The sequence below is a fragment of the Rutidosis leptorrhynchoides genome, chromosome 8 (genome assembly GCF_046630445.1).
Source record: "Rutidosis leptorrhynchoides isolate AG116_Rl617_1_P2 chromosome 8, CSIRO_AGI_Rlap_v1, whole genome shotgun sequence".
Taxonomy (NCBI): domain Eukaryota; kingdom Viridiplantae; phylum Streptophyta; class Magnoliopsida; order Asterales; family Asteraceae; genus Rutidosis; species Rutidosis leptorrhynchoides.
In genome coordinates, this window is record NC_092340.1 from 311,331,075 (window position 1) to 311,403,163 (window position 72,089).

At 34.3% G+C, this 72,089-nt stretch overlaps 2 protein-coding genes across 2 annotated transcripts; one reads left to right on the forward strand and one right to left on the reverse strand.

Moving 5' to 3' along the window:
- The first annotated feature begins 28,323 nt into the window (after window positions 1-28,323).
- LOC139861597 (protein trichome birefringence-like 38) lies at window positions 28,324-32,729 on the forward strand. Its single transcript, XM_071850035.1, has 5 exons — window positions 28,324-28,757; window positions 29,309-29,480; window positions 31,646-31,821; window positions 32,025-32,183; window positions 32,272-32,729. Exons 1-5 carry the CDS (start codon window positions 28,381-28,383, stop codon window positions 32,555-32,557), a joined length of 1,170 nt encoding a protein of 389 aa, XP_071706136.1. The 5' UTR covers window positions 28,324-28,380; the 3' UTR covers window positions 32,558-32,729.
- A 14,380-nt stretch (window positions 32,730-47,109) lies between these two features.
- Window positions 47,110-51,421, reverse strand: LOC139862922 (uncharacterized). The gene is made up of 4 exons (XM_071851547.1): window positions 51,083-51,421; window positions 50,911-50,987; window positions 47,543-47,654; window positions 47,110-47,443 (listed from the first exon to the last, which is right to left on the reverse strand). Exons 1-4 carry the CDS (start codon window positions 51,337-51,339, stop codon window positions 47,314-47,316), a joined length of 576 nt encoding a protein of 191 aa, XP_071707648.1. The 5' UTR covers window positions 51,340-51,421; the 3' UTR covers window positions 47,110-47,313.
- Window positions 51,422-72,089: the final 20,668 nt, after the last annotated feature.

The window sequence follows — 72,089 nt, forward strand, 5'->3', positions numbered from 1 at the left end:
TACCAAAAAAATTCTTTCCCTGATCATACAAGATGGATCCCTCAACCAGTTCGAGTTTCTCGGATTCCGACAGCTATGCCGATATGGATTTCCACATGAGCTCCGAAAGCAGTGTGACCGGAATGGATCAACCAATTAGCCATCATCTATTCTGGATGAATTGGGGATGGGTTCGTAATCTACTTAACCATTGGAGACAAGAAGAAGGCGATCCCTTTCATCCACCACATTGCCCTCTTGGCAATGAACCTGAAGCACTTACCGGCGAACCTGTCCGAAACACCATTTTCTCTCTCATTTCCAGAGTATCTTGTCATAATTATATACTACACCAAATTCTAGATCTTATTTATCCGCTCGTCCGAACCGACAATCACCCCGGTGTAATAGAAGAAGTCAACGAGCTTCGCGCTCGGGTAGTGGCTTTGGAGAATATGGTGCAAAGGTTACAAACACCAGCAGCAGCACCAGCAGCATAACCAGTACCACCATCAACAACATCAACAGTACCATTACCACCACCAATAACAACGGCATCGCAAACCTCAACTTCACAATCTGTCCCACGAGCATCGACGTCATACGCCATGTAGATACCAAGGAATACCACAACGATGAAGTATTGATTCATAACTTCATTGGGGAAACATTCTACGGCGATTATGTAATTTCTAAAGTTTAGAAATTATCTATCCTAGCCTTAACCATAAATCAAATGAGTTTAATTTAATATTAACTCATTAAATCAATATTACATCTGAAGAAATATACACATATATATTTCCATAAAGACTGTAATAAAATTCTTTTGTACAAAATATTAATTGTGAAATTTTTTTTAACGGGTAGGTAATACCCGAGAGATATATAAATTCACAATTAATATGTTACATTCTTCGAATCTGATTCAGCAAATCGTCCATTATACTCCCTACTTTCACAATAATATACATTCTTTTATAGAAATCAAAACAACCATACTCATTCAAAATCTAATTACATATTCTGATTTTGAAATCTCAGAATTCGATTCAAGATATAACCGAAATCATCACTCTTAGATTCCTACATCTTTCAAAACTATACTTTGACTTCAAAACTGTCCTAGAACCTCATTTCTATTCTTGGAACTCACAAAAAATATTTGTATCATTCAAAATCTTAGAACATCATATGTATATTAACAATTACAATATGTGTTCAAACACTTCAAAATTCCTAAAGACATGCGAGATGATGATCCAACCACATATTACCCACTGTCATGCATCTGAAAAGCTCTCGAAACCAAAGTTATAGTTTAACACGTATCCGTGTTAGATCCTTTGATATTTATTACCAAATATAATTTTTCAATCTCTTTCCAAAATAGACAGTTTTGTCACAGCTCCAGCAAATCACCTTCATTTGTTTATACGAATAAACCTTATTATAACAATTACCGCTTCATCATTGTTACCGGGGAACCTTTCATATCTCGCCACATTAGCAGTAAACTTATCAACAACTTCATTAACCTTCGACTTAAGCCTCTCTGAAAAGCCACTATACTTATTCATTAAAACCCCATCATGTACTCACCTACATCCTGTAACAATAATTGTCACACCAACTACTGGGAATTAGCAATCAGTATTTTGAATTTCGCGACAATTTTACGTCAAAAGTTATACATATAACGTCTATCTCCTAGACTTACATACTTCGAATGTGAATTTTCTGAAAAACATCCCAAACTATGAACTAGTTCTCTGAAATTGGAAAAATGCTGATGAAGCAGCAAAAACTGTAAACGACTTTAACAGTCAAAAGTTTGATGATAAAGAATAGTATGGTGGTAAAGCTGAGAAAAAGAGAAGGTTTGAAACTGGAAAACGGATTGAGCAGACCATGAAGGAGGCTGTGGACAAATCACAAAGACTAAACCTGCCTTCAAAGGATCCAAATGATTCAGTGTCTACTGAAATCGTTAGCAAATAACTTACTTCTTATTCTAAACCTTCACAGACAAATCTTCTTCATCATCCATATTATCGTATCTTTTATTATAATATCTTCGATATTCCTGAAGATATTTTCACAAATATTCTTATCCGAAATCTTTTATCTCTTCGCAATATCTGCGTTACAACATAAAAAGAAACTTTGTTAGTTTCTAAATTCTAAAAAAAAAAATTTGAATTTAAAATAGGAATGTTTTTGAAGTAGTGTTGGGAATTGAAGCATGAGTTAGTATAATATAATGACACTTGATCAACGTGATTATATTACAGTAAGTCATGCTGAGTTTCTATGGAACGTGATGATTCACAGAACATGCCGTCATCATGTACTGTTTACACGAATCTTACATTCTACCCAATTTCCAAACATATTAAGAACATATCATCTTGATAGCTCTATATTTTCGGATATTCTGGTAATTTGCCAAATCAAGATCGTGCCATTAAGATTTTCTTCTTGGAACATTAACTATGTTCATCCAAAAATTCATATCTATGAATTCTGGACCATTATCCGCTTGACTTAAGGTCGGGAAGAGAAAACGAAAGCATGAAGCTTCGAAATATAATGGAGAATATAAAGCCCGATAACAATCTCGAAATTACAAACCGTGTATATCAATGCGTATAGCAATATAAAGACACGGGAGAATAAAAAACACAATAACCCCAAGGTAATGGTAGAAGAAAATAACTTCCTCCGGTGGTAGATGAAAAAGAAGAATGACAGATATGAAAGTTAAGAGTATATCAAGAATCAATACTGGATGAAGCATATTAACGAATGCTTAAAAGTATGAATTGGGGAGAAAGACTAGAAGGTGTGAGCTGTGGAAATAAAGAAACGAAGGGGGTGGAATTATAGTAAAATATCAGACAGAGAAATCGAGACAGATTATCGCATTTAATCAAAGAAGATCCTGATTTCCTTAATCGCCGAAGAACCAAATCTTATTGCAAAGATTTTCTTTAAATCCCATGAATTCCGAAAATCAATCATAACTACGTCATCGGTTAAAACGAATATACGTTTACTCATTTCACTCTCTTGCGATAGCTTCACTTATACTCTTCGCGTAATCAAATTGTTTTATCTATATTACTCAATGATGATAAAACTCTATTTATCAACTCATATTCGTCATGAAAACATTTTTATAGTTAGCCATGACGACCTCGATCAAATTTCGGGACGAAATTTCTTTAACGGGTAGGTACTGTGACGACCCGGAAATTTCCGACCAAATTTAAACTTAACCTTTATATGTTTCCGACACGATAAGCAGAATTTGTAATGTTGAATCTCAAAAAGTTTGGAACTACATTCATGTAATCAATTACCCTTTGACCGTGTTCGACGATTCACGAACAATTATGTGTATATAGATATGTATATATAATATATAATATTAACTGAAAACATTAACAAAGTATTAGATATATGATACTTTACATGAACATATTTGTTTCGATATATTTATCGACAGAATTAAGAGATAATATCAAATAATTGAATTATCAGATACGTTATGATATGATTACGGGCCTATGTTATGAGGTCCACTGTGATTTAAGAAATCTATTCTTTTTGACAACTCAATACTTAACCAGTATGATAAAGATAACAATATTTATATTTTATTTTATTAAATATATAAAACGATTTAAATTAACATTATATATATTTTTTTATACGCATATTATACGTACATAGTTTTATACTTTTACTATACTTTAACTTTACCTTTACTTTACTTTTACTTTACTTTAACTTTAATAATTCATACTTTAATAATTCACTTTAATAATTCATACTTTAATAATTCACTTTAATAATTCATACTTTAATAATTCACTTTAATAATTCGTACTTTAATAATTCACTTTAATAATTCATACTTTAATAATTCACTTTAATAATTCAAAAATCTATTATAAATAGAATTCAATAGGTTTCATTATTTCATAGAAACTTGAAAATATATTTCTCTAAACTCTCTCAATCGAATTACATATATATATATATATATATATATATATATATATATATATATATATATATATATATATATATATTTACTTAGTATTATTTCAAGATATTATTAGTATACATAAAATACTACGACGGAGTTATATTCAGACGATTTCAAAATAAGTTTTCAAATGGGATAGAGCTAAGGAAATTATGGGTTATAGCTATGAAGGTTATGGGTATTGATCGAGGGTATTGCTCGTGAGGTCAACCTAACGTTTATCATTTTCATTGCGTCTACGTACTTTCCTGCAATATTGAATCACAATATTGATACGTGAGCATTCATATCTTATCTTTTATATATTAATAGTGTATCCCTGACTAGTGCTCGAGTATATATGATTATGCATGTTTGTATGCTTAGTTTCGTCATTAAATAGTTTATGATAAATCACGAATTTGATACATATGCTACTGAGATAAGTTATATGATATGCATGTCGTTGAAAAGCTGAAGAAAAAATTAATAACTTTTCATTTAGAAATCGTGTGGTTTCGATGAACGGATTAAAAGATATGGTCAACTGAATTATCATTAATTTTAATATTATTATTAAAACGATTATTATAACTGTTATCAGTTGATGTTATTGCTAAAATTATCTTTATTACTAAAAATTAATATTTTTATTGAAACTATCATTTTATTATTTTTATCATTATCATTATTATCAATATTATTTTATCAAATAAATATGCGTACAAAGATATTTTTACCACACGTAATGTAATTACATTAATAATACATACCACTATATTTTTATGATATTAAGTGAATTTTATAAATTTTATTACTTGAGATATATAAAAGTATATTTTTATCATATATGAATTTTAATATAAATTTTTATTTATTAATAAATGACTTGTATTATTTAGTATAATAAGATCTGATAAATATATTTAAATATATAAAACTACTATATATAAGTTATATAATAAACATGTATAGATTTTGGAAGTCATTTTGGGTCAAGTTGACTTTTGTTGACTTTTGCATGTCGGTCTCGAGCATTAGGATTGTGATACACTACGACTTGACCTAAATTGTTACACAGATATTGACCAACATATAAATATATATACTTAATATAGGTTCGTGAATCCGAGACAAACCCTGCACTTGTTCAGTGCCGTCATATACATAATTGCTACGAAATACAGTATTGTGAGTTTCATTTGCTCCCTTTTTATATATATTTTTGGGCTGAGAATACATACGCTGATTTATAAATGTTTTACGAAATAGGCACAAGTACTAAAACTAATTCTATGTGGGTTTAAACCTGAAATATACCCTTAGCTTGGTAACATTAAACTACTTGTCTATGTACGGTAGGCGCGAATCCTAAAGATAGATCTATTGGGTCTGACAAACCCCATCCTGACTATGGGATGCTTTAGTACTTCGAGGTTATTTTAAACACACCTGATCTGGTGTACTTCAGAGGGTAAAACATGAACGTTAAGGCTTGTTACCGGGTGCCTACAACTTATAGAATACTTTTATACACTTGCGAGTGTACGGATATTTATAGAAACTGAAATCTTGTGGTCTATTACTATTACGAAAATGATGGATTATGATAAACTAATGAACTCACCAACCTTTTGGTTGACACTTTAAAGCATGTTTATTCTCAGGTATTAAAGAAATCTTCCGCTGTGCATTAGCTCATTTTAAGGATATTACTTGGAGTCATTCAAGACATACTTTGAAAGACGTTGCATTCGAGTCGTTGAGTTCATCAAGATTAATATTAAGTCAATTATAGTTGGATGTAATATGAAATGGTATGCATGCCGTCAATTTTTGATGTAAAGAAAGTTTGTCTTTTAAAAACGAATGCAATGTTTGTAAAACGTATCATATATAGGTCAAATACCTCGCGATGTAATCAACTATTGTGAATCGTTTATAATGTATATGAACGGGTCCTTTCAGATGCTAGCAGTGATATAACTATGGACCACAAGATTTCATATATTTAAACATAATACACTCGCAAGTGTATGAAAAGCATTCTAAGTTTGTTGAGCACCTGGTAACCATACTTTACAATAATAAATCAGCACATATTCCCTTTATATATAATCGCACTACACCGTACCAAGTGTAGCCACCTAAACGAAGTACTGTGCAACCGTTGAATACTGGTCGTCCAGTCCGGTTGGGGTTGTCAGGCCCGATAGATCTATCAACAGGATTCGCGTTTACACTGGCCCATGTAATTAATAGTTACCAAGTTATAGGGAGATATGCAGTGGTACAACTCAACGTAGAACGTAATTTTAGTCACTTGTGTCCATAACGTAAATCATAAAATGCATGTATTCTCATCCCAAAATATTTAGAGTTTAAAAGGGGACTATATACTCACCTAATGTATTTTGTAGTAAAAATACATATAACATCATTGATCAAGTGTAGGGTTGGCCTCGGATTCACGAACCTATATCATTTGTATTTATATTAACACATATACTCGTAATCGAACGAATTTATATATTATTAGTTATATATTTGTTATCTTAATAAGGTATATGTTTTGTTAATAATTTAATTAATATATTCATTTTATATACTCGGAAATAAATAAATAATATTTATTATAAGAATATTAATATAGTTTTTGTTAAATATATTTTTTTTATAACTAATTTTCATTGTAATAATAATAATATTAACAGTACTATTGATAATAATAATAATAACATAGTTATAATAATAATAATAATAATAATAATAATAATAATAATAATAATAATAATAATAATAATAATGATACTTGTAGTAAAAATGATAATAATAATAATAATAATAATAATAATAATAATAATAATAATTATAATAATAATAATAATAATAATAATAATAATAATGATAATGTTAAAATAATAATATTGATATTAAAATAATACTAATAATGATAGTAAAAATAATAATGATAAAAATAATGATAATTCTAATAATAATAATAATGATAATAGTAATATTTCTAATAATAATAATAATTAATAATAAAAATGCTACCTTAAGGGTGTAAGTTTCCAAAAACATATAAGACTGCCTCAGCCCGGGCTCGAACCCGCGACCTCTCATTTCCCCTAACACCCCATTAACCATCGATCTACCTGTTGTTCATTTGTTTTAATTACTGTTTTATATTCTTATAACCCCTTGGTCGAGACAATGATTCAACATATGAAACTTCACGAGGTATGTATCAGGTATGTATCATTGAATCCACTGTTACAATAATCAGATTCATGAACTCCATCATCATCTTATAATCATTATAGTATTTTTTTCGACACCATCATCATAATCATACTTCTACGTATTCATCATCATCATCATTCATCGTTTGTTAACGGAAACAATCTCGAGTGCTCTAACAGCAACTAAGTGGTTTCGTTTGATTATAACAGCGAGAAAACGGAAGCAATAGCAGTTGATTATCATCGTTATGATCATCATCGACTATCATATATCCAACTTAGGTTTCGACCCAAATAGTAATCCGAACCATTTGGCCCAAAACTCCAAAGTGTGGTAACAAGTTTAATGGACTGCAGCAGCCCAACAGGAAAAAGTTAGAGCTCGGCCCAAACAGAAACGGCTCAAAAGCAGAAAATGGGGACAAGGTCATGTACAGCTCGATATCTTAATTATTGCATTGTGCTTTTGAAATTTGTCACGAGATAAGTATTAGAAAGAAATATTTTTATGGTTCCCACTAGCCTAATATTATGATACCTGTCGGCCACCTTCTTTTAGGTGGAACTACCCCTTTTAAAAAAACTAAACTGCACTTCCTTAATATTCCTAATTGATTATACATTAGATTATTATGTGTCAATTATCCTCATCATGTTCACTCACCTTCACCCTCGTTATATTGATTTGTGACAGAAAGAAATGAAGCAAAAGTGGTTGTTGCATCGGTGAAGTGATGGTTCTCCGGCGGTTTAATGTTGATGGGAAAGGACGGTGATCCTTGGTGGTGGATCGAGGAACCAGAAGATAGTAAACAATTCGTTGTGGTTTGAGATTAGAGGTGGTAGTGAAGTGATGGAGATGGGTATTTTGTGTTGGTCTTAGTCCCAAATCGAAACCGGATCATGAGAAATCATTGAAGGTTTGTGATACTCGAAACCAATAGTAGAATCATTGGTGGATTCGTGGGGTGGTTGTAAGGTGGCGATGGGATTGAAACAGAAACCATGAGCAACGTAGCCGTGGTTGGTGTTTGGTGGTTCCCGGTTGTCTTCAGTAGTCGAAGGTGGATTGTAGATGGTTAATGATGGTGAATTATGACCCGAACAGAATTAGATATATCATAGTTGCAGTCGAGAATCAAGAAAAATATGGTGGTGATGATATATGTATATATATAATTAGTGATATAGGTGATGGGTGCTCTGTTTAAATAATAGAAGGAAAGAAAATTCGGTGGTGGTTGTATAATGGTGGAGTGGTGGCGGTTTGAATGAGATAGTGGTAGGGTGATTGCGATGGTGTAAGGTTTTCATGGTGAAGGAGAAGGTGGTTATTCACAACAAAAAGGAAAATAGAGTTAGAATAATATAGAGGGTAGGTGGTTCAAGTTGTTTGTGCCAGTTGTTCTGTAATGTGTATGTATATATATTATATTATATATAGGATTTAGATTAGATAGATAGATATGTGAATCAGAAACGTGCAAGTTAATATAAAAATAAAATAATATAAGCAGCCTCAAGTTTGGATTATACTACCGACGTTAATTCCCGGATTATTATATCGTGGTCCATTGCTAAACAGTTACGATATAAAAATCTTCCGAAAATTCCTAATTTATATGTATATATAAATACATTTTGATATCAGGTTTTATTATATAACTAAATATATATATATTTCCAAATAAATATATTTACAATTAACATTCATGTATATATATATATATATATATATATATATATATATATATATCTACAAATAGTTGTTCGTGAATCGTCGGGAATGGTTAAAGGGTAACAGATTATCCGAATATAGATTTTAAACCTTCTAGACTTAACATTACAGGTTTCGCTTATCGTGTCGGAAACATATAAAGATTAAGGTTTTAATTTGGTCGGAAATTTTCGGGTCATTACAGTACCTACCCGTTAAAGAAATTTCGTCCCCGAAATTTGATAGAGGTCGTTATGGATAGAGATAAAAATGTTTTCATGACAAATATGAGGTGATAATAGAGTTTTATTATTACTGAGAAATATAGATAAAACGATTCGATCATGTGAAGCGTACGAGTGAAGCTATCACAAAAGAGTGAAATGAGTAATTAAATATATTCATTTCAACCGATGACGTAGTTACTATTGACTTCCGGATCTAAGGGATTTAAGGAAAATCTTGAAAATCTAAAAGATTTGATTCTTCGGTGAATAAGGAAATTATGATCTTCTTTGATTTAATGCACCAATCTGTTTCGATTTCTCTGTCGGATATTTCACTATAAATCCACTTCCTTTGTTCCTTTATTTCTACAGCTCATACCTTCTATTCTTTCCCCCTCACCCCATACTTTAAAACATTCGTCAGTATGCTCCATCCCATTCTGATTCTTGTTATACTTCTAACTTTCATATCTTTCATTCTTCCCTTTCATCTGCCGCCATAAGAATCTATTCATTTCTATTATTTCCTTGGAATTATAATGTTTTTAATTCTCCTGTGTCTTTACGTTGCAATACGTATTGATATACACGGTTTGAAATTTCCAGGTGGTTGTTGAGTTTTAAATTTTCCCTTATACTTCGATGTTCCTGCTTCTGTCTTCTATAATCATTGTCATCCACAGTTAATGCTCTCTCCTATTTGCTGCGATTTTTACTCCAATTTCTTTTCTGGGGCTTTGTCCCTTCGTTTCTTCTTCCCGTCCTCAAGTCAAGCGAGCAATGATCCGAAATTCGTAGGCATGAAATTTGAAATGAACATAGTTAATGTTCTAAGAAAGAATTGATAATGGCACGATTTTGGTTTGTCAAATTACCTGAATAACCTGGAAAAGACCGAATCATCAAGAATTATTTTCTTGATATTTTTAGAATTTGAATAGAATGTAAGAGCCGTGTAACATGGCACATGATGATGGTACTGTGAATCATCACGTTCCATTAGAAACTCAACATGACTTACTGTAATATAATGTCATTGATCAAGTGTCATTATATTATACTAATTCATGCTTCAGTTCCCAACACTACTTCAAAACATTCATATTTTAAACTCGAAGGTTTCAGAATTTAGAAACTAACACAGTTTCTTTTATGATGTGACACAGATAACGCGAGAAGATAAATGATTTCCGATAAAAATAGTTATGAAAATATCTTTAGAAATATCGAAGATATTTATAATGAAAGATATGATGATATCTTAGAATTTCTAATATTGAAGGATGATGAAGAAGATTTATCCTTAAGGGTTTAGATTCAGAAGCAAGGTATTCGTTAATGACTTCAGCAGGTACTAAATCATTTGGATCCTTTGAAGGCAGGTTCAATCCCGGTGATTTATCCACAGCCTCTTTCATATTTTGCTCAAACCGTTTTCTGGTTCTAAACCTTCTCTTTTTCTGAGCTTTACCAACACACTGTACTTCATCATCAAACTTTTGACTGTTAAAGTCGTTTACAGTTTTCGCTGCTTCATTAGCATTTCAAGAACTACTTCATAGTTCAGGGTGTTTTCAGAAACTTCACATTCAAAGTATGTAATTCTTAGGGATAGACGTTATAGGTATAATTGAAGAAGTTCTGCGAGGTTTTCAAAATACTGATTGCGGTTTCCGCCAAAGAGATGACGAGTTGCTGGTACACCGGCTGATAATGTCGTGGAATATAAAAGGTTCTCCGGTAATGACAGCGAAAGGACAACATATATGTATTGAGATTATAATAAGACTAGTTTTACTGAGAAGTCGAAGTTAACTTGCTGGAGCTGTGACAAAATTGACTACGTTGAAGAAGAATCGTAAGGTTGTTTTTGCTAATAAATGGCAAAGGATTCAACACGGGTACGTGTTAAACTATGATTTTAGATTCGAGAGTTTTTCAGGCGCATAAATATATGCAAAGATCTTTTCTTCCGTAGATGAAGTGCGGTTGGTTCAATTTCTCGATGGAGGTGTTTTCAAGAATCATGAAAAGATTTGAACGCGGATTGTAACTGTCGAGGTACAGATGAGGTTTATGGTGAAATCAAGTGGCAAACTTGAAGAATTGTTTAGTTTCATATGTTATAATCAATATTTTAATTTATTTTAATTATCCAAAGTTAGCAGTCCAATAGTCCAATTGTCCAATAGTCCAACGCATTCATATATAATTTAATATATATTATTCGAATTAATTAATACGTATCGTGACCCGTGTACCGGTCTCAGTATTGATCACAACTCAAACCATATATATATTTTGGAATCAACCTCAACCCTGTATAGCCAACTCCAACATTCACATATAGAGTGTCTATGGTTGTTCCAAAATATATATATAGATGGGTCGATATGATAGGTCGAAACCTTGTATACGTGTCCCGTTATTTAAAGTGCGTAAAATAAATAAATATATATCATGACCCGTGTACAACGTATTGTCTCAGAATTAATCCGACGTATTGTGTACATGTGTCACGATTTAAAGTGCGTAAAAGTAAATAGCAGAAATTAAATGACGATAAATAAAATTGCGATAATTAAATTGCGATAAATAAAATGTAACCAGTTAGCTAGGAACAGTTAGCTAGGAACAGTTAGCGTGGAATCTTAACAAAATTCATCATAGTTAATTTGTTTGTTTCTAACACTTTTTATTTTGTCCAATGTTTTCTTCGTTATGCCACTTGTTGGATTCTGATAGGTCAAAATCCAAATATGTAATTTGATTGGAAATGGTTGTTCTGTGGTGAACAGATACGTATATCGGTAGTTGTAAGTAGGATAGTAAATGATCGTTGAATCAGATTCGAAGAATGTACAGTGTAACTAATTAATGTGAAATCTAAATATTCCTCGGGTACTACCTACCCGTTACAATATTTTTCATCATTAATAGTTTGTACGAAAAAAAAAAAAATTAATTACAATCTTTATGAAAATATACTTACATATATATTTTCTTCAGATGTAATCATGGATTTAATGAGTCAATAAGATATGAAACTCATTTGATTTATCGTTAATACTAGATTACATAATCTCTAAAACTTTAGAAATTACATAATCGCCATGTCGAGCGAAGATAAATGAGGTAGAATGATACGTAAAGCGAAGATAATTGATGTAGAACGATATGTAGAACGAAGATCATACTCGAAGTATAGATGGTGATATTGAGGCGTGTGATGTTGATATCCGAGGTACAGATTGTGATGTTGAGGTTTACGACGCGGTTGTGGTTGGGGTGATAAGGGTACTGTTGGCGTTGATGATGGTGGTACGGATTATGCTGCTGGTGCTGCTGCTGGTGTTTGTATCCTTCGCACATTGTTTTCCAAAGCCGTCACACGAGCGCGTAGTTCGTTAACTTCTGCTAGTACACCGGGATGATTGGCGGTTGGAGCAAGCGAATGAACAAGATTCGAAATATGGGATAGTATATAATCATGACGAGATACTCTAGAGATGAGTGAGAAAATAGTTTCTCGAACAGGTTCGCCGGTAAGCGCTTCAGGTTTGTCACCAAGAAGGCAATTTGGTGGATGGAAGGGATCTTCGATGTGAAATGATTTTCAGATGTCGGATGATATTCTAGCTATATAGAATATCTATGTATATATAATCCTAAAGATTTCGTAGACTACAGAGGAATTTACGGCACGTGTCAGGCAATTCTATAGCAACAGATTCGCTAGGATATGAATTTTGTCTATACACTATCAATGCAGTAAATGCAGTAAGACGTGTCTAGACTAAGAATGATAAGCAGATAATTTCCTAAGGATGATAAGCAGATAATTTCCGACTAGAAATGATAAGCAAAACTTTTGACATGTAGACACGGTCGAAGTCCAGACTCACTAATGCATCCTAACAACTACTAGTCAGACACACTAATGCAAGACCTGGTTCGCTAAGACCACCGCTCTGATACCAACTGAAATGACCCGTCCTTATCCACCCGGACAAAGTCTTCAACATTTGGTTCCATTGCGATGATCGACTCCAAGTAATGTCTTTAGTATGAGCTAATGCACAGCGGAAGACTTAATTCGTACCTGAGAATAACATGCTTTAAAACGTCAACATAAAGTTGGTGAGATATAGGTTTGATGCTAGCAGCGATATAACTATGGACCACAAGATTTCATATATTTAAACATAGTACACTCGCAAGTGTATGAAAAGCATTCTAAGTTTGTTGAGCACCTGGTAACCATACTTTACAATAATAAATCAGCACATATTCCCTTTTATATAATCGCACTACACCGTACCAAGTGTAGCCACCTAAACGAAGTACTGTGCAACCGTTGAATACTGGTCGTCCAGTCCGTTTGGGGTTGTCAGGCCCGATAGATCTATCAACAGGATTCGCGTTTACACTGGCCCATGTAATTAATAGTTACCAAGTTATAGGGAGATATGCAGTGGTACAACTCAACGTAGAACGTAATTTTAGTCACTTGTGTCCATAACGTAAATCATAAAATGCATTTATTCTCATCCCAAAATATTTAGAGTTTAAAAGGGGACTATATACTCACCTAATGTATTTTGTAGTAAAAATACATATAACATCATTGATCAAGTGTAGGGTTGGCCTCGGATTCACAAACCTATATCATTTGTATTTATATTAACACATATACTCGTAATTGAACGAATTTATATATTATTAGTTATATATTTGTTATCTTAATAAGGTATATGTTTTGTTAATAATTTAATTAATATATTCAATTTATATACTCGGAAATAAATAAATAATATTTATTATAAGAATATTAATATAGTTTTTGTTAAATATATTTTTTTATAACTAATTTTCATTGTAATAATAATAATATTAACAGTACTATTGATAATAATAATAATAATAACATAGTTATAATAATAATAATAATAATAATAATAATAATAATAATAATAATAATAATAATAATAATAATAATAATAATAATAATAATAATAATAATAATAATGATACTAGTAGTAAAAATGATGATAATAATAATAATAATAATAATAATAATAATAATAATGTTAAAATAATAATATTGATATTAAAATAATACTAATAATGATAGTAAAAATAATAATGATAAAAATAATGATAATTCTAATAATAATAATAATAATAATAATAATAATGATAATAGTAATATTTCTAATAATAATAATAATTAATAATAAAAATGCTACCTTAAGGGTGTAAGTTTCCAAAAACATATAAGACTGCCTCAGCCCGGGCTCGAACCCGCGACCTCTCATTTCCCCTAACACCCCATTAACCATCGATCTACCAGTTGTTCATTTGTTTTAATTACTATTTTATATTCTTATAACCCCTTGGTCGAGACAATGATTCAACATATGAAACTTCACGAGGTATGTATCAGGTATGTATCATTGAATCCACTGTTACAATAATCAGATTCATGAACTCCATCATCATCTTATAATCATTATAGTATTTTATTCGACACCATCATCATAATCATACTTCTACGTATTCATCATCATCATCATTCATCGTTTGTTAACGGAAACAATCTCGAGTGCTCTAACAGCAACTAAGTGGTTTCGTTTGATTATAACAGCGAGAAAACAGAAGCAATAGAAGTTGATTATCATCGTTATGATCATCATCGACTATCATATATCCAACTTAGGTTTCGACCCAAATAGTAAACCGAACCATTTGGCCCAAAACTCCAAAGTGTGGTAACAAGTTTAATGGACTGCAGCAGCCCAACAGGAAAAAGTTGGAGCTCGGCCCAAAAAGAAACGGCTCAAAAGCAGAAAATGGGGACAAGGTCATGTACAGCTCGATATCTTAATTATTGCATTGTGCTTTTGAAATTTGTCACGAGATAAGTATTAGAAAGAAAGATTTTTATGGTTCCCACTAGCCTAATATTATGATACCTGTCGGCCACCTTCTTTTCGGTGGAACTACCCCTTTTAAAAAAAACTAAACCGCACTTCCATAATATTCCTAATTGATTATACATTAGATTATTATGTGTCAATTATCCTCATCATGTTCACTCACCTTCACCCTCGTTATATTGATTTGTGACAGAAAGAAATGAAGCAAAAGTGGTTGTTGCATCGGTGAAGTGATGGTTCTCCGGCGGTTTAATGTTGATGGGAAAGGACGGTGATCCTTGGTGGTGGATCGAGGAACCAGAAGATAGTAAACAATTCGTTGTGGTTTGATATTAGAGGTGGTAGTGAAGTGATGGAGATGGGTATTTTGTGTTGGTCTTAGTCCCAAACCGAAACCGGATCATGAGAAATCATTGAAGGTTTGTGATACTCGAAACCAATAGTAGAATCATTGGTGGATTCGTGGGGTGGTCGTAAGGTGGCGATGGGATTGAAACAGAAACCATGAGCAACGTAGCCGTGGTTGGTGTTTGGTGGTTCCCGGTTGTCTTCAGTAGTCGAAGGTGGATTGTAGATGGTTAATGATGGTGAGTTATGACCCGAACAAAATTAGATATATCATAGTTGCAGTCGAGAATCAAGAAAAATATGGTGGTGATGATATATATATATATATATATATATATATATATATATATATATATATATATATATATATATATATATATATATATATATATATAATCAGTGATATAGGTGATGGGTGCTCGGTTTAAACAATAGAAGGAAATAAAATTCGGTGGTGGTTGTATAATGGTGGCGTGGTGGCGGTTTGAATGAGATAGTGGTAGGGTGATTGCGATGGTGTAAGGTTTTCATGGTGAAGGAGAAGGTGGTTATTCACAACAAAAAGGAAAATAGAGTTAGAATAATATAGAGGGTAGGTGGTTCAAGTTGTTTGTGCCAGTTGTTCTGTAAATGTGTATGTATATATATTATATTATATATAGGATTTAGATTAGATAGATAGATATGTGAATCAGAAACGTGCAAGTTAATATAAAAATAAAATAATATAAGCAGCCTCAAGTTTGGATTATACTACCGACGTTAATTCCCGGATTATTATATCGTGGTCCATTGCTAAACAGTTACGATATAAAAATCTTCCGAAAATTCCTAATTTATATGTATATATAAATACATTTTGATATCAGGTTTTATTATATAACTAAATATATATATATTTCCAAATAAATATATTTACAATTAACATTCATGTATATATATTATAAGGCTAAAAAGGAACATATATTTCATAGCAAAATCCCCCAAGAAAGACAAGATTTTAGTTGCAATTGTTCCATTTTCAAGTAATATTCGTTTATTTTAAATAAGTGCGAAGACAAAAGGCGAAAACGAAGATTTGAAGACAAAAAGGTCCAAAATGCTCAAATGTACAAGATACAATTAAAAAGGTTCAAATTATTGATGAGGAACGTCTAAAAATGACAAGAGTACAAGTTACAAAACGCAAAGTACACAATATAAAATTGTACGAAAGGACGTTCGAAAATCTGGAACCGGGACCAGAGTCAACTCTCAACGCTCGACGCAACGGTGTAAAAATTACGAGTCAACTATGCACAAGAATAAAATATAATATTTAAATAATTCATAATAAGAATAATATTAAATAATAAAAAGTTGTTAATTGAGCATAGTTCAGGGGTCATAAGCGAAAATTCAAATTTATAATTTGCCTATAAAAGGCGACGTATTACGATCGATAGAGATATACTTTTTTCGATCAATTTTTCTATCTTTTTCTTATTTTTCTATATATCAATATCAATATCTATAATTCTCTATCATAATGTTAATGTAATAAGATATAACAATAATCTTAATTTTAATTTTAAATTATGATAATAATAAGATTTATGATAGAGATCGTTTGAGTGTGTAAGTCGAAATTCTGTCCGTGTAACGCTACGCTATTTTTAATCATTGTAAGTTATGTTCAACCTTTTTATATTAATGTCTCGTAGCTAAGTTATTATTATGCTTATTTAAAACGAAGTAATCATGATGTTGGGCTAATTACTAAAATTGGGTAATTGGGCTTTGTACCATAATTAAGGTTTGGGCAAAAGACCGACACTTGTGGAAATTGGACTATTGACTATTAATAGATGGGGGGTATTGTCTAATTGAGTGACAACTCATTGGAGTCTGTCAAACCTATCTTCAAATTAATTAACCTAATAATTAATAATGATTATGGTTGTCCTATTTAGTGACGTTCATATGGAATCTGTTATAATCATTTAATTAATCAATCGGGTTGGGTAATTGATTATTCAAACTGATCAAGTGGGTAAATTAATATTCATATCTAATCAAAACAGGGGTAGATTACATACAGTGATAACTGGTGTAATTGTTGACAGAAGTGATAACTGCGTCACAGTTTAAATCCTTAATCAGTTGGAATATTTGACTTCGGGTATAAGGGTAATTTGACGAGGATACTCGCACTTTATATTTATGACCGATGGACTATTATGGACAAAAACCATATAGGTATCAAATAAACCAGGACAAAGGACAATTAACCCATGGTAATAAATTAAAATCAACACGTCAAACATCATGATTACGGAAGTTTAAATAAGCATAATTGTTTTATTGTATTTTTCATCGCACTTTTATTTTCTGTCATTTTATTTTCTGTCATTTTATTTATCGCAATTTATTTTACGCACTTTAATTTTTGTCATTTATTTTTACGCTTAAAATCGACAAACCGGTCATTAAACGGTAAAACCCCCCTTTTATAATAATATTACTACTTATATAATTATACATATTTTGTATAAATATAGTTGTTAAAAATATAGTAAGTATCACCAGCTCCCTGTGGAACGAACCGGACTTACTAAAAACTACACTACTCTACGATTAGGTACACTGCCTATAGTGTTGTAGCAAGGTTTAGGTATATCCCATCCGTAAATTAATAAAACTTGTGTCATATTTTGTAGTATTTTGTATTAAAAATAATACTATTTCGTACCCTCACGCTACATCATCAAGTTTTTGGCGCCGCTGCCGGGGAGATAGTGCTATTTAAGTTTTTATTTACTTTTATAGATTTTCACTAAATTTTATTAGGATAAAAAAAATTAAAAAATAGATCTATCAAACTGTCGGTAGGAAAGAGTTAAACTTATAGGCTGCTGTACTGTTTTTGATACAACTCATTCTCTGCATCCATTGATGCAATTCTTTAATATTATAATTATTATATTAATATTATTAATTAATTATTATTAAATATTACGGAGTATGTCTTTCTTTATAGACTAAATATATAGCTACTCCTTTTAGATATACATATTTACAAAGAGTTTGACCATCCCACTTTCAGTAGCAACCAAAGTCACCACCGGTTATTTGAAAAAAAAAAAAAAAAAAAAAAAAAAACGACATATGATAATGCATGGGACAAGTTACAACTTGATGTGGCCAAAGTGGGTAACAAGCTGGACTTGATTATAATGAGATGTAAATTGAATTTTTTTTCTTTCATGGGGCCGGTTTAAGGAGTTGTCATATGAGATTGGAGTGTTGCCAAAATTGTTGGGTCACAAGAAAAACAGTAGGGTCGCGGTCCTTATACTATAAGGAAATTTAAATGATTTTGATTATGATTATAACCATGAGTTTAGGATTAGATTAAGACTTAAAAAAAAAAAAGTTAAAAAAAAAAATAATAAAAAAAAAATTTATTTTTAGTTTTATTACCTTTAGTTTTTTTTTAGACTCAGTCGCAACTTTTAGTATTAAGTTTATTTTTGGCGTAGTTATTTTTTTTATTTCTAGAATTTCTAGGTTTGCCGTAAAATCCTTTAAGTGCTTTTTCTTTAGACTAAGATTTAGGTGCTTTAGAATTTTACGACGCCGTATTTCGCACTACTTTCTTATTTTTATTTTTCGACGCCTATTTTTCGATTTTTTTTATTTTTCGACACTTTTCGACACTTTTCGACGCGCAATCTATTTCTTCCTTATTTCTCGTCATTCTAGTTATAGGACATAGAATTTTATCTACTTCTTATCTAATATTTCTTAAACGGAAAGAAAAATTATTTAAGTGGTTAAATTAATAGACGTTGACATTTTTCTGGTTCGTAGTAATAGTTGGATTTGTACGTGGAACGGGTTGTTGGAGCCAAACAGTCCTCAATTATATTGAGACCAAACGAATCCTGCCCCTCTGCTGCATCTTTTGGCTATTCGAAACGTGGGCAAAAATCAGAAAAGTCTATTAATTGGATAGCTTATTTAAGTTTTTCTTATTATTTTTATAACTAATAGGATATTCTGTGAATACACCGAGCAAGACGTTCACCGCCGGTCATACGTTCACCACCTGTAACTCGATCAAGACATCTAGCCAATATTGTCGCCGTTGATTTTTCTTTAGAATCGTCATCTAGTCGACCAAGAACTCCAACGCAAATTTCCGATAATCCATCTTTTGAACCCGACTTCACAACTAAGAACTCGGAAGATATTCAAGGACAATTCCAAGATCCTGAACCACTAATTATTCCTCCTGAACCACAAACCGTTAAATCAGAGTCCTCTAGTGATTCGTATTCAACGAATTCAATTATGGAAAATCTAGAACCTCTAAGTATGGAAGACCGAATGAGAGCTACACGCACGGGCCAAGGTCATGCCATTATTAAACCAGAAGTTAATGCTCCAGATTATGAAATCAAAGGACAAATTCTACACATGGTGACTAATCAATGCCAATTCAGTGGTGCGCCGAATGAAGACCCAAACGAACATCTTCGTACGTTTAATAGAATTTGTACACTATTCAAAATCCGAGAAGTGGAAGACGAACAAATCTATCTCATGTTATTTCCCTGGACTTTAAAGGGAGAAGCCAAAGATTGGTTAGAATTGTTACCTGAAGGGGCGATTACTACATGGGATAATTTAGTTGAAAAATTTCTTAAACAATTCTTTCCGGCATCCAAAGCCGTAAGACTTCAAGGAGAAATTGTTACGTTCGCGCAAAATCCAAATGAAACATTATATGAGGCGTGGACAAGATTCGGAAGGATGTTGAGAGGATGTCCTCAACACGGATTAGATACTTTTCAAATAGTACAAATCTTCTATAAAGGCGTAGACATCGCCACACGAAAAGACATCGACATAACCGCTGGTGGATCCATTATGAAGAAAACCGCAACTGAAGCTTACAAAATTATTGATAATACAGCCTCCCACTCGCATGAGTGGCACCAAGAAAAAGATATCTTTCGATCATCTAAAGCGGCTAGAGCCGATTCTAGCCATGACTTTGATTCTGTTTCAGCAAAAATAGATTCTTTTGAAAGACGAATGGAAAAGATGAATAAAGATATTCACACAATACGAATCAGTTGTGAGCAATGCGGTGGACCACACTTATTGAAAGATTGTCACATTGAACCAACGATGGAACAACGAGAGAATGTTTCCTATATGAACCAAAGGCTGGGAAATAATTATCAAAATAATTATCAACCGCCAAGGCTAAACTTAAATCAAAATCAAAACATTCTTTACAATCCAAAAGGACCCGAAAATAACTGGTATAACCAACAAGGTCCGAATAACCAACCGACTCAAAACAACACTTTCAATCAACAAAGACCTAGCTTGTATAAACCACCACAACAACCCGAAGAGAAAAAGCCAAATCTAGAAGAAATGATGGCAAAGCTGATTGAATCTCAAACACAATTCATTACATCTCAAACCCAAACGAACGAGAGGTTTGATCAGTCATTAAGAACTCAACAAGCTTCCATTTTGAATCTTGAAAAACACGTAGGTATTCTTGCTAGCATGATGAGTGAGAGAGAACAAGGAAAGCTACCGAGTAATACTGAAGTAAATCCTCGGAATGAGAATGTTAATATGGTTTCAACGAATTCTGAAAAACCAGCACCAGAAGATGGGAAGGTTTTAGATGAGAGTAACAATGAAGAAGTTACACCACCACCACCCGAGTATGTAAAGCCAATGGTGGCACCATACAAACCACCCATCCCGTTTCCAAGAAAAGGAGTTGAGTATGAGCAAGTGATAGGTAATAAAGATTGTGATACCTCTGGAAAGAAGAAGAAGAAAAAGAATAAGAAAGTGCAAGAAACAAAAGCCGTAAATATAAACCCGGTGAAGACAGTTCCACCAAAACCTCCACCTAGGGTAGGTGATCCGGGTGAATTTATTGTTCCTTGTCTACTTAGTGATTGTGTCATGTATGATGCACTAGCAGATTTAGGTGCAAGTGTAAGTGTTATGCCTCTTTCCTTATATAAGAGATTAGGTGTAGGTAAGTTAAGACCAACGGATATGAGTGTTCGACTCTTTGATCAAACCATTAAGCACCCAGTTGGAATTGCTGACAACCTACCCGTTCAAGTAGGCAATTTAACCTTTCTAGTCGAATTTATTGTCATTGACATAGAAGAGGACCCAAACATTCCTCTAATTTTAGGTCGGCCATTCTTAGCGTCCACCAAGGCGTTATTTGATGTAGGAAATGGAAGAATGACACTTAAAAGTGGTGACAAATCGATCACCTTTATGATTCGAAAGTCTAAATCTCCACCAGCCAAAACCGTTGAACCAGTAAAAACAATTGGTAAGAACCATGTGCTTTTACCAACTCCAACGGTAATACTTAGCAATAATGAAACGCCTAAGTGTGGGGAAAATGAAGTAACACCTAATGATGACATGATAACAAAGAACCCCGTTGTTGATACGAAATTAAATGATCCCGTTATTAATAGTTCAATGAAGAAACTTATTAAACGGATTCGCGATGCTAAAACCAAGGGGAACTTTAAGTTATGTAACCGGTTAGTATCCAATCTATCACCTAAAGAAAAGGAGAAACTAGTTGAAATTATGGATATTACACAGGAATCCGACCAATGGCTTAAAGAAAAAGTCACGGATATGCAAGTTGATTATGGACCAAGAGAAATTGACGATAAAGTTAATCACAATTTCGACACCACAGCTACCTAAGTGTGGGGAGATTCGAATGTTATAAAAAGATAATGCTGTCTAAAGTTATTTGTTCTGTTCTCGTGTAGTTCCGAGAATGGAATCCGATTGGTCTTTTCCGCTAGCAGACACTAAAGAACTAGTTTTCTCCCTCCATTCTGAATTTTTGTTTTGTAGGTTTTTTTTATGAAATTAATATGCATTTTAATTTAAGTTTTTAAAAACAAAATTTACTTTAATTCATTAAGTTTAAAAAATGATTTCTAAAATTCGTCGTGAGTTAAAGACTAGGTCGTTGAGCCGAAATTGCTTTACCCGAGGGCGGGGCGACAAATTTTGTTATCATTATTTTTAATTTTATTGATCTAAAGGATGCCAAAAATATTATATATTATAAATTTTTGAACGTGGGGTTATGTACCAAACTTCAAAAATATGTATATATATGTTTGTATTTTATCTTATGTACAAAACAGGGTAAAACAATGCACTTTCAAAGACTGTCATTAAAGTTCAGCAAAAGGTACTAATTTTGACGACAAGACGCAAAACAACAAATATGATATAACAAATGAAGGAATGAACGATAAGGCGCCATCTATCATTCGACGAGCTTTGTAATTACAAACTCGGTATTTTTAATCACTTTTCTACGCTAATCACCCTCATGAATTTAAATTATAGTCTGATTTCATGCAAATGAGGGCATTGCATGATCTCAAGTGTGGGGAAGGGTTATAAATTCTTTTGGGTTTACACTTGTTTTAATTGCCAAATTTTGTGAAAATTTGAAAAAAATTTCAACTAAATGAATTCAAAATCATGTTTATACATATTTATGAACGGTGAAAACTAGGTGTTAATACCGAAATTATCGTTACCTCGGAAAGGACATAAATTGAGAAACACCCTAAAACGATTGAATTCATTTAAAATGGAATAAAGGAGAATAAAAAGGCAAAGAAAGAAACTAAGTGTGGGGAGAATGTACCAAGTTATTCAATTAAAAACTATATATCACATGTTTCTGTAAAGTTATTGCAGGTGCTTTTGTTTTGGACTAAATTAACTGTTTTACCCGATTTACTGTAATATATTTGAAAGAAAAGATGGATCTACACGATGAATCAATTCCATCATTAAAAGGAAGTAAAGTCTTCCGAAAAAGAAACGCGCTTCTTGATTTAGGTCATGAAGTTGTCGTCCAGACCAGCTGTAGGTTGACGAAAAATCTAGAAAAGTCATCTCTAAAATCAGCAGGAAATCCACGGACCTCAGCATCAAACAGGGTCGCCAAGTGGTCAGATTTATCCTAACCATGAGAAGGATTTATCTCGTACAATGGGGAGGCACCGTGCAAATTAGCTTGATAAGACTAATGAATCAGATCCCCAGAAAAGGATAATCTCCTTAAAGATTAAAAATCAGCTTTTAAGACTGATATTACTCAATCCTAGAGATTGACCTTAAAGATTGAGAATTCAAACTCATGGAATTCAATAATATCTAAACTCGAGCTTGAACGAGAAAATATTTTGATCAAAAATACAAACCGATTTGTTTTCTGAAAACCCATTTTCAATGCGTTCATTACCATTGAACGTAAAATCCTAGGAATTCACCTGGAATTCATTAGGTCACCTGAACAAAATCGGGTGTCAACCGTAAGAACGGTGGTTGCATAGCATGGTCGGAGACAGGACCTTGTGCCAGACCGAAAAATTAAAGGATGATCTTTACTATTGCTCCTACCAAGGATAGTACTAGCATCTGACACGTTTTTAGACCATAATCAAATGCATGTCACGGGACATTGCCTTCACAGTTTCTTGTTCATCGCTTTCCTTTACAACCGGACGGTAGTTTACCGAAAGGTAATATACGGAACAAGTAAACTGGATGTGTGCTATTCGATACCGGGATAGCAGTGGATTACACGAACCTAAATGTTTTTAGCCAAAATATTGATCCACAAATATATTTTGCAACACCGATGGTGGGTCAAATCAGAAAACTTGTCTAGAGTAAAATCTAGCTTGAATTTTCAAAAGATCAAATGTTTTCATAAAGATCCAATTTCCTTAAGGATCTACATTTTCATAGTCATGTGGGACTGTAAACCGCCTTTCAAATGTGCACTTTGCTTTGGAAACCGAAAGTAAATCGGCCATTTGATTGCAAGTGTCGTTGACCTAAACCCAAGGCAACTGTGGATGACACACCCACCTTTAACCATGGTTCTATTGTTAATATCATTGTTTATACCGCTCTATCAAAATCACTGATGTACAAAGTGTGAAGAATAAAGAAGTGATTCGTGTGATGTATTATATTATTTCAAGACTGTATTGCTTGAGGACAAGCAACGCTCAAGTGTGGGGATATTGATAAGGCTAAAAAGGAACATATATTTCATAGCAAAATCCCCCAAGAAAGACAAGATTTTAGTTGCAATTGTTCCATTTTCAAGTAATATTCGTTTATTTTAAATAAGTGCGAAGACAAAAGGCGAAAACGAAGATTTGAAGACAAAAAGGTCCAAAATGCTCAAATGTACAAGATACAATTAAAAAGGTTCAAATTATTGATGAGGAACGTCTAAAAATGACAAGAGTACAAGTTACAAAACGCAAAGTACACAATATAAAATTGTACGAAAGGACGTTCGAAAATCCGGAACCGGGACCAGAGTCAACTCTCAACGCTCGACGCAACGGTGTAAAAATTACGAGTCAACTATGCACAAGAATAAAATATAATATTTAAATAATTCATAATAAGAATAATATTAAATAATAAAAAGTTGTTAATTGAGCATAGTTCAGGGGTCATAAGCGAAAATTCAAATTTATAATTTGCCTATAAAAGGCGACGATCGATAGAGATATACTTTTTTCGATCAATTTTTCTATCTTTTTCTTATTTTTCTATCTATCAATATCAATATCTATAATTTATATCTATAATTCTCTATCATAATGTTAATGTAATAAGATATAACAATAATCTTAATTTTAATTTTAAATTATGATAATAATAAGATTTATGATAGAGATCGTTTGAGTGTGTAAGTCGAAATTCTGTCCGTGTAACGCTACGCTATTTTTAATCATTGTAAGTTATGTTCAACCTTTTTATATTAATGTCTCGTAGCTAAGTTATTATTATGCTTATTTAAAACGAAGTAATCATGATGTTGGGCTAATTACTAAAATTGGGTAATTGGGCTTTGTACCATAATTAAGGTTTGGGCAAAAGACCGACACTTGTGGAAATTGGACTATTGACTATTAATAGATGGGGGGTATTGTCTAATTGAGTGACAACTCATTGGAGTCTGTCATACCTATCTTCAAATTAATTAACCTAATAATTAATAATGATTATGGTTGTCCTATTTAGTGACGTTCATATGGAATCTGTTATAATCATTTAATTAATCAATCGGGTTGGGTAATTGATTATTCAAACTGATCAAGTGGGTAAATTAATATTCATATCTAATCAAAACAGGGGTAGATTACATACAGTGATAACTGGTGTAATTGTTGACAGAAGTGATAACTGCGTCACAGTTTAAATCCTTAATCAGTTGGAATATTTAACTTCGGGTATAAGGGTAATTTGACGAGGATACTCGCACTTTATATTTATGACCGATGGACTATTATGGACAAAAACCAGATAGGTATCAAATAAACCAGGACAAAGGACAATTAACTCATGGTAATAAATTAAAATCAACACGTCAAACATCATGATTACGGAAGTTTAAATAAGCATAATTGTTTTATTGTATTTTTCATCGCACTTTTATTTTCTGTCATTTTATTTTCTGTCATTTTATTTATCGCAATTTATTTTACGCACTTTAATTTTTGTCATTTATTTTTACGCTTAAAATCGACAAACCGGTCATTAAACGGTAAAACCCCCCTTTTATAATAATATTACTACTTATATAATTATACATATTTTGTATAAATATAGTTGTTAAAAATATAGTATCACCAGCTCCCTGTGGAACGAACCGGACTTACTAAAAACTACACTACTCTACGATTAGGTACACTGCCTATAGTGTTGTAGCAAGGTTTAGGTATATCCCATCCGTAAATTAATAAAACTTGTGTCATATTTTGTAGTATTTTGTATTAAAAATAATACTATTTCGTACCCTCACGCTACATCATCAATATACATATAAATATATATATATATACAAATAGTTGTTCGTGAATCGTCGGGAATGGTTAAAGGGTAACAGATTATCCGAATATAGATTTTAAACCTTCTAGACTCAACATTACAGGTTTCGCTTATCGTGTCGGAAACATATAAAGATTAAGGTTTTAATTTGGTCGGAAATTTCCGGGTCATTACAAGTAAGCTCTTCGGTATTGGTGTGGATAATTCGGTGGTTGAAAATATGGCTTCTTTATTCGGGTGTAATACGGGCTCATTACCATTTTCGTATATTGGTCTCCCGATTGACGCTAAAATAAATAAGTTAGATACTTGGAAGCCGATTATAGAAAAATTTGAAAAAAGACTTTCGGATTGGAAGGCTCGTTCGATGTCTTTTGGTGGACGCTTAACTCTTGTTAAATCGGTCTTAAATAGTCTACCGTTATATTTTTTCTCGCTCTTCCGTGCTCCGCCATGTGTGTTAAAAAAAACTTGAGAGTGTAAGACGTTCTTTTTTTTTTGGTCGTGACGGGTTTTGACTCTAAAATTAATTGGGTCAAGTGGGATTCGATAATTTTACCTTATGGGGCAGGTGGGTTAAATTTGGGTTCACTTAAAAACAAAAACTTGGCTTTAATTTGCAAGTGGTGGTGGAGGTTCTTAACTGAACCCACTTCCTTGTGGGTTAAAGTCATTTCAAGCATTTACGGCCCTTCGGGTGGTTTCGATTTAGTCAACAATTTTCGCGGTTCTTCGAGTACTTGGACTAACATTGTGAAAGCAGGTGGTGTAGTCGACTCCCTTGGTTTACCTTTCAGGTACTCTTTTGGAAAAATCATAGGGAATGGCTCCACAACCTCCTTTTGGAACGATATTTGGATTGGTGACGTTGCATTTAAATTCAAGTTTGCGAGGCTGTTCAGACTGGAACAAAATCAGCTTGTTTCTGTTCGTGATAGGTTGTCCTGTGATGGTACCTCTGTTACGTTTAATGGGTGCTGGATCAGACCCCCTACACGTCGAGCAGCAAATGAATTGGTGGAGTTATCGCAGTTAGTAGCAGTAGCAAGCATTGATATTGCGAAGACAGATTCTTGGACTTGGAAGTTAGACAACAATGGTCATTTCACTACAAAGAAACTCACTAGATTGATCGATGAAAAAACAATTATTGCAGGTACTAATATTTCTGAGACATTGCGATAGGAACCAAATGGTCTTCAATAAAAAGTGTTGGACTACTCCCACGGCATTGTGCGAAATACAAACAAAAACGTATGAATGGATTGCGAAAATGTGCAAAGAGAAGACTATCGATTGACATTCATGGCTTCATAATCCCCAATCCGTAGTTATTTAAATTGTTGCTTAACGTCTTGTTAAATAGCACGTGAGTATTGTAATTGTGTTGCGATTTCTTGTTTTTGGCCACTGTTAATTCTCAATGGGGTATGTAATGTTGTATGAACCATTTTGAGTTATATAAATATCATACTGCTTTTCAAAAACATAATATAAGAACTCGACTACTGAGTTAGCTTGTGATGGTTAGGTAATTTAAAGAACTAATGGAACTTACCGAAAAGTGTAAACTGATTATTGATTAAATAATACATTAATTAACCATAATAAATCAGATCGATAGTACTTAAATGAATCACATGAAGCTCAGCATACGAGTAATAAAATTAGAACGCATATATGTTTCAAAACAACATCATAAAGGTATTCGTTACATAAAGTTATACTTCATACTATTACGACATATACTTTCATGTTTTTTAAAATAAATCATATATTTTTTATAATAATTTTTCAAAACCTGGCTTATTTTCACATATAAAAATAGAATGAGGGGAGATAGCATGAGAGACCAAATAGCATAAAGACAGCTTTATTCTACACACAATTTCTTGATCAATTAACCTCCACACCAAAATCCAATAAAGATTTCACCATGGGTTTTGGGTACCCAAATAACATCTTTCCTCTTCTACTACTAATAGTACTATTTGTTCAAGTTCACCTATTTGTGGTTGTAACTTTGGCAAAAACACAAGTTCTCTCATTATCAGCATATAATACTAATCATACTAGTGATTTTAGTGTAACTAGTAGTTCATTACTAAAGGGAAGAAAAGGAAGGGCAAAAGGAAGAGGAATATTAGGTTGTGATATATATAGAGGAAGATGGGTGGTAGACACTTCATATCCACTTTATGCAGCTTCGAGTTGTCCGTACATTGATTCTGAATTTGATTGTCTTAAACATGGTCGCTCTGATACCCAGTATCTTAAGTATGCTTGGAAACCAGATTCTTGTAACCTCCCAAGGTACATTCTCTCTTTCTTTGTTAATGTGTTCATAAACATGGGTTCAGTTCACATATTTGAACTGAACCCATGGTTTAGTTAATTGAGTTCGACGTAAGAGGTCACTAGTTTAAAGTTAAGTCAGTGACTTATGTAAAACTCAATAACAATTCAAATAGATGAATTGTTATCGGAACACAATTCGAATAATAGACGGTTATATGACATTGGTCAAGTCTTGATCAGGAATATAATTTAAGTTTACATCAAAGTAACTTACGTGAGTGCTACCCTTATCCATATTTATTTATTTATTTATTTATTTATTTATTTATTTATTTATTATTTATTGAACATTAAAATCAAAAGAATTAAAAGAAGTACCACTTTTGCATTTAGTACAATTCAATTTGTTCTTTTAACTGACAAATTAATTCACAGCAGCTTTAAATACACTAACTTTATTTAATTACATTACTTTATCATCAAACAATTCAATAAGGGAACATGCAATTGAAATTATTATCTTTATTAAATTAATTAATTTTTAAATTAAAAATTTATAATTGTAGGTTTGACGGGGTGGATTTGTTAAATAAATGGAGAGGGAAAAAGGTGATGTTTGTGGGTGACTCACTGAGTTTGAACCAGTGGGAATCGTTAGCTTGTTTGCTTCATGCGTCGGTGCCCAATTCCAAGACCACTTTTATGCGATCCAACGGTCTTACTTCCCTCGCTTTTCAGGTTTTTTTTTAATCGTCCCTTTTTTTTTTTTTTAATTCTTCCTAGAGAATTTTTACAATAATTTTTATAATCATCATTTAATTTAAGATTTATCTCATGGGAATGATTCGCACCGCTAATATTTAGAATATTTGACGGTGTACTAACTTTTGACAGTTTTTTAATGAGAAAATATATAACAAAAATCATGTACTTAATGTTCTTTGTTATAGAAATTTATAATCATTTTAAGTTAAATGTATGTGAAGCAACTTCACGTATGCAACAAAACTAAGATTATATAGTAGCTAGTGGTACTTTTAGTATCATTTCAAATATCAATATCAAAATCAAAATCAATAGTAGTTAGCCACTTAACGGACCCACTTTTTTCGGGTGGCTCAAAAGGCCCACCGTAACGCTTCAGAAAACATGGGTGGTGGTTGAAGTGGTGGTTCCGCTGGATGTCAACTATATATATAGACAATTTTGCGTATGTTTGTTTGTGTTTGACATGTCTCTTTCATGTCATCATAAAAGTTTAATAACAATCACGGATTGAACATAAACTGAAAATGCAATTATTTAAATACTTGTTTTTCTCCTCTCTTTGAGCAAAAAATATTTAAATGGTTTGATACTCTTATGTATAGCAAGTACACACCCTAAAAGAAGTACAAAATGTATTAAGTTTTTAATATTTATTAATAACAATACCAATATTAATTTATGCACGAGTAAAAACATCACATATGACGAAAGTAGTGTCGAAATTCTTGAAAAGAAGTAAAAAATACATTTGACGATTTTGAGATATATTATACGGGTAACACATTTGCTTTAAAAATTAAAAAAATGTATCAATATCGACCAAACAAATACGGAGCAAGTGTATATTAAAAATATATTTATGGTTATTTCTAGTGAATTTACATTCATAGTTAATTTATCAAAATACTTTTTAGTAAATGATATTTTAACCAATAAATTTGATAACTCAATCCTAAATTACTAATAATACATTAAGTGCTTGTACACTACCCATACTTCGTAACTAATTATTATGAATTAATCAAATTAAAAGTTATAAAGTGTCTCGTTTGACTTTTAATTTTTTTTTATATATATTTTAATTTCAAATACTTTTAAATATGTTATATAATATATGATAAAAATAAAAATTATATGTGGATTCATTTTGAAAATATCAGTTTAATTGGTATAACTTTCATCTAATATTATACAATATAAACAAAGCCATTTAAAGTCAAAGTTATACATAAAAGACCTAAAAAATCAAAGTGGACTATAATTCTTTTTTTTTTTTTTTTTTTTTGAAAAGCAAAAGTGGACTATAATAGAGAGTATCAAAATTCCTTACAAAATACAGGCAATGGATAGTATTATACATTATAAGAGCTTGAGTTTATAATTTCAATAAAAGTCATAAGTTTTATTTGTTAGACAATGAATAGTAGATTTTTATAACTAACTTCTTTAAAAAGAAAAAAAAAAAAATAGTGCTTATGTTCATAGAGTTACTAAAATACTCTTTCATCTTAGGAGTATTATTTTACTTTATATATTTGAGTGTTTTAAGTCAATTTACACTATAAGTACAGATTCAACTATTCTATCAAACACTTATAATAATAAGTTCTAGCTAGCTTCTCGCTAAAAAAAACTATAGCTATAAGCTTTCAACTCTAGCTGGTTCCGCCAAACGCGATTTAGAGAAAAATCATAGGGGGTAGGTACTATTTAATAAAAGACTTGTTTTGGGGGGAAAAAAGATGGAGTGAAAAATCATAGGGAGTACTATACTATTTAATAAAATTCTTGTTTTGGGGAAAAAAAGATGGAGTAATATACAATATTTGAATTTGAATCATGTTCCCAATGTGGAAAGTGATAAGACACTGCGACAAAATGTGATTCCATTTTCAGTGATGAGTCAAATAGAGTTGTAGTTTTGGATTTATATAGCGTCTCACTTGTAACCTAACATGCATGTGACCAACATCAAACATTGTATTTGTTATAGCTTGCAAACATTAAAACAAACGTAAAAACAACAATCGCTCACAGCTTAATGTCCTAACTTTTTATTTTAACATTTATTTATGTAGCTATTTTTACAATTCACAAAAATTCAATTAACTTTGGTAATCTATTTTCATATCTAGGATTACGGTTTGACTATATACTTATATCGAACACCATATTTGGTGGATATTGTAAAACAACGGATCGGGCGAGTTTTGAATTTGGATTCTATCAAAGGAGGAGACGCATGGAAAGGAATGGATGTGCTCGTGTTCAACTCATGGCATTGGTGGACCCACACCGGTGATTTACAACCGTATGGTTTTTATTTTCCCATTTATAAATTTCAGAACAATGTTAATAAGGCTACAATCCATACACCGATAAATATGATTATAATGTTGTAATATACAATCTTTTAAAGCAGTTTTAGTGGTGTACCAGATAATATTTGATGGTATACATATCGGTCCCCACATTAATATGACATTGACACTTGAACTTCCATATATGTTACAGATTTGATTACATACAAGATGGATCAAATGTATCTAAAGATATGGACCGGCTAGCGGCATACTACAAAGGTATGACCACATGGGGAAGATGGGTTGACCTTAATGTTGACCCAACGAAGACTAAAGTGTTCTTTCAAGGAATCTCTCCTACACATTACATGTAAGTACTCCGAATCATGAATCAAGGATAACGTTTTAGTCTGTCCAATATTAGGCAGGCGTTTAATTGTCTATTTATATAAAACCAGGGGAAAAGAATGGGGATCATCGTCAAGAAACTGTTATGGTGAACTACAACCGATAGAAGGTGGGTCCTACCCAGCAGGTTTACCCGAAGCTCAAGTTGTTTTGAACAAAGTTTTAAGTAGTATAAAGAAACCAGTTACATTGCTCGATGTCACAACACTGTCTCAGCTGAGAAAAGATGCTCATCCATCATCTTTTGGAGACTCGGGCGTCGATTGTAGCCATTGGTGTGTTCCTGGATTACCAGATACTTGGAACCAACTCCTCTACACGTCATTCCTTAACTGATAATTTTGGTATTTTTGAATTACTGATGACTTATTTTATACAGAGTGAATACATTACGAGTGCGGATATGTAAGATTGTTCATTAGTAAAGCTTATGAACGAGATTTGCAAGGATATGAAATAAACAAAAAAGAAGAGTGATGGGTTGTTGATTAGAAGAGTGTGATTTCATTTGGTGTATTACAGTTTCCCTTGTTAACAATATTCAATGTCATACCAAAAAGTATGGCAATATTTAATATACAATAATTCAACATTCAACATATATATATATATATATATATATATATATATATATATATATATATATATATATATATATATATATATATATATATATATATATATACTCATAATTGTAGCGACCCGACCAAATCATCATTGACGGCGCCGTCTACTTAGGTCCCGTTACGTGGTCATAAGTCTTTAAAACAACGTTTGACCAAAAGATATGTCGCATTCATTTCAAATGTAAAGGTTGTTCAAGTTTACAAGAATAGTTCCACCACAAGTTACGATACAAAGTTTTAAGTACAAATGAAACTTATGCGACACAATTTAAAAGTATCCAAAAGACGCTCCATGTATGCATATATACTCGACATCCAATGCAAGTATCAAAATAATGAGCGGAAGCATGTATCATGTATCGTTCAAGGACCTGAGAAAAACATAGAAATCTGTCAACGAAAACGTTGGTGAAATCATAGGTTTAAGTAAGTAAGTACAAGTGAACCACAAGATTTGCATCAATGAAATAATAGTAATACATTCCAAAAGTTTGTTTCACGAGCACCCAATTATCAATGCTTAACATTCCTTCCATTGAACCCCATCACTTAGTGCTAGAACATACACTGTTTCTCGAAAATATATTTCATTCGTAAACGGTAGCGAACCGTTTGAATGAGGGTTTGTCAAACCCATATGGATCCATACAACATAAGTTCTCGCTTACACCCGGCAAGTGTAACTAATGATAATCGAATTGAGGATTTTGTTCTAAACTCGTATGTAGAATGTTTGTTCTCCTGTACTTGTGTTCACTTAGTAAAAGAAATGTTTATGTTTTCTCATCCCAAATGTAAGTTCAAAAAGAGTAAAAGTGGGACTATGATCTCACCTTGAGTGCACGTACGAAAAGTACTTCACAAAATAACGTGTGCGAAGGATAGTGCTAGTCTTGACCTAAACAAATAGGTCGTATCAATAACGGTAAACACGATAGGTCAAAGATGTTCAATTAGTCCTATGGCTCGTTACGACTCGATTATTTAGCATGTGAAATCAAATTGTCAAGTTTCATGCAAGATACAAGTATATAAACAAGTTAGGAAGGTTGCATAATCATTTGGTTAAGTTTGACAAAAAGTCAAACTTTGGTCGGTCAAAGTCAACGAAAAAGTCAACACGTTCGGGTCGTGTCCCGAACTATTTTTCTGAGGTTTTTAATCATGTATGAGCATGTTAGGACAAGTTACATGTGAATCGGAGGTGCGTAGCATAGCAAACATTATTTGAAAATTGACCAAGTTGGACAGACCATAATGGCGCGCCGCGCGGGTATATGGCGCGCCGCGCCATTACCTGTGCAGAGAATTCTGGCAGTTTTTAAGTTTTATGCACGAACCTAACTTCAAACAATCACCATTTATGATCCGCAAACAATCAAGACAAGTATCTTATACCGTTGGGAAGGTAATTTGACGAGGAAAACAACTAAACACATTTCATCAATCAATCTACCTATTACAACAACCAAAACCGCATCTAATGCTTAACATTAACCGCATACAAGTTCATAAATGCAATTCAATGATTCGGGCAACCAATTTACATGAATGATATGCCGTTTCGAAGGTAATCAAGCATACAATCCAACTAAACACTTACCAATAATAATCCATGGCATTCAATGCATCAAAAGTCCATTTCAAGTTCATCAAACCCTAACCCAAATTCACCAAAATCAATAATCAAGTTCATGAAGTTTTCTAAGGCAACCTACACATCAAATTGAAGCTAGTGATGCTAGTAACACAATTAAAACATCAACTTTTAACATCTAACAACATATGATCATCCAAAATTCAAGAACAACACACCAAAATTCAAGTTCATGCTAGTTACACTAAAACAACAAGATCGAGCATATAAATCATATATTCATGTTAGACTTGAGCCATAGACACTAATTAACACTTTTATAAGTTAAAAACATCAAGAACACAAAATCTAGTGATTTTAGAAAGTTACCCAAATGAGATGAAGTTGGTATCAAATTGAAGAGGATGAAGAGAGGATTCCAAATATGTAGTTTATTTTGTTGTAAGCCTCCTAGATCGAATTTAGATGATGATTGAATGAATTTGGAAATTGGGTGTGTTCTTGCTAGAGAGAAAGAGAGAGAGAGTGAGAGATGGTTGAATGGTGGTGATTGGGGTAGACTAGGTGACTTAGTCAACTAGTTTGCCCCGTGTCAATTTTAGTCCCTCGAGTTTGTAGTCGGGTGCGGAAAATACCTAAACGGAATATTTTAAAACGCGTATTAACGGGAGATGTTATAAACATATAACGGAGTTCAAATTAGTATAACAGAAAAGAAAACGGAAAAAGGCGGGATGTTACATTACCTACTCCTTAAAAGAAATTTCGTCCCGAAATTTAAGTAGGCGTAGTAGTCGTTGTTTCTTCCTCGAGATCTTGCGTTTCTGAATTCACAAATAGATGAGGATACTTCCTTTGCATTTGATCTTGTCTTTCCCAAGTAAACTCGGGTCCTCTTTTGGCATCCCAACGAACCTTGACAATCGGGATTCGGCTTTGTTTCAATGTCTTGACGGAGGTGTCCACAATTTCAACCGGTTCTTCCACAAAATGAAGTTTGTCATCAATAGTAAGTTCTTCGAGAGGGATGACGATATCGGGTTCGGCAAGACACTTTTTCAAGTTAGATACATGGAAGGTAGGATGAACGGAGTTCAATTGAGGCGGAAGATCTAAACGATAAGCAACGGTTCCAATACGCTCCAAGATTTCGAAAGGACCAATATACCGCGGATTTAGCTTCCCGCGTTTCCCAAAACGGATTACACCCTTCCAAGGTGCGACTTTTAACATTACTCGGTCACCGACTTGAAATTCAAGATCGTTGCGTCGTTTGTCGGTATAGCTCTTTTGACGACTTCGGGCCGTCCTAAGCCTATCTCGGATTTGAACGATTTTCTCGGTGGTTTCGTGAATGAGTTCGGGTCCGGTGATTTGCACGTCGCCTACCTCGGCCCAACAAAGAGGTGAACGACATTTGCGGCCATATAGCGCTTCAAAAGGTGCGGCTTTAATACTCGCGTGATAACTATTGTTGTAAGAGAACTCGGCGAGAGGTAAGTGCTTGTCCCAAGCTTTTCCGAAATCAACCACGCAAGCTCGTAACATGTCCTCTAAGGTTTGAATTGTACGTTCGCTTTGTCCATCGGTTTGAGGATGATATGCGGTGCTCATGTCTAAACGCGTTCCCAACGCTTCTTGCAATGTACGCCAAAATCTAGAAACGAAACGGCCATCTCGGTCGGAGATAATCGATAAAGGTACACCGTGTCGGGCTACGATCTCCTTAATGTAAAGTTGTGCAAGTTTCTCCATTTTGTCCGTTTCTTTCATGGCAAGGAAGTGTGCGGATTTGGTGAGACGGTCAACAATAACCCAAATGGTATCATAACCGCCCGTCGTTTTTGGTAGCTTGGTGATAAAATCCATCGTTATCCTTTCCCACTTCCATTGCGGGATCTCGGGTTGTTGAAGTAGTCCGGACGGTCTTTGGTGTTCGGCTTTGACTTTGGAACATGTCAAACACTTGGAAACATAAGTAGCTACGTCCCTTTTGATGTTCGGCCACCAATATAGTTGTTTAAGGTCGTGGTACATCTTATTGGCACCGGGGTGAATCGAGTATCGTGACTTATGGGCTTCATCTAAAATAAGGCTTCGTAGGTCCCCATAACTAGGCACCCAAATCTTTCCGGCGTAATATCGGAGTCCGGTCTCCCTAATTTCGAATCGAGAGACGAGAATGTTCAAGAGCTCGTGTGAAAGGTTTTCATCCTTGAGAGCCTCATCTTGGGCTACCCGAATTTGGCTATTAAGGTTTGTGTGGATGGTGATGTTTAAGGCTCGGACACGAAGAGGCACCGCTCTTTCTTTTCGACTTAAGGCATCGGCTACTACATTTGCCTTCCCGGGATGGTAACGAAGCTCGCAATCGTAATCGTTTAAGGTTTCAATCCACCTTCGTTGTCTCATGTTTAGTTGCTTTTGATCGAAAATGTGTTGAAGGCTTTTGTGATCGGTGAAGATAGTACTCTTGGTTCCATAAAGATAGTGTCTCCACATTTTAAGTGCAAAGACAACGGCTCCGAGTTCGAGATCATGTGTCGTATAGTTTCGTTCATGAATTTTGAGTTGTCGAGAAGCATAAGCAATGACTTTCGTTCGTTGCATCAATACACACCCAAAACCATGTTTTGAGGCATCGCAATATACAACAAAGTCATCATTGCCTTCGGGAAGTGACAAGATAGGAGCGGTGGTTAGCTTTGTTTTCAAGATTTGGAATGCGGATTCATGTTCGGTCGCCCAAATGAATTTCTTTCCCTTGTGAGTCAATGCGGTTAGAGGACGTGCAACCAAAGAGAAGTTTTCGATGAATCTACGATAGTACCCGGCGAGACCCAAAAATTGACGAATGTGAGTAGGAGTAGTAGGAGTCTCCCATTTGCTAATGGCTTCGATTTTCGTTGGATCGACTTTAATACCTTGGTCACTTACAACATGACCAAGAAATTGAACTTCCTTTAACCAAAATTCACACTTGGAGAATTTGGCATAGAGTTGTTCTTGTCTTAAAAGTTCAAGCACAAGTCGGAGATGTTGTTCGTGCTCTTCTTCATTTTTAGAATAGATCAATATGTCATCGATGAACACAATAACGAATTTATCGAGATACGGTTTGCACACGCGGTTCATAAGATCCATGAACACCGCCGGTGCGTTAGTGAGACCAAATGGCATGACAAGGAATTCATAACTACCATAACGAGTTCGGAAAGCGGTTTTGGAGACATCTTCCCCCTTAACCCTCAATTGATGATAACCCGAGCGGAGATCGATTTTCGAATATACACAAGACCCTTGTAGTTGATCAAAGAGGTCATCGATGCGAGGAAGAGGATATCGGTTCTTAACCGTCAATTTATTTAGTTCACGATAATCAATGCACATTCGTAGGGATCCGTCTTTCTTTTTAACAAACAAAATCGGAGCGCCCCAAGGTGAATGGCTAGGTTGGATAAAACCACGATCAAGTAGTTCTTGGATTTGACTTTGCAATTCTTGCATTTCAGATGGAGCGAGTCTATATGGTGCACGCGCTACGGGTGCGGCTCCCGGAATAAGATTGATTTGGAATTCAACCGGTCGATGAGGCGGAAGACCCGGCAATTCGTCGGGAAATACATCGGAATAGTCACTAACAATTGGCACATCATCGATGTGCTTCTCATCGGACTCGACTTTCTTAATGTGAGCAAGGATCGCAAAACAACCCTTACGGAGTAGTTTTCTAACTTTAATACACGAAACGAGGTTGAGTCCGGTGCAACTCTTATCGCCATAGACGATCAAAGGTTCACCATTCTCGATAGGAATTCGGATTGCGTTAAGATCACAAAGAATGTGAGATTTCGTTTTGACTAACCAATTCATACCGATTATTACATCAAAGCTTCCTAGTTCCATGGGTATCAAGTCAATTTCAAATTCCTTACCCAAAATGTTCAAAGTACACCCCCGGTAATATGTGTCGGCACTTAAGAGTTTTCCGTCGGCCACTTCGATGGAATAAGTAGTATCTAAAGGGTGTGGTGGAGTGCAAAGGGTAGGAGCTAAAGTCTTGGACACAAAACATTTATCGGCACCCGAATCGAATAAGCAAGTAACATAAGAGTTGTTGAGAAGAAACGTACCCGTGACTAGTTCATTGTCATCTCGGGCTTCCTCGGTGTTGATGTTAAAGGCTCGGCCTCGGTTGTTGGGGTTGGCTTTCTTCTTTGGGCATGCATTTCTATAATGACCCGTTTGACCACATTCGTAACAAGTGCCCGTCTTTGGTGCATTGGGCCACTTTCGAGCAACGGGAGTGGCACTTTTACAATCGTTGGCCTTATGACCAACTCCTTGGCACCGGTGGCAAATTAACTTGCCACATTCACCAAAGTGATGTTTGTTGCATTTGTTGCAAAGAGGTAGGTTCCCGGCATAACCCCTCTTGCCGTCGTTGTTGAAGGGCTTTTTGGTGAAGGTGTTGTTGTTGTAGTTGGTTGATGGAGTGGCTTCCCATTTCCTTTTGTTGCCACCCGACTTGTCCTCGGCCTTAGGAGCCGGCACTACGATTTCGTCAACCGTTTCAATTAGTTGGCGAGCCATGTTCATAGCGGCTTGATGAGTAGTGGGTTTGGATGACATCACCCCTTGTTTGATGCTTTTTGGAAGACCGAGCATGTAGAGCTCAATCCTTTGAGATTCGGGGTTAACAAGATTAGGACACATCAAGGATAGTTCGGCGAAGCGTTGATTATAAGCTTTAAGATCGTTTCCGACCGCTTTCAAAGCTCTTAGTTCTTCCTCAAGCTTTCGGGTTTCTTCGCGCGGAAAATATTCAACAATCATCTTTTCCTTTAGATCGGCCCAAGAGAGGGCATGAGCTTCATCGGTACCCACCGATTGAACATAGGTGTTCCACCATGTTAGAGCAATTCCGGAGAAAGTGTGAGTGGAGTATTTGACCTTGTCTTGATCCCGGCAACCGCTTATGCTAAAGACGGCCTCGGTTTGTTCAAACCAACGAGTAAGCACAACCGGTCCCCCGGTTCCATCATAAGTGTGGGGTTTGCACCCCATGAAAGCTTTGTAGGAGCACCCTTCGCTAGAGTTACCGGCTCCTTGGTTGTTGTTGTTGTTGTTGTTGTGGTTGTTATTATTATTGTTGTTGGATGAGTGACCGGCCATGGCCGCATCTACGGCGGTGGCTATCATCCGTTCGAGAGCTTGTTCGGGAGTTTCATTGCGGCGTACACGACGAGGAGCCATTGTTCCTTCAAGACACAAGAATATCATTGATTAGTATTCTCAATAATACTAACCGTGATATAGAATAAAGATAAAGAGAAGTTTTTCCTCGACTCGCCTTAAATTCTTTATGTCATAATGTCGGAACGTTCATATGAGTCACCGTAATATAATCCCGGAAATTATATTACCCTGATTCATATGTGCATTCGACATCATTTCATATAGTCAAGGTGGCGCGTCAATCAAATTAAACAACGTGAGATTAAGATGAACTAAGAGTAGATATGAGTAGAAGCGTTCGAGTATAAATGCACAAGTAGTCAAGTAATTCCTACTTCAAGTCTATATGCCGGTTGTAGTCTAGACTCACCAATGTACCCTATGACTCGGGGTTGACACTAATGAACTCTAAATCCCTACAACCAACGCTCTGATACCATCTGTAGCGACCCGACCAAATCATCATTGACGGCGCCGTCTACTTAGGTCTCGTTACGTGGTCATAAGTCTTTAAAACAACGTTTGACCAAAAGATATGTCGCATTCATTTCAAATGTAAAGGTTGTTCAAGTTTACAAGAATAGTTCCACCACAAGTTACGATACAAAGTTTTAAGTACAAATGAAACTTATGCGACACAATTTAAAAGTATCCAAAAGACGCTCCATGTATGCATATATACTCGACATCCAATGCAAGTATCAAAATAATGAGCGGAAGCATGTATCATGTATCGTTCAAGGACCTGAGAAAAACATAGAAATCTGTCAACGAAAACGTTGGTGAAATCATAGGTTTAAGTAAGTAAGTACAAGTGAACCACAAGATTTGCATCAATGAAATAATAGTAATACATTCCAAAAGTTTGTTTCACGAGCACCCAATTATCAATGCTTAACATTCCTTCCATTGAATCCCATCACTTAGTGCTAGAACATACACTGTTTCTCGAAAATATATTTCATTCGTAAACGGTAGCGAACCGTTTGAATGAGGGTTTGTCAAACCCATATGGATCCATACAACATAAGTTCTCGCTTACACCCGGCAAGTGTAACTAATGATAATCGAATTGAGGATTTTGTTCTAAACTCGTATGTAGAATGTTTGTTCTCCTGTACTTGTGTTCACTTAGTAAAAGAAATGTTTATGTTTTCTCATCCCAAATGTAAGTTCAAAAAGAGTAAAAGTGAGACTATGATCTCACCTTGAGTGCACGTACGAAAAGTACTTCACAAAATAACGTGTGCGAAGGATAGTGCTAGTCTTGACCTAAACAAATAGGTCGTATCAATAACGGTAAACACGATAGGTCAAAGATGTTCAATTAGTCATATGGCTCGTTACGACTCGATTATTTAGCATGTGAAATCAAATTGTCAAGTTTCATGCAAGATACAAGTATATAAACAAGTTAGGAAGGTTGCATAATCATTTGGTTAAGTTTGACAAAAAGTCAAACTTTGGTCGGTCAAAGTCAACGAAAAAGTCAACACGTTCGGGTCGTGTCCCGAACTATTTTTCTGAGGTTTTTAATCATGTATGAGCATGTTAGGACAAGTTACATGTGAATCGGAGGTGCGTAGCATAGCAAACATTATTTGAAAATTGACCAAGTTGGACAGACCATAATGGCGCGCCGCGCGGGTATATGGCGCGCCGCGCCATTACCTGTGCAGAGAATTCTGGCAGTTTTTAAGTTTTATGCACGAACCTAACTTCAAACAATCACCATTTATGATCCGCAAACAATCAAGACAAGTATCTTATACCGTTGGGAAGGTAATTTGACGAGGAAAACAACTAAACACATTTCATCAATCAATCTACCTATTACAACAACCAAAACCGCATCTAATGCTTAACATTAACCGCATACAAGTTCATAAATGCAATTCAATGATTCGGGCAACCAATTTACATGAATGATATGCCGTTTCGAAGGTAATCAAGCATACAATCCAACTAAACACTTACCAATAATAATCCATGGCATTCAATGCATCAAAAGTCCATTTCAAGTTCATCAAACCCTAACCCAAATTCACCAAAATCAATAATCAAGTTCATGAAGTTTTCTAAGGCAACCTACACATCAAATTGAAGCTAGTGATGCTAGTAACACAATTAAAACATCAACTTTTAACATCTAACAACATATGATCATCCAAAATTCAAGAACAACACACCAAAATTCAAGTTCATGCTAGTTACACTAAAACAACAAGATCGAGCATATAAATCATATATTCATGTTAGACTTGAGCCATAGACACTAATTAACACTTTTATAAGTTAAAAACATCAAGAACACAAAATCTAGTGATTTTAGAAAGTTACCCAAATGAGATGAAGTTGGTATCAAATTGAAGAGGATGAAGAGAGGATTCCAAATATGTAGTTTATTTTGTTGTAAGCCTCCTAGATCGAATTTAGATGATGATTGAATGAATTTGGAAATTGGGTGTGTTCTTGCTAGAGAGAAAGAGAGAGAGAGTGAGAGATGGTTGAATGGTGGTGATTGGGGTAGACTAGGTGACTTAGTCAACTAGTTTGCCCCGTGTCAATTTTAGTCCCTCGAGTTTGTAGTCGGGTGCGGAAAATACCTAAACGGAATATTTTAAAACGCGTATTAACGGGAGATGTTATAAACATATAACGGAGTTCAAATTAGTATAACAGAAAAGAAAACGGAAAAAGGCGGGATGTTACAATAATAGCAAGAGATCTCATTTCCAAACCTCATTTGAAAACAGTCACGAGATGAGATCACTCAGTTAGACTACATATGAGTAAAAATACTCAACCTCCCCGGATGTAGCAAAGAGAAAACCTTTTCTATTGATGCATTTTTACATGTACTAATTATATGCACTAAACTTACAGTTTTACTTCTATACTAATACGAAACATACATAAAAATAAGCTATATTCCGACCAGCACGTTACAAATGAATGTAAAACAGCTCCAATCTGCTGTGCACTTATCTTATGATTAATCATAAGAATAATGACTGAGGTTTTAGTTTCTTTCTAGACAAAATCGCTGAAATGGTCCCTGTGGTTTGTACCAAAAAGCTGATTTAGTCCCTATGGTTTTTTTTTTGATGGATTTCGTCCTCATAGTTTGCAAATGTTGCTGATTTCGTCCCTTAGACTGACGGCCGTCTAAATTAGTCGTTAAAACAGGGTCATGTGCAATGCATGTGAGGGTACTATAGTCTTTTTACCTTTTATTATTATTATTTATTATTATTATTACTACCCTCTTCATTCTTTTTTGACATGAATATGTGATGTGGCATTCCATTTACCACACAAATTAAAAATTAACCTCCTTCACATTCCCTTTTTATTATTACTGCTGTGCATTCTCTTCCACAATCAAACCCACCTAACAACTATTGAAGTAACTTCCACTCTTTTAATTAACTTCCATCAACTATATCGTTATGATCATCTATTAACTTTCATTCAGATTTAACTTTCATTCTCTCCCATAAACACAAACACACCCACATAACCCGGATCTGAAACTTACCGAAAATTGATTTGATAAACGGATCTGAAAATCGCTTGTGTTTCTTAAGAGAAAGCAGATATGGAATCAACCCGAATCAACGATCAGGTTTGAGTTTCGCTGTTGTGGTGGTTGCAGGTGGTTTGCGTTTAGATCTGAAAAAGGATCTGTTCACTACAACAATATGACTCTTTAGGGAGGACAAAAGTCCTCACAGTAGGTGCAAAAGTCCTCACAATAGATTTATTGTGAGAACATGTCCTCACAATAGAGTCCTCGCTATAGCCCCGACGCAATAGGTTAATTGTGACGACAATGTTCACGCAATAACATTTTTAAAAGAAAAATGAAAATGAAACGATAAATACCTATTGTGAGGACAAAGTCCTCACGATAGATAAATAATTAAAAAAAACTTTCATTTACAAAACTACATAAATACAAACATAAATACATACATACTTACATATACAAACATAAATACATAAATACATAAATACAAAAAACTTTTTGTGGGAACATGTCATCACAATAGATTAATTAATTTGTTTTTTAAAATGGATATCGTGTCCTCACAATATACCTATTGCCAGGACTTGTCCTCACAATAGGTACTAAGCTGCAAATAAAGCAAAAAACTGCTGTATTTGCAGCTTCTATCCTGATTTTCCGGGTTGTTTTTCCAGTTTCATGATTTCTAGATTACAAACAATACAATATTAATAATATCAACAATATCAATATCAACAACCAAATAAATAACGATCTATACCATTAAATAAAATATATTGTTTAGCACGTTAAATATAACAAGTTTAAAACTTCTAATACAGAAACTAAAAGTGCTAAATAAAATAAAATAACAACCTCTAAACAATATATTAAACTTTCTAGTCCTCGTCCTTGTGCCTTCAAAGCCTTTCCCATTTTACGAAGTTAGTTTTCTTCTCTTGACGATATAAATTTGATAATCGTCGTAATATTTTAAAGGTTATAGTTTGCTTTAAAATCGAATGCAGTCTTGGAAAAACGTCTCATATAGAGGTCAAAACCTCGCGACGAAATCAATTAATATGGAACGTTTATAATCAATATGAACGGGACATTTCAATAAAAGTATATTGTGTATATATACACACACAAAACATCCATCCATGAATACATATATACGAACATGCATAAATACATCATACATAATTATATATACACATATTCATTATACATATTTACATATATACATATATTTATTAAATTTATTAAAAAAGTTAACAAAAAATCTTTCAAAGATCAAATATAATAATTTTAATAAATATGTATTTAAAATTTATTATTACCTATTGTGAGAACAAGTACTAGCAATACGTGTTAATATACACATACATACATACATTATACATGCATACATTAATATAATTAGTTTTAACAAAAATTTATTAAGAAAATGAATTTAATTTCCTATTGTGAGGACACGTTCTCGCAATAGGTTGCGCGGGTTTTTATTTTAATTTAGAGGGAACTGAAAATTTAAATTTAATTCATTTTAATAAAAAAATATTTATTTTAAAAAATTTAATTACCGATTGTGAGAACAAGTCCTCTCGATAGGTTACCTGTGTTTATTTATTTATTTTTGAGGAAACTGAAAATTTAAATGCAATTCGTTTTTATTAAAATTGATTTATTAATTCTCTATTGTGAGAACATTTCCTTACAATAGGTCTGGTAAAAAAAAAAAAATCAACGTTTCCTTATGTTTTCTTCTTTGACTGGAAAAAGAAAATCAAAAATAAAATAAATAACACCTATTGTGACGACATGTCCTCACAATAGTGTTAGTCAAATTAAAAAATCAACTCCAACCCATATTTTTGTCGTCTAGCTGCCTTTTTGTGAGGACATTGGTGTCCTCCCAACAAGTGTCGTCACAAAAGGTTCATTTTCTAGTAGTGGTTGTGGATTTGGCCGGAATTTTCGTCGAAGAAGACGACCGGAGTTGTGGATTTGACCGGAATTTTCGTCACAAACGCACCTACAATAAAGTCATAAACGGCCGGAATATTCGTCGAAGAAAACAACCGGAGCAGTAAAGTCACAAACGCACCGTCGTCATCTGAGATCTCCGGACCTGCAACACTCCATTTTCATTCCGATGAAATAGCAACGCTCACTCCATTTCCATTTTCTTCATCTGGGTTTTGTTGCTTTGGGTCTACTTTGTGTACTTTATTTATTATTTTTTATAATCATTTGATGTAAGGATAAATAAAAGTGTTTGATTTCCACAAGTGATGTTGACGAAAATTAGAAACAAATGATGTGATAGAATCGCCTAAAGTTAAGGTACGTTAGATGTTTTGGTGAGAAAGAGTGCAAGTGAATTAATTTGACTTTTAGTTTTTCATCCCATTCATCTTATGTTCTGTTCCTACATCGATGCTATTTATTTTATCCTTTTTTTAATCTAAAGATTTATTCATGTAATTTTAGGGTTTGGATTTGAATTCAGTGTTTTTAATTTGTATTTGGTGGTGTTTTTAATTTGTATTTTATTTTTAGGATTTAGATTTAGATTTGAAATTGATTTTAAAAGTTAGGGTTTATGATTTGGGGATGAATAAAGAAGAAAATGAGATGGAGAAGAAGGTGAACAAAGGAGAAAGTTAAAATGACAATTTTACCCTCACATGCATTCATTTAACGGCGAAATTAGACGTCCGTCAGTCAAAGGGACGAAATCAGCAACATTTGCAAACTACGAGGACGAAATCCATCAAAAAAAAAAAGCATAGGGACTAAATCAGCTTTTTGGTACAAACCACCGGGACCATTTCAGCGATTTTGTCTTCTTTCTATACTTGATGGTTTGATTCAAAATCCATATTAGGTTAATCGATAACAACCCAAAACAACCACACAAAGGTCACATGTTCTGTCAAACCATCTTCCCAACTGACAAGATACCTATTCTGATAAGACATGTTTGTTCTTTACTTAACCATCTAAATTGTTTCTCTGTACTAGGTAAAATGCAAACAAACATCAAGTAACTAAGACATTGCAATGGTTGCTAACGGGCAAATAAGTATTATCAAAGTAAAATCATAAATTAAGATAAGAGCGTCCAGATATATTTTTTGTACTCAACCTTGTAATGTTGTGCGGCTACATGAAATACATAAGTTTTAAGATCCTTAAATTTGCATAGACGTTGCTTATGTTATGTTCACCTTTAATTTTTTCATTTGTATCAATCATATTGTTAAATGTTAAATATATCTGTAATTCTACTTTTAAGGTATGCTAATCATCATTTGTCATAATACATAGAAGGTATCGATACTTTTGAAGCATTATATTCAACAAAGAGAATATCACTCTTACGGAAGTACCAAAAGGAACGTTTTGGTTTGCAAAAACAAGTAATGTAGGACCCATCAAGGAAAGTGTACACGACAAGACGTACAAGTAATTCACATCTTTAAAAAGGCCGTAAAAATCGCTAATCTAAGATTAATCGGCTAGAATCTTGTAAGATTCATCGACCAAATCGAGGATTAATCGAATTGAAACTTTTTTGAGTTTAAATAACAATATTAATACATGTAAATATAGAAGAAAACCATATACGTAAAACATAAACAAGCATAAACTTTAACATAAATGTCTAGAAACATATACATAATCGTTCAATTGTTCAAATACTCCAAAATCGTAACTTTAATTCATATTGAAATGTTGACCAACTTTGAGTTTGACCAGTTCTGACTGATTTTAACCGACTAAACCTGATTTTAACCCAGTTTGAACCCGTTTACTATTTGAAGGATTTCGGAAAAGCTAATTAGTTTGCTTCTAAAACTGATTAAACTGGATCCCCGTTTTACAACCACGATCTTTAGACTTTAGTCAATACTCACTTGTATCATATATCATATAATGCTGAAAAATAAGATTCAAACTCCACGTATACATCCTTACATATAACTAAAATATTCTCAAGAAAATGGATTACAAGTAAATGAACCATACTGTGGTATCATCCAGATGCAGGTCAAATTATACAGCGACGCAGAAAATACTGACCTGAAGCAGACTAAGATGAAACAGCAAGTTAGTAACCAACGTACACAGCTGCATTAACTATGTAACAGTTATCATCCTTGTCTCCCATTTCTTCAACGTGCACACCACTCGAACATATCAATCCACCATCCACTACTTCAACATACTCAATCTTCCCACTATCAAAAACAAAACATTTAACATTATGAATTATTTGTGGATTCACAAAACTTTGAATGAGTAAAACGGTATGAATTCAAGTAGAGGAGGATACGTACTAGGGGAAAACAGACTTCACTTTCTCGATATCCAAGGTAGCTTGAAGAGGCTGAGGAACACCAAGTTTAATCTGTAGCTTCATTTGATCAAATGAGATGCCGGGTATCGAGCCTACAAGAAAGTTATAACGTCAATGATCTTTTGTTTGTGTCAGTTTCAGTAGCCGAAAGGCGCACGAAACAAACAATTATAAGAAATTTGTTTTTAAAAATATAAGTAAATTCGATCATATTGTAGAAGCAATGAAGCATTACCCAACAGTGTTGCAAAACTCCCCGATTAATGCCGATTACTCTTTTTTAGGAACCGGCAAATCCGAGTTTCCAAAATCCGAGTAAATAATTGGTCATCTTAGGTCAATGGGTCAAGATCGAATTTAGCTGGTCAAAGTCGGATTTAGTCAGTTAAAATCGGTCAAAGTCAATATTGGTCAACATTCTAATATGAAATTAAATTAGATATTTAGAGTTTTTGAACAAATAAAGATTATTATTATGTTTATAGACAAAGACAATTATGTTAACGTTTATGTTTATGGATTTCTTGTATTTTTTACGCATTTAATTTTGAAATTAATTACCATAAATGTATAATAACTCCAAATGTCCAATCCGATTACTCCCCGAGTTTCCGATTACTCCCTCAAAAGTCCCGACAAAATACTGACCGAGTAGACATATTTGCAACCATTTACCCAGTGATTCCAAATTTTAACTAAATTTCTAAGATGTGAACCACCTAAGTCACCCAATGCATATAAAAAATTTCTTAGAGTTCATAGAAGATTTATTAAATATCTTCTAGAATGGGTTTTTATAATGGGAATCATGAAATATTATGATTCAGCAATAAAAACATATAACTTATGCATCGAGAAACAGAGAAAGTTTATAGAACATCATAGCTCCCAATCATCAAATATAAAGTTAAAATTTAAAATGGTATAGCTAGTATTTGATTAACTATAAGCATTTAGTACTTGAGTAAAACTTTTAACATAAATTGAGGGACCTTCTTTAATGATATATTTACATCCCAGTACAAACTCATTAGGTTCAGATTAGATATAGTATTTCACATAGCAAGAACTGGTTAATCAGGCTAATAATAACTAGATGACACTGGTTAACAATCATTTATATATGTTGTTGTGACACTGATAATCCATATCTATGTTTTACATAACACATGATTGATAGGTCACATCACATAATAGGGATGCTGAAACCTTTAACAAGTAACCATTATACTTGTACATGACAACTCTATTTTGAAAATGACTAATCTACAAAGTAGTTGCCAGCAATAAATTCCGAACTCACAAATACCTGTCTGTATATTATTAAATTTAACTACTAATTCATGTTATCACCAAAATTCAGCATACCGAGTTTGATCATCTTTTATAAATTTCCTTTAGGCCTGTGCAGAGGGCTAGCCCATACTGAACCGACTGCGGACCTAGGAACTACAAATACTAAAACCGAGAACCGCACCATAGAGAAGCGGTTCGGTACGGTTTTACACGCTCCGGTTCTATGATTGAAGAACCAGTTTGCTGTAACATTTTAGGTGACACTAAATGACGTAGACAATTAGTATTACTCTCATAGATAAACAAATACGACACACAAATATAACTAGAGGATATTAAAGACATCATAAATAAGATAAAAATTCAAACATCACTAGAGGATAAAGATCATAAATAACAATCAATAATATAAGTGTTTTCACAGTTTTGTTACGTACTCAATACATAAGATGTATATGGCTTTTAAACAATTTTGGTACTGATATTACAGCTGTACAGAATATTATTACAATTAAGATGTTGATTCCATAATTATCACGTCACTAACATTAGTGTACATATGTGTATATGATAACTTGTATAGTTGGTAAGGATATAGGATATGATAAGTTGTACAGTCCCAAATTTATGTATAATCGATTAAGCCCATTGTATTGTAACTATGTATGTAAGATGAATTATATTTCATCATCCGTTGGGGAAATAGCAGCCCTCATTTATAATATTTAATCTAAGCCCTCAATTTTTTTTTTCCGGTTCATTCTTTTTTTTTAAGGCAAGCCCCCAAAGTGTGGTGAGTGGGGATTGAACTCGAGTCTCCATTGGAGATTCCCAAGCATCCAACCATTAGGCCACCCCTTTGGGGTTGGTTCAATCTGGTTTAAAAGCAAACAGAACCCCAAACCTTGAATGGCTATAACTAAGAACCATATACAAATGAATGTTTATTTGTTTAACCTCTACGAAACGTATATAAAATGCAACTTTAAAATTATAAGTTGTGAACTTGTGAGGATAGTTTTTAGATAAGGTAGCAAAAGTAAGTATTTTAATACATATCATGGGACCAAAGTAAAAATCGGATATGAAATTATATTGGATACATCAACTTCAAAAGCAAATGCTTACAAACCCCTCGTAGTGATTCTATCATGGTAGGGGCTATAGGCTAATATTTCATTCGGACCCTACAAGGAGTTCAGAAAACAAAGGTGTTTCCATTCCAAAAATACTCGATCCTTCATACGGACCGCACATCAATCATAATGTCGATCCTAAGTCAATAAGTAAAATAATACTACTGCCGCCTACAAATATAGCAATTTGAGTTTGACATGATATAAACAATCTATCAGAGTATCTGATTATCTAATGATCCTTTAATAAAAGGAACATTCAAGGCAAACTAATATCAACAACTTTTAATGATTATTATAAAGTTTTTGTATTTGTTTGATTTGTTACAGCAGCCATTATGATCAATTAACCTAATGATTAGAAACAGGATAGCCTAAATGTAGACGAAATAACTAAGGATCTTGAATCGTTTGTAATTCGATCTAGAGGCGGAATACTCTAAAACAAGGATCAATCGAATAACGGGTCGTATCGGGGTCGCATAAAACAAACCTAGGGTGTAAATCTAGATTAGAACGAATCCTAACTTGGTTATTCGGTGGGTTATGGACGTAGGGAACGACTGGAACGAATAATGCACGGTTTAGGGTTAAGGGAATGAGTAACCTCTCACAAAGGAGGCATTAACCCGTATATATACTGTCATCAGACACAGTCGGTCGACTGTGTGTATTCAGTCGGTCGACTGAGTTGACTCAGTCGGTCGACTGTGTTGGCAGTTTAACTATTGATAAAACATAAACGCACACACATAAAGATTCAATAGTCACAATATTAAATTTTATTACATGACCGAATCGAATGTAAACAAATGATACGTAGAACTAGAGATTATGCACTAACACTAAATTCAAAGAGACGAAATACACACATAATAATCATTTGAAGAATGCACAAAATAAGGTAAGTAAGTACCTCTACGAAAAGCAGGAATTGAATTAGAAGAAATAGCGTCCCTACAAGCCTTCATTGCAGCTTTTGTAACATCTTGCCTGATTCAATTTCACATCAATCAATCAATCAATCTAACCCTAATTTTCGTAAGCGAGTAAACATTGCGTAAAATATTGATTTGTTTATAACTAACCCGTGCTGATCGTAACCAACTCCCATTTCAACAAATAAAAGTGTAAGAGAAGAGTTTGGTACGGATGATTGGATTGTTGAGGAAGTTGCTGACGTGGATTCGATGGCGCCGGAAGTTGCTGCTGCCATGAAAATTGGTGGAGTTGAGGTTGCAGAAACTGTGAATTGGGGAAGAAATAGTTGAGGTGTTTTTAGGGTTTGATTATGAAGAAGAGATGGGAGTTTGATTGTGTGGAATGAAGTGTTGGTAATCAACATTTTTTAGTTTTTAGTTTCGAAGTGATCTTCATTTCAGTCGAATTGCAGTAGAGTTAGACAAGGGTATCGATACACTCGATGAGTAGATGATTTATTTATTTTATACATTTTGTTTCAAAAAACATAAACAAATATAAAAAGGAAAATTTTCAAATATAAAAAAAAAAAAAAAAAAAGGGTAACCACCGAATCAGCAATACACGACGAACAAAACAAATCTAAAGAAACTAAACATAGAGAAACTTAACTAAAAGACTCAACACCAACACGACAACTACTTCTCACGCGTAGGTGGGGAACTCTGATCACAATCTTCTTCTTCCTTTTCGTATTGTTAAATTTCCCTTCGGCCTTTGAAACGGACTGCTTGCTAAACATAGACGAACTCAAAGTATGCGTAACCATCCCAGAAGCAGTGACTTCCGACAACACAGCCGAATTACATACATCATCAATAAGGACAGTGTTAGGAAGAGGGGATCGTCTGGACGTTGGGAGATATAAATTTGAGAGAAAAACAACTCTATTACTCACAAGAATAGATTTACAGAGTATTACAAAACTCTTACAAAAAAAACTCTCAATCTCACACACACTCTCTAGGTTGTGATTACACTTCTCTGAATGATTTGGGATGATTTACAATTGAGGTTTGCACCTCTATTTATAGTAAAAATTCTATGGCGGTGGAAGGGTGTGAACGGAGATGGTGGGCGGCCGTCATCGTGTTCATCTTTGCTTCTTCTACATGGTGTTCAAAGAAGGCTACTTTGAACATCTAGAAGGTGAGCTTCTAGATTGTAGGCTGGAAACTTTCAATTCTCCCCCTCCAGCCGAATCCACGAACATTCCAGTTATGTCTCTGCATAACTCCAACTTCTCTCGAGTCACCACCTTTGTTAACATATCCGCAGGATTCTCCTTTGTATGGATCTTCACTAGTCTCAACAGTTGTCGATTAATTACCTCGCGTATTCAATGATAGCGAATATCAATATGTTTTGTACGGGAATGGTACATGGAGTTCTTGCTCAAATCTAGAGCACTCTGACTGTCACAATGTACATTGTACTCCTTTTGCTTGATTCCAAATTCTTGGAGATAACGCTTTAACCACAACATTTCTTTTCCAGCTTCTGCGGCAGCAATATACTCTGCTTCAGTTGTGGATAATGCAACACACCTCTGTAGTCTTGACTGCCATGAAACAGCTCCTCCTGCAAAAGTGTAAATGAATCCTGAAGTAGATTTCCTACTATCAGGATCTCCGGCCATATCCGCATCTGTATAGCCTTCCAAGATTGGATCAGCTCCCCCGTAACAAAGACATAGATTCTTTGTACCTTTAAGATATCTGAGAATCCATTTTACTGCATCCCAATGCTCTTTCCCGGGGTTCGAGAGAAAACGACTCACCGTTCCCACTGCATGAGCAATATCGGGCCTTGTACACACCATCGCATACATCAAACTTCGAACTGCTGAGGAATATGGTACTGACGACATCTCCCCGATCTCTTCCTTGGATGAGGGACAAGAACTCTTGCTTAACTTGAAATGGTTAGCTAATGGAATGCTAACAGGTTTGGCATTGTTCATATTGAAACGTGAAAGCACTCGTTCAATATACTTCTCCTGAGATAGCCATAACCTTTTATTCTTCCTATCTCGGGTTATCTGCATTCTCAAAATCTGTTGAGCCTGTCCTAAGTCTTTCATGTCAAAAGACTTAGAGAGTTCCTTCTTCAGCTGGTTGATCTTCGTTACGTCTTTTCCTACGATCAAAATATCGTCTACATAAAGTAGAAGAGCAACGAAATCTCCTTCAGAAAACTTCCGAAAACCCAAAAACTCAACCAACGTCTCTAACCAAGCTCTGATACCACTTGTTAGGAAGAGGGGATCGCCTGGACGTTGGGAGATATAAATTTGAAAGAAAAACAACTCTATTACTCACAAGAATAGATTTACAGAGTATTACAAAACTCTTACAAAAAAAAACTCTCAAGCTCACACACACTCTCTAGGTTTTGATTACACTTCTCTGAATGATTTGGGATGATTTACAATTGAGGTTTGCACCTCTATTTATAGTAAAAATTCTATGGCGGTGGAAGGGTGTGAACGGAGATGGTGGGCGGCCGTCATCGTGTTCATCTTTGCTTCTTCTACATGGTGTTCAAAGAAGGCTACTTTGAATATCTAGAAGGTGAGCTTCTAGATTGTAGGCTGGAAACTTTCAGACAGTCGCAACAAGATCTTGGACGTACTCACTAATGCAAAATTACTCATGAACAACATACGCCTTGCTTTACCATACTTCTTTTTTTTTTCTTTTGCTTTTTTCAATAGCGGCGTGAAAGGCGAACCAAATTTACGTCCTATCTAAAAAACTTGTTCATACAATTGAACACTAGTCCTAAACTTGTCACACGAGTCACTACAACCACTACCGCAGCAACAACTATCGTGACCAGTTCCAGACTTAACCAATTCAATATCAACCTTGATCATCTGTTGGCCATAACGTATATTTTGTAATATAAGTCATGGACCATCGGTATACTTTTTAAAAGATAAGGACAGTTGATGTAATTTCATTAACACCATATGAACGACCGTTGTAATTTTTACAAGATAAGAATTGTAAATGTAATTTCATGTAACCCACAATAACTTATGACTTAATTTACTTAAAATTTTATTTTGGTAATCCGTGTAAGTCATAGATGTAATTTTTATTTTTGTTATATGTGTATAATCAATATGTTTACTTGTATATAAATCTCCTTGCACATGTTATTAATATTAGTAGTGGCGATAGTATTTGATCAAGTCAATTTTGACTTGGTGCAACTTGTGGAGAGAACTCCCTACATGACTAGCTCATAAGAAACTAACTCACTTAGGTGGTAAAGGGACAACTCATGAGAAGAGATGAGGTCTCTAGTCGACCTTTCTGTTAAGTTGTATGAGAGGGTAATGTGCTGGTCACATTCTAACTTGTATCCTCAATAATTCATTTCATTGTCTTCTATCTATATATAGAAGATATGATGTGTCATAGGGAGACCAATTAAGAGACCTCATTAAGTACGGTCCATGGCTATGAGAATGGACACTTCATCAATATTTTCACAATAAATCCACTAAAATTTAAAACTGTATGGTTAAAAATTTGTTATATTTATATACTTTATAACTACTTGATACACAATTTTAATCGATTTATTAGATTAAATGATATTTTACTAACGTTATCTACTCTAGTCTAACATAAAAAAAAATTTAAATAAAAGAATCTATAATAATGCTAAAGTTAATTACACCAACATGATGTCAATTACGTATGAGACAAGGCAACTCAATTGTAGAGTAGTACAATTAATATCGTCACCAGTATTCTTGTCATATTTGCTTTCATATAAATACATATATACAAATGTTTTCTTACATCTTTTAACCCTTTATCAACAACTGATAAAACTTATATTTATCCAAGGGGCAAATACATCCGTAAATGATGTTTTGAGGTCTACATCATTTAGTACTCCGGTTGGTAAATTGGGTTAAATATTGTGTTCTCCCGTCGAATGATCAGAATTATGTGACGATCCGACAAAAAACCTGTATACTAACCATACAGTAAAACCCCGAAAATTAGGTGTTGATCGTGTAGACGATTGTGAAAAGGCAGATCGTATGCATATGAGAGAAGTATACAAGTCAACTCAAGTCAAAAACAGGAGAATCAAAGTCCAGGGGGTGTTAATTCGATAACGCAAACTTGAAGTCCAGGGGATGTTTTGTAAATAGTAATTTATCAGGGAAAAAAGCGGTTAAGTTGAGATAGTTGTTTGTTAGGTCGTTATAGTTAGTTCGGGTTGTTAACGACGGTTAACAAGTAATTTGGGTATTTAATCTCTTGTAATTCAATTGTAAATTCACGTTGAATGTAATGAAATGAGCTTAATTCCAAAGTGTGTGTGTGTGTGTGTGTGTGTGTGTGCGCGTGCGTGCGCGTTCAATTGCTAAACTTCTCATGGTATCAGAGCGTAGTTTAGCATTGATCATTCGCATAAATTAAATCTAGAATTCACAGAATTCTACTGTGAATTGTGTGTTTGTAAGTAACTAGAGGGGGTGAATAGTTACCTAGTGGTTTCTTAGAATGTTTTCGAAATCTTTGACAATCAAAACATAAGTTTTAAGTATGGAAGCGTTTGTGTTTGTTAAAGCAAGTATCTAAAGAATGTAAGTGCACAAACACAAGATTTATAGTGGTTAGGGAGGATATTAAGTAATCATCCTTAATCTACTCCCCGATTCACTAAGCATTTCTCTAAACCCGGTGGAGATCCGTTTACACCAAATGATCTTTAATAAGCCGCACCAACACTACTCCTAGATCACACTCGTCTTCACCTTGGAAAAGCATCAATTTCCTAATAGAAATATGCACAACTTCCTAGTTTCCTTTAAGGAATAAGGATCACTAGATAAAATGATGTTCTTATCACAAAATCAATACTACTAACTCAGTCTCTCATAGTTCTTCAATAGGTCACACCAATCTTACTTAGATCAAACTTGTCTTCACCTTGGACAAGTATTAATTCCCAATGGAATTAATCAACTTCCTAGATCCCTTTAAGGAAGTTGAATCACCAAGTAAGATGGTGTTTCCTATCACAAGAACTATTTAACTTCCTTGACCCCCTAAGGAAGTTTTCCACAAAGTAAACTTAAAGATACAAATGATAAGCATAAAGTTTATAATGTAACTCTACTTAGTGTAAGTAGAATCTCTCTTTCTCTCTTATAATCTCTCCATAGATGTGTGCTTGAGGCTTTGGAGATTAGTAGATATGACTTTGAAAGTATGTTGGAAAGAGGTGGTCTTCTAGTTTGGCAAAGTGGTGTATTTATATTCCAAGAAAAACTTAACAAATCAAACTGCAGTCAATCCACGGTCGACCGTTATAACACCCCGCCAAATTACCATCTGACGGCGTGTTAATCCAGGTCCCACAGTTAACAGTTACGCCCTCTATATGAGACGTTTAAAGCAATCGCATTTAATTTTATTAAAAATTAACTTTCAAAAACATACGTCAATAATCCCAAAATAGAAACACTGTTGTGATCGTAGCCACAAGCCAACAGTATTTAAACAATATAAAAGTTTTAAATGCGAAAGTTTCTTATTGACAATAAATCTGCTTATGTTTTATTTGATTCGGGTGCAGATAGAAGCTATATGAGTAGAGATTTTTGTGCTAAATTAAGTTGTCCATTGACACCTTTGGATAATAAATTTTTACTCGAATTAGCAAACGGTAAATTAATTTCAGCAGATAAAATATGTCGGAATTGAGAAATTAAACTGGTTAGCGAAACGTTTAAGATTGATTTGATACCAGTAGAGTTAGGGAGTTTTGATGTGATAATTGGCATGGATTGGTTGAAAAAGGAGAGTGCAGAAATCGTATGTTACAAAAAGACAATTCGCATTGTACGAGAAAAAGGAAAACCCTTAATGGTGTACGGAGAAAAGAGCAACGCGAAGCTAAATCTTATTAGTAATTTGAAGGCGCAAAAACTAATAAGAAAAAGTTGCTATGCTGTTCTAGCACATGTCAAGAAAGTACAAACCGAAGAAAAGAACATCAATGATGTTCCCGTCGCAAAAGAATTTCCCGATGTATTTCCGAAAGAACTACCGGGACTACCTCCACACTGATCCGTTGAATTTCAAATAGACCTGGTACCGGGAGCTGCACCAATAGTTCGTGCTCCATACAGACTCGCACCCAGCGAAATGAAGGAACTCCATAGTCAATTACAAGAACTTTTAGATCTTGGTTTCATTCGACCAAGCACATCACCGTGGGGAGCTCCTATTTTGTTTGTCAAAAAGAAAGATGGTACATTCAGGTTGTGTATCGACTACCGAGAGTTGAACAAAGTCACCATCAAGAACCGCTACCCACTACCGAGAATCGACGACTTATTTGATCAACTACAAGGCTCGTCGGTTTATTCGAAGATCGATTTACGTTATGGGTACCATCAAATGCGGGTGAAGGAGGATGATATTCCAAAGACTGCTTTCAAGACATGTTACGGTCATTACAAGTTTATGGTTATGCCGTTTGGATTGACTAACGTACCAGCTGTGTTCATGGACCTCATGAACCGAGTGTGTGGATCATATCTTGACAAGTTTGTCATTGTCTTCATCGGTGACATACTTATTTACTTAAAGAATGATCAAGAGCACGGAGAACATTTGAGAAAAGTGCTAGAATTGTTGAGGAAAGAAAAATTGTACGCTAAGTTTTCAAAGTGTGCATTTTGGTTGAAAGAAGTTCAATTTCTCGGTCACGTAGTAAACAAGGAAGGTATTCAGGTGGATCCGTCAAAGATTGAAACCGTTGAAAACTGGGAAACCCCGAAAACTCCGAAGCATATATACGCCAATTTTTAGGATTGGCTGGTTACTACAGAAGATTCATCCAAGATTTTTCCAAAATAGCAAAACCCTTGACTGCATTAACGCATAAAGGGAAGAAATTTGAATGGAAGGATGAACAAGAGAAAGTGTTTTGGTTATTGAAGAAAAAGCTAACTACGGCACCTATATTGTCATTACCTGAAGGGAATGATGATTTTGTGATATATTGTGATGCCTCAAAGCAAGGTCTCGATTGTGTATTAATGCAACGAACTAAGGTAATTGCTTATGCGTCCAGACAATTGAAGATTCACGAGCAAAATTATACGACTCACGATTTGGAATTGGGCGCTGTTGTTTTTGCATTAAAGACATGGAGGCACTACTTATATGGGGTCAAAAGTATTATATATACCGACCACAAAAGTCTCCAACATATATTTGATCAGAAACAACTGAACATGAGGCAGCGTAGGTGGATTGAGTTGTTGAATGATTACGATTTTGAGATTCGTTATCACCCGGGAAAGGCGAATGTGGTAGCCGACGCTTTGAGTAGAAAGGACAGAGAACCTATGCGAGTAAAAGCTATGAATATGATTATTCATACTAACCTTACTACTCAAATAAAAGAGGCGCAACAGGGAGTTTTAAAAGAAGGAAATTTGAAGAATGAAAAACCCAAAGGATCGGAGAAACATCTTAATATTCGGGAAGACGGAACCCGATATAGGGATGAAAGAATTTGGGTACGAAAGTTTGGAGATGTAAGAGAAATGGTACTTAGGGAAGCACATAAAACCAGATACTCAATACATCCCGGAGCGGGAAAGATGTACAAAGATCTCAAAAAACACTTTTGGTGGCCGGGTATGAAAGCCAATATTGCTAGATATGTAGGAGAATGTTTGACGTGTTCTAAGGTCAAGGTTGAACATCAGAAACTATCAGGTCTACTTCAACAACCTGAAATCCCGGAATGGAAATGGGAAAACATTACCATGGATTTCATTACTAAATTGCCAAGGACTGCAAGCGGTTATGATACTATCTGGGTAATAGTCGATTGTCTCACCAAGTTAGTACACTTTCTACCAATGCGAGAAGATGATAAAATGAAAAAGTTAGCATGACTATACTTGAAGGAAGTCATCTCCAGACACGGAATACCAGTCTCTATTATCTCTGATAGGGATGGCAGATTTGTTTCAAGGTTTTGGCAGACATTAAAACAAGCATTGGGGACTCGTCTAGACATGAGTACTGCCTATCATCCACAAACTGATGGGCAAAGTGAAAGGACGATACAGACCCTTGAAGACATGCTACGAGCATGTGTTATTGATTTTGGAAACAGTTGGGATCGACATCTACCGTTAGCAGAATTTTCCTACAACAATAGTTACCACTCGAGTATCGAGATGGCATCGTTTGAGGCACTTTATGGTAGAAAGTGCAGGTCTCTGATCTGTTGGAACGAAGTAGGGGATAGACAAATTACGGGACAGGAGATAATCCAAGAAACTACCGAGAAAATTATTCAAATTCAACAACGATTGAAAACCGCTCAGACTCAACAAAAGAGCTACGCAGACAGTAAAAGAAAAGATATAGAATTTGAAATTGGAGACATGGTCATGCTTAAAGTATCACCTTGGAAAGGCGTTGTTCGATTTAGTAAACGGGGGAAACTGAATCCAAGGTACATTGGGCCATTTAAGATTATTGATCGTGTCGGACCGATAGCTTATCAACTTGAATTACCGCAACAATTAGCCGGCGTACATAATACCTTTCACGTCTTGAATCTGAAAAAATGCTTAGCTAAAGAAGATCTCGTGATTCCTTTAGACGAAATCCAAATCAATGAAAAATTTCAATTCATTAAAGAACCCGTCGAAATAATGGATCGTGAGGTTAAAAGACTTAAGCAAAATAAAATACCAATCGTTAAGGTTCGATGGAATGATCGTAGAGGACCCGAGTTCACCTGGGAGCGTGAAGATCAGATGAAGAAGAAATACCCGCACTTATTTCCAGATGATGCATCAACACCTCCAACTGTTTAAAATTTCAGGACGAAATATATTTAACGGGTTGGTACTATAGTGACACGAACTTTTCCATGTTTTTATATATTAAATGAAATTGATATTTACATGATTAAATGTTTCCAACATTTTAAGCAATCAAACTTGTTAAGACTTGATTATTTGAAATAAGTTTATGTAGATAATTGACCACCCAAGTTGACCGGCGATTCACGAACGTTAAAACTTGTAAAAAACGACATGATAATATATGTATGTATATATATATACATATATATATATATATATATATATATATATATATATATATATATATATATATATATATAACATGATATTATCATGAGTAAGTATCTCGCCAAGTATATTAACAATGAGTTATATACATAAAATGAGGCTATTGAATTAAGAAACTCGAAACGATATATATAACGACTATTGTTATAACAACATCTTACTAAATATATATGTATCATAGTAAGATTTTAATACACTATGTTTAACATGATAAAATGATAATTAAATATATCATTAAGTGTATTAACAATGAACTACATATGTAAAACAAGACTACTAACTTAAGAATTTCGAAACGAGACATCTATGTAATGATTATCGTTGTAACGATGTTTTAATATATATATATATATATATATATATATATATATATATATATATTGTATTAAGATATATTCATACATCATATTATCATGATAATATAATAATTTAACACCTCATTTGATATAATAAACAATGGATTAACAACATTAAATGAGATCGTTAACTTAAAGGTTTCAAAACAACACTTACATGTAACGACTAACGATGACTTAACGACTCAGTTAAAATGTATATACATGTAGTGTATTAAGATGTATTAGTACACTTTTGAAAGACTTCAAGACACATATCAAAGTACTTCTACTTAGTAAAAATGCTCACAATTACATTCTCATTCGTTTTCATCAACAATTCTACTTGTATCCATCCGTATTCATACTCGTACAATACCCGGTCAGCTTCTAAATGTATTTACTATTGGTATATACACTTCAATGATCAGCTCTTAGCAGCCCTTGTGAGTCACCAATGAAATGTGCCGTTCATATTGATTATAAACGTTCCATATTAATTGATTTTGTCGCGAGGTTTTGACCTCTATATGAGACGTTTTTCAAAGACTGCATTCATTTTTAAAACAAGCATAACCTTTATTTTATCGATAAAGGTTTAAAAAGCACTACGTAGATTATCAAAAAATAATAATCTAAAATATACTGTTTACACACGACCATTACATAATGGTTTACAATAAGAATATATTACATCAAAAATAAGTTTCTTGAATGCAGTTTTTACACAATATCATACAAGCATGGACTCCAAATCTTGTCCTTATTTTAGTATGCAATAGCAGAAGCTCTTAATAATCACCTGAGAATAAACATGCTTAAAACGTCAACAAAAATGTTGGTGAGTTATAGGTTTAACCTATATATTATCAAATCATAATAATAGACCACAAGATTTCATATTTCAATATACATCCCATACATAGAGATAAAATTCATTCATATGGCGAACACCTGGTAACCGACATTAACAAGATGCATATAGAATATCCCCATCATTCCGGGACACCCATCGGACATGATAATTTCGAAGTACTAAAACATTCCAAATTTCAGAATGGGGCTTGTTGGGCCCGATAGATCTATCTTTAGGATTCGCGTCAATTTGGGGGTTTGTTTCCAAATTCTTAGGCTACCAAGCTAAAAAGGGCATATTCGGCTTCGATCATTCACCCGTATAATGTAGTTTCATTTACTTGTGTCTATTTCGTAATACATTTATAAAATTGCATGTATTCTCATCCCAAAATATTAGATTTTAAAAGTGGGACTATAACTCACTTTCACAGATTTTTACTTCGTCGGGAAGTAAGACTTGGCCACTGGTCGATTCACGAACCTATAACAAATATGTACATATATATCAAAGTATGTTGAAAATATATTTACAACATTTTTTATAACGTTTTAATGATTTGAGTTTGTTAAGTCAGCAGTCCTCGTTAGTAACCTACAGCTCGTTGGAATCAACCTCAACCCTGTATAGCTAACTCCAACATTACTGCATATATAGTGTCTATGGTTGTTCCAAAATATATTATATAGATGGGTCGATATGATATGTCAAAACATTGTATACGTGTCTATGGTATCCCAAGATTACATAATATATATTAGAATACATGAATAATACAATATAAGTTTGTTAAGCTATGATTTGTATAGAATTGTTACAATATTTCCCGTAGCTACAACAATAAAAAATATCCAATCTTGTTTTACCCATAACTTCTTCATTTTAAATCCGTTTTGAGTGAATCAAATTGCTATGGTTTCATATTGAACTCTATTTTATGAATCTAAACAGAAAAAGTATAGGTTTATAGTCATAAATATAAGTTATAAGTCATTTTTGTAAGAGGTAGTCATTTCAGTCGAAAGAACGACGTCTTGATGACCATTTTGAAAAACATACTTCCACTTTGAGTTTAACCATGATTTTTGGATATAGTTTCATGTTCATAAGAAAAATCATTTTCCCAGAAGAACAACTTTTAAATCAAAGTTTATCATAGTTTTTAATTATCAAACCCAAAACTGCCCGCGATGTTACTACGACGGCGTATATCCGGTTTTACGGTGTTTTTCGTGTTTTCAGGTTTTAAATCATTAAGTTAGCATATCATATAGATATATAACATGTGTTTAGTTGATTTTAAAAGTCAAGTTAGAAGGATTAACTTTTGTTTGCGAATAAGTTTAGAATTAACTAAACTATGTTCTAGTGATTACGAGTTTAAACCTTCGAATAAGATAGTTTTATATATATGAATCGAATAATGTTATGAACATCATTACTACCTCAAGTTTAGTAGGTAAACCTAATGGAAGTAACAAGAAATGATCTAGCTTCAAAGGATCTTGGATGGCTTGGAAGTTCTTGAAGTAGGATCATGACACAAAAACAAGTTCAGGTAAGATTTTTACTCGAATTAAGATAGTTTATAGTTATAGAAATTGAATCAAAGTTTGAATATGAATATTACCTTGAATAATAAAGATAACCTACTGTAAATAACAAAGGTTTCTTGATCTTATATGATTACTTGGAATGGATTAGAAAGCTTGGATGTAAACTAGTAAACTTGAAAGGATTTTCAAAGTGTTCTTGAAGTGTTCTTCCTAAGATGATTATAGCTTGATTCTTGAAGTAATTTTTGATGAAGATGATGATTAGCTACTGGAAAAATTCATTCATAAGTGTGTGTGTATGTGTGTGTTGAGAGAGAATTAGAAAGAGAATTGGAAGTGAAATGGAGTGAATGATGAGTGGTAAGTGGTGAGTGGTGAGTGGGGTTAAAAGGAGTTCTAGTTAGTTGACTAGTTCATGGTAGAAGTTAAAATTGATTAGTCATACATGACATAATCAAGAGTGGAATCCCATGCTAGTTCCTATTGGTATATACCCACAGTAAGTACTTCTAGAAGCTGTGTATAATACAGGTATGAATACGACTAGAATTCTTGATGAAAAAAGAATGGGAATGTAACTGTACCCATTTTCGTTAAGTATGAGTGTTTTAATATATGTCTTGAAGTCTTCCAAAAGTATATTAATACATCTAAATACACTACATGTATATACATTTTAACTGAGTCGTTAAGTCATCGTTAGTCGTTACATGTAAGTGTTGTTTTGAAACCTTTAAGTTAACGATCTCATTCAATGTTGTTAACCCATTATTTATTATATCTAATGAGATGTTAAATTATTATATTATTATGATATTATGATATATTAATATATCTTAATATGATATATATACATTTAAATGTCGTTACAACGATAATCGTTATATATGTCTCGTTTCGAAATCCTTAAGTTAGTAGTTATGTTTTTATGTATATAACTCATTGTTAATATACTTAAGGAGATACTTACTTATCATAATCTCATGTTAACTATATGTATATCCATATATATATATCGTCATGTCGTTTTTACAAGTTTTAACGTTCGTGAATCGCCGGTCAACTTGGGTGGTCAATTGTCTATATGAAACCTATTTCAGTTAATCAAGTCTTAACAAGTTTGATTGCTCAACATGTTAGAAACACTTAATCATGTAAATATCAATTTCATCTAATATATATATAAACATGGAAAAGTTTGGGTCACTACAGTACCTACCCGTTAAATAAATTTCGTCCCGAAATTTTAAGCAGTTGGAGGTGTTGACGTATCTTCTGGAAATAAGTGATGGTATTTCTTCTTCATCTGATCTTCTCATTTCTAGGTGAACTCAGGTCCTCTAAGAGCATTCCATCAAACCTTAACAATTGGTATCTTATTTTGCTTAAGTCTTTTAACCTCACGATCCATTATTTCGACGGGTTCTTCGATGAATTGAAGTTTTTCGTTGATTTGAATTTTGTCTAACAGAATAGTGAGATCTTCTTTAGCAAAACATTTTTTCAAATTCCAGACGTGGAAAGTGTTATGTACAGCCGTGAGTTGTTGAGGTAACTCAAGTCGGTAAGCTACTGGTCCGACACGATCAATAATCTTGAATGGTCCAATATACCTTGGATTTAATTTCCCTCGTTTACCAAATCGAACAACACCTTTCCAAGGTGCAACTTTAAGCATGACCATCTCTCCAATTTCAAATTCTATATCTTTTCTTTTAATGTCAGCGTAACTCTTTTGTCGACTTTGGGCAGTTTTCAACCGTTGTTGAATTTGGATGATCTTCTCGGTAGTTTCTTGTATTATCTCCGGACCCGTAATCTGTCTATCCCCCACTTCACTCCAACAAATCGGAGACCTGCACTTTCTACCATAAAGTGCTTCAAACGGTGCCATCTCAATGCTTGAATGGTAGCTATTGTTGTAGGAAAATTCTGCTAACGGTAGATGTCGATCCCAACTGTTTCCGAAATCAATAACACATGCTCGTAGCATGTCTTCATGCGTTTGTATTGTCCTTTCGCTCTGCCCATCAGTTTGTGGATGATAGGCAGTACTCATGTCTAGACGAGTTCCTAATGCTTGCTGTAATGTCTGCCAGAATCTTGAAATAAATCTGTCATCCCTATCAGAGATAATAGAGATTGGTATTCCATGTCTGGAGACTACTTCCTTCAAATACAGTCGTGCTAACTTCTCCATCTTGTCATCTTCTCTTATTGGCAGGAAGTGTGCTGATTTGGTGAGACAATCAACTATTACCCAAATAGTATCAAAACCACTTGCAGTCCTTGGCAATTTAGTGATGAAATCCATGGTAATGTTTTCCCATTTCCATTCCGGGATTTTGGGTTGTTAAAGTAGACCTGATGGTTTCTGATGCTCCGCTTTGACCTTAGAACATGTCAAACATTCTCCTACGTATTTAGCAACATCGGCTTTCATACCCGGCCACCAAAAATGTTTCTTGAGATCCTTGTACATCTTCCCCGTTCCAGGATGTATTGAGTATCTGGTTTTATGAGCTTCTTTAAGTACCATTTCTCTCATATCTCCAAATTTTGGTACCCAAATTCTTTCAGCCCTATACCGGGTTTCGTCTTCCCGAATATTAAGATGTTTCTCCGATCCTTTGGGTATTTCATCCCTTAGGTTTCCCTCTTTTAAAACTCCTTGTTGCGCCTCCTTTATTTGAGTAGTAAGGTTAGTGTGAATCATTATATTCATAGATTTTACTCGAATAGGTTCTCTGTCCTTTCTGCTCAAGGCATCGGCTACCACATTTGCCTTTCTCGGGTGGTAACGAATCTCAAAGTCATAATCATTCAATAATTCAATCCACCTACGCTGCCTCATATTCAGTTGTTTCTGATTAAATATGTGTTGAAGACTTTTGTGGTCGGTATATATAATACTTTTGACCCCATATAAGTAGTGCCTCCAAGTATTTAATGCAAAACAACTGCGCCTAATTCCAAATTATGCGTCGTATAATTCTGCTCGTGAATCTTCAATTGTCTAGACGCATAAGCAATTACCTTCTTTCGTTGCATTAATACACAACCGAGACCTTACTTTGAGGCGTCACAATATATCACAAAATCATCATTCCCTTCAGGTAATGACAATATAGGTGCCGTAGTTAACTTTTTCTTCAATAATTGAAACGCTTTCTCTTGTTCATCCTTCCATTCAAATTTCTTCCCTTTATGCATTAATGCAGTCAAGGGTTTTGCTATTTTGGAAAAAATTTGGATGAATCTTCTGTAATAACCAGCCAACCCTAAAAATTGGCGTATGTACTTCGGAGTTTTCGGGGTTTCGCACTTTTCAACGGTTTCAATCTTTGCTGGATCCACCTGAATACCTTCTTTGTTCACTATGTGACCGAGGAATTGAACTTCTTCCAACCAAAATGCGCACTTTAAAAACTTAGCGTACAGTTTTTCTTTCCTCAACAACTCTAGCACTTTTCTCAAATGTTCTTCGTGCTCTTGGTCATTCTTTGAGTAAATAAGTATGTCATCGATGAAAACAATGACAAACTTGTCAAGGTATGGTCCACACACTCGGTTCATGAGGTCCATGAACACCGCTGGTGCATTAGTCAACCCAAATGGCATAACCATAAACGCGTAATGACCGTAACGCGTCCTAAAAGCAGTCTTTGAAATATCATCCTCCTTCACCCGCATTTGATGATACCCAGAACGTAAATCAATCTTCGAATAAACCGACGAACCTTGTAGTTGATCAAATAAGTCGTCGATTCTCGGTAGTGGGTAACGGTTCTTGATGGTAAGTTTGTTCAACTCTCGGTAGTCGATACATAACCTAAATGTACCATCCTTCTTCTTGACAAACAAAACATGAGCTCCCCATGGTGATGTGCTTGGTCGAATGAAACCACGCTCTAAAAGTTCCTGTAACTGACTTTGTAATTCTTTCATTTCGCTGAGTGCGAGTCTGTATGGAGCACGAGCTATTGGTGCAGCTCCTGGTACAAGGTCTATTTGAAATTCAACGGATCGATGTGGGGATAATCCCGGTAATTCTTTCGGAAATACATCGGGAAATTCTTTTGCGACGGGAACATCACTGATGTTCTTTTCTTCAGGTTTAACTTCCTCGATGTGTGCTAGAATGACGTAACAACCTTTTCTTATTAGTTTTTGCGCCTTCAAACTACTAATAAGATTTAATTTCGCATTGTTCTTTTCTCCGTACACCATTAAAGGTTTTCCTTTTTCACGCATAATACGAATCACATTTTTGTAACAAACGACCTCTGCTCTCACCTTCTTCAACCAATCCATGCCAATTATTACATCAAAACTCCCTAACTCGACTGGTATTAAATCAATCTTAAACGTTTCATCACCCAGTTTAATTTCTCTATCCCGACATATATTATCTGCTGAAATTAATTTACCGTTTGCTAATTCGAGTAAAAATTTACTATCCAAAGGGGTCAATGGGCAACTTAACTTAGCACAAAAATCTCTACTCATATAGCTTCTATCTGCACCCGAATCAAATAAAACATAAGCAGATTTATTATCAATAAGAAACGTACCCGTAACAAGCTCCGGGTCTTCCTGCGCTTCTGCCGTATTAATATTGAAAACTCTTCCGCGGCCCTGCCCATTAGTATTCCCCTGATTCGGGCAATTACTTCTAATGTGGCCCGGTTTTCCACATCCATAACAAACAAAGGCGGCATTAATTGTTTCGCCACTATTTGTTCCTTTAGTTCTGTTAAACTTTGGTCCGTAGACCTCACACTTTTTCGCACCATGGCCAGTTCTTTTACACTTGGTGCAAAATTTCGTGCAGAACCCATTCTGGTGATACTCTTCACACCTTTGGCATTTTTGGTTTTTGTTGCCGTTGTTGTTATTAAGGTTGTTGTTGGAATTGTTATTGTTGTTAGAACGGTTGTTGTAGTTGTTGTTGTTGTTGGGACGTTTGTTGTAGTTATTGTTAGGATTGCGGTTATTGTTGCGATTGTTGTTGCAGTTGTGGTTGTAATTGTTCTTGTTGTTGTTGTTGTTGTTGTTGTTGTTGTTGTTGTTGTTGTTGTTGTTGTTATTGTTGTTGTTGTTGTTGTTGTATTGGTAACCCTTGTCACTGGTTTCTTCCCACTTTCTCTTGAGTTGTTTCGTGTTGGCTTCTTCGGCCGCCTGATCTTTAATTCTTCCTTCAATCTGATTTATGAGTTTATGAGCCATTCTACTTGCCTTTTGTATGGAAGCGGGCTCGTGTGAACTCACATCTTCTTGAATCCTTATTGGTAACCCTTTTACAAATGCGTCGATCTTCTCTTCTTCATCTTCGAACGCTCCCGGACACAATAGGCACAACTCTGTGAATCGTCGTTCATATGTGGTAACGTCGAACCCTTGTGTTCATAACTCTCTAAGTTCTGCCTTGAGCTTATTGACTTCGTTTCTAGGACGGTACTGCTCGTTCATCAATTGCTTGAATGCCGACCACGGTAGTGTGTAAGCAGCATTTTGTCCTACATGTTCAAGATATGTGTTCCACCACGTTAACGCAGTACCTGTGAAGGTATGCGTAGCGTACTTAACTTTATCCTCTTCAGTACACTTACTTATGGCAAACACCGATTCGACTTTCTCAGTCCACCGTTTCAATCCAATTGATCCTTCGGTTCCATCAAATTCCAAAGGTTTGCAGGCAGTGAATTCTTTGTAGGTGCATCCTACATGATTTCTTGTGGAATTAGTTCCACTGCTAGATCCAGAGTTATTGTTATTTTGCATCGCAGCCTGTACTGCGGCTATGTTCGCAGCAAGGAAAACACAGAAGTCTTTCTCGCTCATGTTCAAATTCGGACGAGTCGCCGGTGCCATTGTCTTCAAAAATAGCCAAAATAATTGAGGTAATCATATAGAATTTAAGAGTAGTCAATAGTATCTCGTAGCATTATATGAACTTATTTATAAAAGCTTTTTCTTCATATTAGCGTTTTATAAGTTTAAATTCGGGTACTACCTACCCGTTAAGTTCATACTTAGTAGCTAATATACAATTCAACTACTACAATTCCATATGAAAAACTGATTTTAATAATATATCACATACAAATATTCTTCAAACTTACAACTTCGCTATATTACATATAACATGAAATATAGTACACTTTGATACAGAACAGTTTTGAAGATAAAACTAGTTAATACGCAAGTTGTTCAGCAAAGAAAATAAAGACACGTAATTCATAAGTCCAGAAACAAGTCATGCATTCAAGTTTTACTAAGACGACTTCCCATCCTTGGTCTTGTGGAAAGTAACCGTTATGACCATTGGCTAGGCAGCATGTTGTAATGTCGTCAAAAGGACTAGGGTTTCGTAATACCCAACAGCCTCGTAGCAATCTAAAAACCTTGTTTCTTACCCCAACTACTGAGTCCGTCACTTGTGGGAAGGTTTTATTTAAAAGTTGTAACCCGATATTATTTTTCTCACTTTGATAAGAAGCTAACATCACTAACCCATAAGTATAGCATGCTTCTTTATGTTGCATGTTAGAAGCTCTTTCTAACTCACGAAATCCTATATTGGGATATGTTGAGTCAAAATAGGTTCGTAACCCGTAGCGTAAAATTGCATTTGGGTTCCCCGCATTTAACGCTTTAAAGAAAACACGACGTAGCTTACGGTCTCCCCAATGTGATATACCCCACCTATCAAAGGAAAGCTTTTTATAAACTAAGGCATTTCTGGAAAGTCTTTCAAATGTTTGACAAGTTAATTTCGCCATAACTAAATGTGCTGATAAACTCTGACCGACTCTAGACAAGATTTCCTCAATCATATCCTCTGGTAGGTCTTCTAAAATATTCGGTTGTCTACCCTTAACGTCCATTTTGTTTTTATACTGTAAAATAGACAAGGATTAGATTCGTAAAAGATAATTAACAAACAATACAAGCAATTTTTACATAGAACATAAAAGTACAAGCACACTACAATACATATAATACACAACATGATTACAACCCTCTAATCTGAATCACTGGTTTCTTCTTCTTCGGAATTGGTTCGTTTTCCTAATTTTCTAGGAATATATGGTGTTCCTCTAATACGAGCCGTCGTTTTCCATAATGGTTTAGAAAAACCTGGTGGTTTAGAGGTTCCTGGGTTATTGTTACACTTTAGGAAATACGGATGTTACCGATACATATAAAGCTCATCGGGGTTGGAATCAGGTTTATCTATTTTTATACATTTTCCCTTATTATTTTCTTTTTCTATATTAAATTGGGTCGAGATAATTTCTATAACATCATCGGAATCCTCATCGGGATCCGATTCATCGGAAAATTGGAAATTTTCCCAATATTTTGCTTCCTCGGCGGAAACACCATTGACCATTTTTAACTTTGGTCCGTTGGTTGAGGATTTTCTTTTATTTAAATGAATTACTATAGGTATCGATATTTCTTCCCCCGGAACCTCTTCTTCTTCCAGTTCCTCCTCTTCCGGTTCCTCCTCTTCCGGTTCTTCTTCTTCCGATTCCTCCTCTTCCGGTTCTTCTTCGGGGATTTGTGAATCTTCCCAAAATATATTTGACTCTTCATTATTATTAGGTGAATCGATGGGATTTGTACTAGTGGTAGACATCTATCACACAATATCAAACACATCAAGAGGTTAATATATCACATAATATTTACATGTTAATAATATATAGTTTCCAACAAAAGTGTTAAGCAATCGTTTTTAAAGAAAATACGATCGAAGTCCAGACTCACTAATGTATCCTAACAAACTCGATAAGACACACTAATGCAAATTTCTGGTTCTCTAAGACCAATGCTCTGATACCAACTGAAATGTCCCGTTCATATTGATTATAAACGTTCCATATTAATTGATTTCGTCGCGAGGTTTTGACCTCTATATGAGACGTTTTTCAAAGACTGCATTCATTTTTAAAACAAGCATAACCTTTATTTTATCGATAAAGGTTTAAAAAGCAGTACGTAGATTATCAAATAATGATAATCTAAAATATACTGTTTACACACGACCATTACATAATGGTTTACAATAAGAATATATTACATCAAGAATAAATTTCTTGAATGCAGTTTTTACACAATATCATACAAGCATGGACTCCAAATCTTGTCCTTATTTTAGTATGCAACAGCGGAAGCTCTTAATAATCACCTGAGAATAAATATGCTTAAAACGTCAACAAAAATGTTGGTGAGTTATAGGTTTAACCTATATATTATCAAATCATAATAATAGACCACAAGATTTCATATTTCAATATACATCCCATACATAGAGATAAAATTCATTCATATGACGAACACCTGGTAACCGACATTAACAAGATGCATATAGAATATCCCCATCATTCCGGGACACCCATCGGACATGATAATTTCTAAGTACTAAAACATTCCAAATTCCAGAATGGGGCTTGTTGGGCCCGATAGATCTATCTTTAGGATTCGCGTCAATTTGGGGGTCTGTTCCCAAATTCTTAGGCTACCAAGCTAAAAAGGGGCATATTCGGCTTCGATCATTCACCCATATAATGTAGTTTCATTTACTTGTGTCTATTTCGTAATACATTTATAAAATTGCATGTATTTTCATCCCAAAATATTAGATTTTAAAAGTGGGACTATAACTCACTTTCACAGATTTTTACTACGTCGGGAAGTAAGACTTGGCCACTGGTCGATTCACGAACCTATAACAAATATGTACATATATATCAAAGTATGTTCAAAATATATTTACAACATTTTTTATTACGTTTTAATGATTTGAGTTTGTTAAGTCAGCAGTCCTCGTTAGTAACCTACAGCTAGTTGTCCACAGTTGATGTACAGAAATAAATAAATATAAATTATCTTGGATCAATCCACGACCCAGTGTATACAAGCCTCAGGCTAGATCACAACTCAAACTATATATATTATTTTGGAATCAACCTCAACCCTGTATAGCTAACTCCAACATTACTGCATATAGAGTGTCTATGGTTGTTCCAAAATATATTATATAGATGGGTCGATATGATATGTCAAAACATTGTATACGTGTCTATGGTATCCCAAGATTACATAATATATATTAGAATAGATGAATAATACAATATAAGTTTGTTAAGTTATGATTTGTATAGAATTGTTACAATATTTCCCGTA

Bases quoted from the DNA above. Each gene is read 5' to 3' on its own strand.
- LOC139861597 (XM_071850035.1), top strand. From the start codon at position 28,381: ATGGGTTTTGGGTACCCAAATAACATCTTTCCTCTTCTACTACTAATA. The intron at 31,822-32,024 runs GTATGGTTTTTA...TATATGTTACAG, and splicing joins CACACCGGTGATTTACAACC to ATTTGATTACATACAAGATG. The intron at 32,184-32,271 runs GTAAGTACTCCG...ATATAAAACCAG, and splicing joins ATCTCTCCTACACATTACAT to GGGAAAAGAATGGGGATCAT.
- LOC139862922 (XM_071851547.1), bottom strand. From the start codon at position 51,339: ATGTTGATTACCAACACTTCATTCCACACAATCAAACTCCCATCTCTT. The intron at 47,655-50,910 runs GTACTTACTTAC...ACTTTCTTGTAG, and splicing joins AATTCCTGCTTTTCGTAGAG to GCTCGATACCCGGCATCTCA. The intron at 47,444-47,542 runs GTACGTATCCTC...TGTTTTTGATAG, and splicing joins GTGAAGTCTGTTTTCCCCTA to TGGGAAGATTGAGTATGTTG.